The sequence below is a fragment of the Triticum aestivum genome, chromosome 1B, assembly GCF_018294505.1.
Source record: "Triticum aestivum cultivar Chinese Spring chromosome 1B, IWGSC CS RefSeq v2.1, whole genome shotgun sequence".
Taxonomy (NCBI): domain Eukaryota; kingdom Viridiplantae; phylum Streptophyta; class Magnoliopsida; order Poales; family Poaceae; genus Triticum; species Triticum aestivum.
The window spans coordinates 79,579,907-79,651,995 of record NC_057795.1 but is presented as its reverse complement, the minus strand read 5'-3'; positions in this window follow the sequence as shown (position 1 = coordinate 79,651,995).

Genomic DNA, 72,089 nt, shown 5'->3' with positions numbered 1-72,089 from the left:
CATAGACTGGGACCTGCACGAGCTGTACGCCATCTCGAAGAGGTCGGAGAGGCCAGCAGAGAAGGACTCGACGACGGTGGCGGCGCCAATCGGCATGGGGCCAATGTCGCCCGCGGTTGTCGGAGTAGATGAAGCGGTCGAGGTAGATGACGGCGATGCTAGTGACAGACTGGTGCTGGACGAAGACGAAGGAGGTGGACGGGCGGCTGCGGCGGCTACGATGGTAGAGGCGGCGGCGGCCAAAGAAGAGCGGCGACGGCGGCCTGACGGCGGAGGCAGCGGCTAGGTTAGGAGCGCGGCGGCGGTGCTCGAAGTAGGCGAAGGACCCAACAGCGTGACGAAGACCGGCGCAGACGGTGGCGTTCCTGCGCCAAGGGAGACGGTGCAGCGCATACCACTGGAGGTCGGCGCGCAGTGACGGCGGAGTGGACCGCAGGCCGCGACGCTACGGCCCGAAGGGGCGACGCAGCGGCGGCGGGCAGGTCGGGGCGACAACGGTAAGACCTCGGGGCGGCGGCGGAGACCGCGGGACGTGGCGCGACATCCCGAAGGGGCGGTGCGGCGGAGGAGTGCGGGTTGGTGCAACCGCGGGAACGGCCTCGGGACGGCTGCGTGGACCACGTGCCACGCTTGCTACGGCCCGATGGGGCGACGCAGCGACGGCGCGAGGGTCGATGCGGCCACGGGGACGACCAGGAGCGGACGGCCTCGGGGCGGCGGTGGACCGCGGGCCGCGGCACTACGGCCCGAAGGGGCGACGCAGCAGTGACGCGGGTCGGTGCATCCAGGAGAAGAACCACGGGGCGGCGGCGCTGCGGCCCGACGGGGCGATGCAGCGGCAACCCGTTGCTCGATCGGTGGAGGGACGCGCTGAACTCGGGGACGATCTTCACGAGACCTGCGGAGGCGCACGCAACCGACGGGCCAGGTCGGTCGCACGGGTACATGTGGCGGATCGCGGCGGCGGGTGGGTGATCAATCCGATCACGCGCGAGGTCGGGGACACCGCTCGGTGGAGACGGGGTGTCGGCGGTGTCCGAGATGAAGCCGGCGACGGCGGGCGGCAGGGCGGCTATGATTGGCCGCCGCATGGCGCGAGGCCGCCGGGTCGGGTGATGCAGGAGTCCCGGTCGGAGCAGGGGGTGACGGCCGGCGTAGATCGACGGGCGGGCCGACGCGCGAACGACGGCGGCGAAGGGCCGCCTCGGCTCGCGTGGCCGCCGGGTCGGAGGAGAGGCCGGCTGGTCACGCCGAGGTCGGAGTAGAGGCGCTCGGGGTCGACGGCGGCGGTGGGCGACGCAAACCGATCAAGAATAGATCAGAAAACCAAAAAGAAACCGTGCGATCAAGATGACCGGCAGGAGAGAGAAAACCTCGGAGCAAGCCTCGGGGAAAAGACTCTCTAGGGAAGCCGGTCAACACGACCGGCGGACGAACCCTAGGAACGGGTGGCGCGGCCCCCGGCGGCGGTCGTGGAGGCCGACCGCCTCGGGGGCGGCGTGCAGGTGCGGAAGGGCGGCGGCTAGGGTTTAGGATCGACTTGCGATAGATACCATGTTGGAAGGGTGAGAGGGATTGGTGGAATAGTTCGTTGTATTGCTTGAGCCTCGTGGGCATATATATAGGAGTACATGATCATCTTGGAGTACAAGACAAGGCAGGACAAATCCTAGTCTATCTTATGTTTCCTAAAGAATCAATATACTCAACAGCCGGATCTGGGGAGTGGGATGAGATCCACCACTCCCCCGATCCAACGCCTCCCCCGTACCCGGATCTGCTCATCCCCGAACCGCCTCGTCCCGTTGACTTTCGGAAGGCATTTTTCTTCCAAGTCCCCGAGATCCTAACATTAAATGTGCATCTTCATCGCATCATAGCTTCATGCATATAGCTCCGTCTTGAATGTATGATATATCAAAATGTTCATTGTGAGATGCTCCTCATTTTGTTCCATTGTGGGACGCTTGTTTGAGTCCATATTGATGCCCTAATCATCATGGCAAGAGTGCTATATGATGTTAACTGCTGTCTGTTAACAGAACTTGTTGATTTGTCTTTTTCATTGCTTTTTGTGTGTGCATCCTATGAGCTTGATGTCTACATGATATTTGAGCTACACCGTGCCATCTTTACGGTTGTGCAATCCACGTATTTTTGTGTGCCTTGTGGTGAGTGCATCAAGCTTGTGAAGTGGGCTACTTGCTGTTACTGTTTTACTAGGCTGAATCTGTTATATCATGATGCTATGTAAACCTGCTGCTACAAGTCATTCTATGCATAATCTGGAGATGTTCACTAAGGATGTTTTATTCTACATGTTATGTTGTATCAATCCATGTCCTTGTTTGCATTTATAGCCTGCTGTAGCTTGTCGTTATCATGCTCCATAGTTGCTAAATAATGTTGCTGTCAGCCTGTTAACATCAAGTTCAGTTTTGTCATGAGTTTTGCTAGTGATCCATGCACCCTATGACTATTCTATTGCCATGTTTAGCTTCATAAATGTGTCTTCTTACTGTTGGTCATCTTTTCATGCCATGTATTTCTCTGTGGTGAGTTGTACAAGCTCACCAACATGCCTACTTATCGTTGTTCCTGCCATGTACTATTATTCTGAATCTTTCATATCATTTTCCATGTTTGCATGGATGCTACCATCTTTTATTTTGATCTTTGGAATTAGTTCAGTAAGGGAGTTTTGTTATTTGTCTTTAGTATGAGCATGCCATGCTCTATTTTGCCATGATAGCTTGCTGTAACATGTTGTTTGATAGCTCTAAACATTGCAACCTGATGTTATTTCTGTCATGCTCAGTGATTTTCTACTAAGTCTGTGAACTGTTATTATTTGCAATCTTGCCATGTCCTTTTGAGCATGTTTTCTGGAGATAGCTCAGTGTTCATGTCTTGTTATGCTTCATATGTACATCATGTCCATGCCTTTTGTTTTCATGTTGATGTGTTGTAGCATATTGTTTTGATGCTTGCTAGATGCCTAGTTGCTGTTTTGGACAGTTTGTCCTTTAGACTTGTTTCATGTGTATGTGTTGAACCGTTGCTCCGTTTTGAGCATGCTCCATATAAAAATTGCTTAGTTTTGCATGTAGTTTCATGTTACCTTATTGCATCCATGATTTGAGTGTGTTTGCTTGATGCTTGTATGCATTTTGCATAAGTGCCATGTTTATCTTGTGTTGCTCATATCTTCTAGGCCGTAGCTCCGAACCTAATGAACTTTATATGTAACTTGACTAGAATTTCGTGTAGATCATCTTGGTGCATCTTAACTTGCTGTTTAACAACTTGAACATAAGGTTTATTCAGATCTGGACCAATTTTGAAATTTGCATATGAGGACTTACCGGATTTGTTATATGTTGTTTCCGGCCTCATTTAAACTTGCTTTAATGTGTTGCTCTTGTATGCATCCTCTCTTGCCATGAGTAGCTGCATGTAGCCTTGTCATGCATCATGCTTGGTTGTGCATCATGTCATGTTTATGTGTTGTGTGTTTACCTTGTTGTTTGCTTCTTTCCGGTTGTGCTCCTTCTCGTTAGTTCCTATTTCGTTGCGATCGTGAGGATTCGTTCGTCTACGCTTGGTTCGTCTTCGTGGCTTCGTCTTCTTCATGGACTCATTCTTCTTCCTAGTGGGATTTTAGGCAAGATGACCGTCACCTTGGATCTCACTACTATCATTGCTATGCTAGTTGCTTCGTTCTATTGCTATGCTGTGCTACCTATCACTTGTTCATCAAGCCTCCCAAATTGCCATGTCAGCCTCTAACCTTTTTACCCTTCCTAGCAAACCGTTGCTTGGTTATGTTACCGCTTTTGCTCAGCCCTTCTTATAGCATTGTTATTTGCAGGTGAAGTCGAAGATTTCTCCATGATGGACAAGATTATGTTGGGATATCAATATCTCTTATTTAATTAATGCACCTATATACTTGGTAAAGGGTGGAAGGCTCGGCCTTATGCCTGGTGTTTTGTTCCACTCTTGCCGCCCTAGTTTCCGTCATACCGGTGTTATGTTCCTTGATTTTGCGTTCCTTACGCGGTTGGGTGATTTATGGGACCCCCTTGACAGTTCGCTTTGAATAAAACTCGTCAAGCAAGGCCCAACCTTGGTTTTACCATTTGCCTACCTAAGCCTTTTTCCCTTGGGTTTCCGGAGCCCGAGGGTCATCTTTATTTAACCCCCCAGGGCCAGTGATCCTCTGAGTGTTGGTCTGAACTAGAGCCACTTGCAGCACCACCTCGGGGAAACTTGAGGGTTGGTTTTAGTTGTACGTAGTGTTCATCCGGTGTGCCCTAAGAACGAGATATGTGCATCTCCTATCGGGATTTGTCGGCACATCCGGGCGGTCTTGCTGGTCTTATTTTACCATTGTCAAAATGTCATGTAACCGGGATTCCGAGACTGATCGGGTCTTCCTGGGAGAAGGAATATCCTTCATTGACCATGAGAGCGTGTGATGGGCTAAGTTGGGACATCCCTGGAGGGTATAAACTTTCGAGAGCTGTGCTCGCGGTTATGTGGCAGATGGGAATTTGTTAATATCCGGTTGTAGAGAACTGGACACCAGATTCAAATTAGAACGCATCAACCACGTGTGTAGCCGTGATGGTCTCTTTTCGGCGGAGTCCGGGAAGTGAACACGTTTTTGGGTTATGTTTGAACGTAAGTAGTTTCAGGATCACTTCTTGATCATTGCTAGCTTCACGACCGTTCCGTTGCTTCTCTTCTCGCTCTCATTTGCGTATGTTGGCACCACATATGCTTAGACGCTGCTGCAACCTCACCACTTATCCATTCCTTTTTCCATTAAGCTTTGCTAGTCTTGATACCCATGGTAATGGGATTGCTGAGTCCTCATGGCTCACAGATTACTACAACAATAGTTGCAGGTACAGGTTTTGTGATGATCATGACGCGAGAGCGATGTTTACTTATTTTGGAGTTCTTCTTCTGCTTCTTCTTCGATCAGGGGATAGGTTCCAGGTCGGCAGCCTGGGCTAGCAGGGCGGATGTCGTTTGAGTTTCTGTTTGTGTTTCATCCGTATTCGGATGATGCTCTTATGTATGAAGTTGTATTCGTGTGGCATTGTATGCCTCTTGTATGTATCCCCAACTATTATGTAATGGTACGATGTAATGATATCCACCTTGCAAAAGCGTCTCCAATATGCGCTTCTATCCTTGGTGGGACCTTTGAGTTCCTTTAGGATAGGGTCGCATATTGGGCGTGACACCATGCCTAATCAAATGTGATTGCATGTGTCTAAACAACTGTGGATGACAAGTGTGAACAAAAAAATATGTGTGGCATGGTTGAACTACTACATGTGCCATGTTGTACAAACTACAGTTGCCATGCATTGACCAACTGCTAAATGATCACATGTTGTTATGGTGGAACCACACCGGAAAACATCTCATGGCAAGCTTCACAGTTGCAGGCCAACGCTATTGCAGATAGAGCACAACAATTTGGAATGATAACTAGATGCGGTTAGCACATGCGGCACAACAAGGTTAAAATATGTGAACTAGCAAAACAATAATGCATTTGCTTTTGTGGAAAAGCATGGGGGAAAGTGGATTTGATCACGGTGGTGGCTGAAAACAACAAAAATGCTACCAAGTGGACACGTGCAAAAAAGTCATCTATTGTCTTCAGGATTTGTCGATTACTGTCTGCGTGTGTACAACATTCGTGATTAACTCAATTTGCTTAGTGGGCTCATATCTAGAATGCATGTTTTGATGCTAAAGATGTTGGTTGCCATGTCTTGGCAACAATAGCAGCCATGGTTGTTGAACTGTAGCTGCCATGGCCGAAAAACTGCAGTTGCCATGCATGGCCAGGTGCAGATGTCATGGCTTGCTGTATGAATGACATCTTGCCAAATCAGATGCAGTTGCTATATTCCGTTACGATAATCCTGCCATTCAAGAAATGCTTACACACGTACCTTTTTTTCCAGGGCCTTCGACTACAATCAACATCGGTGCGAGGACATCTACTGCGGGAACCTCTAAGCACATGGAAGAAGTGTTCCACCAGCCAGTCAACAGTTCTGCCACAAACAATGCAGAATCAGTGTTGGAAATGCCAATCGTTCCAGCAATGCCAACAAGCACACCTTTGCACACCAGCACAAGCAACACTCAAGCAGATGAAATAGCCGTCGATACTGAAGTGAATGATGAAACTGATGACGAAGCACAAGGGGATGAAGAAGATGTGCAATCAGAAATCATGGTACCTAAGCCACCATATGTTGGGGAGAGATTTGATTCGTTTGAAGATGCCAAGGAATTCTACCAGAGATATGCAATGTTCCATGGGTTTGCGATGAACACCGAATACCATAGGAAAATTAAAAAAACTAACGAGTACTGTCAGGGATGTAGCTATTTGTGTAAGCCGCTCAGGAGGGGCCGGGTTACGCAAAGAAGACTCACCAGAAAGAAGCCCAAGGCCAAGCATGAAGATGACGGTTCAATAAAGGGCTTAAGGCCCACAGGCGACTTAAGGCCCGTTGTAGTAAACCTCCATAATGGCTTGACTTGTATCATAAGGTAGATTTAACTAGTCACCGAGCCGGACACTGTTTATAAGCCGGTCGGGACTCTGTAAGCCACAGGGCGTCAACCCGTGTATATAAGGGGACGGCCTGCTGGCGGTTTAGGGCAAGAAACAACAGATCGAGAGCCGGGCATAGCGTATCTCGCTCCCTGGTCATCGAAACATCAATACTAACCAAACTAGACGTAGGCCTTACCTTCACCGTAAGGGGCCGAACTAGTATAAACCTCTCATGCCCTTTGTCCCGATGAACCCCTTCAAGCTTCCTAGTTGCGATGGCTCCACAACTAAGTCCTTTCACGAGGACATCTGACGTGACAATTCCACGACAGTTGGCGCCCACCATGGAGCCAGCGCACGCTGGATTTCAGTTCTTGAAGGGCAACTTCGAAGGGCTCAAGGGATACGTAGTGGGCCGGATGACCAAGAGTCGTCGCGGCAAGATCTACATCGACGATGAAGGCTGGGGTCCTGACGCCGGCTCAATTGAGTACGGGTACCAGGTCCCCTTCAGCGGAATCCACGTCTTCATCGGCCGGATCGGTGAGCCGGGCCCTGAGCTGGACAACTGCACCGACCTCGTCGAGACGGCTCAGCATGCGAGTAAGACCTGAATTCAACCTGTTATGAAGCGTGCCTTCGTGGGCTGCGTCCACGGAGAGGAACTCTCTGAAGAATCGGGAGATGGTGGTGAGAAGGCCGTCCTCTCAGACCGTGATTCATCCGCCGGCTCAACAGATTCGTTGTACCAAGTGCAAGACGGCGTGCTCAGGGGCTGTTTCGATGGCACCAGTATTCTGGACCCCTGTGAGCCGCCAAGATGGGCAGGAGTCTTTATGGCTGGGACTCAGCCCGACTCAAAATCTACAGTTGTTGCAGCAGTAACGTCCGGGTTAGGAGTAGCCGCGGCAGGCGGCCCCGTGTGCCCGCCGGCTCAGGTGCTGATAGATCTCATGGACAAGCTGACGACCCTGTTAATCGCAATGGTTATTCCCACAGATAAAGATGAGCATGACGCGGAGGTGGCACGTGTGCGTGAGGAAATAGCTCAGGCCAAGGAGGCCTTGGCAGCTGAGGACACTGGATTAGCCACAGAGCGGGCGGCTCTAGATGCCCGGGCGCAGTGGCTACAGTCAGAAGCTTACCAGCTCACGATGAGCTTAAACACGTCCAATGAGGTGATGAGGAGGAGACATCAGAAAACCCAGTCCCGTTTACCTCCGAATTACGACCCTCGGGTTCTTTTTGCTACACCCGGAGCCGGCCCAAGTAACCCGCCAAAGGCCAATCAGCTTATGACAGCCGGAACAGGAGGGCCAGCTCAGCCTCGGGAGATGGCACCACCTCATGTGAGCATGGCACCGCAGCGTTATGTGCCGATACCGTCGGGTCACTTTTCCAACCTGATGGAGAATTTAATCGCGGCTTCAGCTCGTCTGGCGGCTCTTCCCATGGACGGTGATGACCCGACGGCAGTGGAGACCCAAAGGGTCAAAGAACTTCTCCAGACGGCATTAGCTCAGCAAGAGACCTATTCTTATAGCCGGGACGGGATTCATTCAACTCCTCCGCCTTGGTTAGCGCCGCCTCATCAGAACCGGAGCCCGAGTTACAGCAGGCACAGGGAGTCTGAAGCTTTGTCAAGCAACGCCCAGCGCCGTAACCAGCCGGGTGGCTGTAATCCGGTGCAAGACCGAATACGTCAGGAGAACGAGCAGGCGGCTCAGCTAGCGGCTCAGCTAGCGGCTCAACAGACGGCACATCAAGATTTCTGAGAGTATCCAACGACTTCTGTTGAGGCGGGAGTAGCCACTAGAACCGGCGGTGTTCCTTGTTTGGCACCAGCTCTGCGTAACGTGCGCCTGCCCAAGGACTTCAAGGGAGCTCGAAAAGTGTCGAATTACACGGTCGACCTGCAGCCCGGAGCTTGGATCGAAAGTTATGAGATGGCCATGGAGTTATTGGAAGTCAGCGATGCGGCAATGGCTAAATACTTCACCATGATGTTAGATGGAACAACCCGGTCCTGGTTGAAAGGTTTGCCACCCAATTCCATTGATTCATGGGCAGGACTGAAAGCCCGTTTCATCCAGAATTTCAAAGACACCTGTAAGCAGTCTATGTCAATTATGGACTTGACAAATTGTAAATAGGAGGAAGGTGAATCTACGACTCATTGGGTACGCCGGGTCAAGGAGATAATACATTCATCTGACAAGATGGATGCCGGCTCTGCAGTCCTCATGTTGGACAAGAATTGCCGTTTTGAGCCGCTGAGGCAGAAACTGGGGCGCCTTAAGCGTGATTGCAATGATATGGGTACGCTGATGGCGGCTTTAGTCAAATATGCCGATTCTGATAGTACCAAGGATACTGCGTCTGATGAGGAAAAGACCGGGAAAGGAAAGAAGAACGGCAATGGAAAGGGTCAGCAGCATAACCCGATGAATCAAGGAGGCAATAAGCGTAAGGCGGATGGTAACCCGGAGTTTGTGGCCAATGCCAATGCGCAGGGTAACAATCAGAGACGTAAGGGTAAGCCGCCTCGATCCGGTGGGTCAGGCCCATCTCTTGAGCAGCTACTCAATGAGCCCTGCCCGAGACACGGCACCAGGGAGTAGCCCGCCACACACCCATGGAAAGATTGCGCGATCATGAAAGCGTTTAAGAATTCCAACACCTTTGATGGCAATAATGGGTCTGGCGGCGGTTCAGGGGCTGGCGGTTTTCATGGCCCGGGTGGTGGTTCGGGTTCTTGCTTTCAGGGACGTCAAGGCGGCTATAATCAACATCAATCTGCTCAAGGAGAGCAGCAGCAGCAGCAGTCGAGTTATCAAAGCAATCCAAAGCAGTTGAATGGTGGGCAGTACCATATGTTTACCACTAGCTTATGCAAACGCGACCAGAAGGTTCATAAGAGGGCCGTAAATTCTGTTGAACCGGCAGTTCCTCGTTACTTGAGGTGGTCAGAAGAGCCCATTGTATGGAGCAGAGAAGATCACCCTCCACGGGTTGATAATTCGGGCCAGGTTGCCTTGGTGGTAGCACCTCAGGTTGGTGGATATAAATTCACTAAGGTACTCATGGACGGAGGTAGTAGCATCAATATCCTCTATTATGAGACCTTTCGAAGCATGGGGTTAACTGATAAGAATCTGAGGACATCCAACACTGTTTTCCATGGAGTGGTCCCTGGTAAGTCGGCTTACCCAGTTGGCAAGATTGAGCTGGAGGTGGCCTTCAAAGATGAATATGACTCCAGGGATGAGAAGTTGACGTTTGAGGTGGTCAAAATCAGGAGCCCATATCATGCTCTGTTTGGGCGACCGGCTTATGCTAAGTTCATGGCCCGGCCGTGTTATGTTTATTTGCAGCTCAAGATGCCGGGTCACAAGGGCACCATCACTATGCATGGAAGTCGGAAGGTGGCGTTGGAATGTGAAGAAGGCGACGCGGCTTATGCTGAGTCTGCCTGTGCGGCGGAAGAGCTCAAATTTTATCAAGATAATGTTGATCCAGCGGATATGACCTCCCTGAAGAAACCAACTACAGAGCACGACCCGACGTTGAAGTTTAAATCGGCCGCCGAGACGAAGCTTGTTGACTTTACCCTAGGTGACCCTTCTAAGCAGTTCAGCATCAACAGCAATTTGGATCCCAAATAGGAAAGCGCGCTCATCGAGTTCATCCGTGAGAACCGGGACATCTTTGCATGGAAACCTTCTGACATGTCAGGTGTACCGAGGGAACTCGCTGAGCACACTCTCAATATTGATCCGAAGTATAAGCCGGTCAGGCAGTTTCTTCGGCGTTTTAACGAAGAGAGACAGAAAGCTATTGGAGAGGAAGTCGCCCGGCTCTTAGTGGCCGGGTTTATTATTGAAGTTTTTCACCCGGAGTGGTTGGCTAACCCGGTGCTTGTCCTCAAGAAGAACGGCACCCGGCGGATGTGTGTGGACTACACGGATTTAAACAAGGCTTGTCCGGCTGATCCCTTTGCTCTCCCCATATTGATCAAATCATTGATGCTACGGCAGGTTGTGAATGCTTGAGATTTTTGTATGCTTACTCTGGTTATCATCAGATGAAAATGGGAGTTAAGGACCAGGAGAAGACGGCTTTCATCACTCCGTTTGGGGCCTTCTGTTATGTATCTATGCCGTTTGGACTCAAGAGTGCTTAGGAAACTTATCAGCGATGTGTGCAGAACTGTGTACACGATCAAATCGGGCGTAATGTTCATGCTTATGTAGGTGACATCGTGGTGAAGTCCAGAGAGAAGGAAACCTTAATATCTGACTTGAAAGAAACCTTTGATAATCTCCGGGTTTATAAAATGATGCTTAACCCGGCCAAGTGTGTATTCGGTGTACCTGCAGGCAAGCTTTTGGGTTTTCTGGTATCAAACAGAGGCATTAAAGCCAATCCAGAGAAGATTAAGGCAATTACCTCTCTGGCTAAACCGGCGTGCATCAATGATGTTCAGTGATTGGCAGGTTATGTTGCCGCTTTAAGCCGGTTCATAAGCCGGTTAGGTGAGAAGGCCCTACCACTGTATCAGATGATGAAGAAAACAGACACTTTTGTCTGGAGTGATGCTGCTGATGCTGCCTTTGAAGACTTGAAGAGACAGTTGTCTGAACCACCGGTTCTTGCAGCTCCCATTAATAAGGAGCCGTTGCTGTTATATGTGGCTGCCAATTCACGAGCCGTCAGTGTTGCCATCGTGGTGGAGCGTAAGGAAGCTGGCAAGGAGCATCCGGTTCAATGACCGGTTTACTACATTAGTGAGGTGCTCATCGAGTCTAAACAAAGGTATCCACATTGGCAGAAACTCGTTTACGGAGTGTTTATGGCCAACCGGAAGTTGAAGCAGTACTTTCAAAGTCATCCTATAACTGTGGTAAGTTCTGCCCCTTTGGGAGATATCATCCAGAATAGGGAAGCCACAGGACGAGTCGCCAAGTGGGCCATCGAGCTTGGGCCTCATGATTTGAAGTATATGCCACGTACTGCTATTAAGTCTCAGGCTTTGGAGGACTTTATCAATGATTGGACAGAGTTACAGGCCCCTGAGGAGAAGCCAGATAACACATATTGGACTATTCACTTTCACGGGTCCAGGCAGCTAGAAGGCTTGGGGGCTGGGGTTGTTTTAACTTCCCCTTGAGGTGAAAACTTTTGTTATGTACTCCAACTTATGTTTCCGTGTACTAACAATGCACCTGAGTACAAGGCCTTACTCCATGGTCTCCGGATGGCCAAGGAGATGAACTTAAGCCGGGTAAGGTGCTTGGGCGACTCAGATCTTGTAGCTCAACAGGTGTCAGGCAAGTGGGATTCCAAGGATCCCCTTATGGCGGCTTATCGTCGTGAAGTAGATGCTGTGGCTAGTCACTTCAAGGGTTATCAAGTGGAGCACATTGATCGAAGGAAGAATGAGGCGGCTGATGCTTTAAGTCGGTTGGGATCTCAGCGTAAGCCGGTGCCGCCTAACACCTTTCTCGATATTTTACATAACCCCTCTGTCAAGGTGCCTATCGAGGAAGAACTAGCGGTGCCAGAACCGGAGGCACAACTGGTGGCAGCTCTTCACGTTATCCTGGATTGGACAGTGCCATATTTGGCTTATATGACCCGGGGTGAGTTACCTGAGGATGAGACCTTGGCAAGACAAATCGTCAGGCACTCCAAATCTATGACGATTGTTAACGGCGAGTTACATCACCTAAGTGTCACTAGGGCATTTCAACGCTGTGTGTCACCTGCATGAGATCCATGAAGGGGATTGTGGCCATCATGCCGGGTCAAAATCTCTGGTAGCCAGAGCTTTCCGTCATGGTTTCTACTGGCTGACGGCTCATGCTGATGCGGAGGATCTGATCAGTAAATGTTATGGTTGTCAAAAGTTCTCACGACGAGCTCATGTGCCGGCTCAAGAGTTGTGGATGATCCCAATCACTTGGCCATTTGCAGTCTGGGGGCTTGACATGGTTGGGCCTTTCAAGAGGTCTAAGGATAAAAAGACACATCTCCCGGTGGCAGGGATAAGTTTACAAAGTGGGTTGAGGAAGAGCCAGTCAGTAAGTGTGATGCAGCCACGGCGGTTCAATTCATGAAAAAGGTGATCTTTCATTTTGGTTTCCCACACAACATTATAACTGATAATGGCACTAATCTCTCCAAGGGTGCCATGGAAGAGTTCTGTCAGCGAGAGCATATCCAGCTTGATTTTTCGGCTGTTGCTCATCCTCAATCCAATAGTGAAGCAGAAAGAGCTAATCAAGAGATCGTGAAGGGTATCAAACCCCGATTCTTTGTCCCCTTACAGTGGACTCCGGGTTGTTGGGTGGAGGAGTTACCTTTCTTTATGGTGTACGGTGCGAAGGCGGTCCTGCCAAGTGACATCCGGCACGATTCACCCCGCGTGGCGGCTGATGTTGAGGCTGACAACGAAAAAGCTCATCAGGATGCACTTGACTTATTGGATGAGGAGCAAGACTTGGCAATAGCTCGCTCAGCGATTTATCAGCAAGACCTGAGCCGCTATCACAGCCGCTGGGTTAGGAGCAGGACCTTTCAGGAAGGCGATTTGGTGCTCCGGCTCATCCAGGATCAGTCCGACATGCACAAGCTATCCCCACCTAGGGAAGGACCCTTTGTGGTCAGCAAGAATTTGCACAACGGATCATACTACCTCATTGATGTTCGAGAGCACAAAGACTCACGTAAATCGGAGGAGGAGACCCGCTGGCCGTGGAATATTGCTCATCTCCGACCTTACTACACTTAAGCCACCGGCTCTCATGATGTATATATTTTTTGACAATGTACATATTATATAAAGAAATAAAGTAGGACCTTTGTCATTTTTACCCTCGAAGGTTTATGTGTCTTCTTTATCAGGTGGTGGAAACAACCAACAGGGAGCGGATCACATTTGAATCCGGCTTTCCCTTTGGGCTGGCTTATGATCATGTCTGAATCTAGCCATGGTCACTTGGGGGCTTCCTGTTCAAACATAGGTCGTATTCGAACCAAAGAGAACATAGCTGTCGATACCCACTTGATCGGCATATTGCCAAAACTCACTTGGGGGCTTCTTGATCATATTTGAATCATAGCTTAACCCCTTTGGGTCTGACGTGGATCGTATTCGAATCAGCGTCATTAAACCACTCTTATGGTCACTTGGGGGCTTCCTGTTCAAACATATGTCGTATTCAAACCAAAGAGAACATAGCTGTCGATACCCACTTGATCGACATCGCCAAAGCCACTGGGGGCTATATGATCGTATCCGAACCTTAGCTTAACCCCTTTGGAACGGTTTCCTGATCGTATTCGAATCAGAAACCTGTAAATGTTGTTCACCATCCAACAAAAGGATAAATTATTTTGATTATATTGAGACCTTCTTGAAAACATTATAAGATGTTTTTTTTCTTCCGGTTTAATATTGATTGCCCCAGGTTCTTAAGTGCCAGATAAAGCATCAGATGAGCCGGGAAGATTATCAAAGGGATCGCATGTATGGTATTGTAATTATATTTAACAAATATAATCATGAACTGGCCTGTACAGGATATCTGTGGGTCGTGTCTCGGGTTATCAATACTCTATGTAAACCCCCGGCGCGATAAACCGGCAAGGAAGTTTTGCTTATTTTATGTGCAGGATAAGGCAAAGCAAGTTAAACATCAAGGAAATAAATGGCCAACATAAGCCAGAAAAATATACTAATGGCGGCTTACGAATGTATTAAGCACCAGGAACATGCGCGAAGGCATGACAAACATTGAGAAGTTTTTTACTACCCTATTACAAGACTTCTTGAGTCTGAATAAATGAAGCATTGTTTTTTGCAAAAGTTCTAAAATGCCTGGCGGTTCACTCCTTCGGCGGGCTCGAAGTCTCTGGGTTATCCTTCTCCGCCTCTTCGTCGGTTGCTTTGTCCTGGAAGGTTGACGAGGCCCAGTCAATGCCACTCAAGGCTTCAAACTCAGCCTCATCATCTATTAAACCGGCCGGGTCCACTTCAGGGGCAAAAGTATGCTTACGCGTTGGAGGGATCAGGCTGACTTGGTCATATGGAACATTTGGAATTCTCTGGTTCTCGCTATCATAGCCCAGCGAATACTTGGTAAGATAAGTATCATTCCCAATAATGGTAGCTAAGGGATGTACAACTTTGACATAGGCGGTGAATTCTTGATCATCAAATACAGTACCGAACTCCTTCAGGCTCGGATATCCAAGAGCGAGGTCAGCCAGGTCAAGCTCTGGCATCCATGCCTTTGCCCGGCTCAATGCGTCCACAGCCCCGGCTCTTGAAGATGCCCGCCTTAAATCCTGAATTCGCTGAGGTAGCACAACGAGATGCTTCAACACATCTTGCAGGTGGCGGGGAGTGGTATTTGATAAGGCTACAACAGCCAAGGCACGTTGTGACCCAGAGTACAGTTGTTCCACTAAAGTGTACACCGCCTTAAGTTTGATCAGCATGCTCTGCTTGAGGTTGGTACTCCTGGGGCCTGTGTGTTCATAAGTACAACAGTGAGCCGGAGGTAACTATTACAATAGTTATTGGAAGATTACAATGTTTGAGGTTTTGTACAGTAACTTACCGAAGATGGCTGAGACCATTTGGGATATCTGCCGTTTCAAGTCAGACAACTCAGTTGTTGCCTCTGCAAGAGCTGCTTCTGCCGTCTCGGCCCGAGTCACCAGTGAAGCCTTCTTATCAGCCCAGATTTTCTTCTCTGACTCAAAATTATACTTCAACTTCTCTTGTTCAGAGACACTGAATTCAAATTTGGAGTTAGCCTTTTGAGTTTCAAGCTCTTGAGCTTTCAGCCGGCTCTTCAGGTCAGCAAGCTCCGACTCAAATTGACTTATGGTGGCCTGCATTGGCACCAGGTTATGGTAAGGATCATGGTAAGGTAACATTAAAGTCCCAAATATTTTACACGTAAAGATACTTGGCACTTGGGGGCTAATGTATGCTTAAGAATTTCTAACCTACCCTGCCGGATCATGCATATTAAGTCTCAAGCACTTTACAAGTAAAGATACTTGACACTTGGGGGCTAATGTGTATCGCAAATTCAAAACTATCATGTTATAACCGGGTTAAGTATATTCTATTGAAACCCGAGAAACTAACAGTATAACAGATTTCTAAGTCTACAGCATATTCATTCATAAGCAATAGACTTGGGGGCTGATACAGTAAGTAAGATTCAGGAAAATAGCATAAGTTATACCTCAGATTTGTGCTGTATTTGTTTCACCATGTCAATTTCTAGGTCACGACTATTATGCACTTGGTTCAGATAGCCCGAGACTATATCACCAATGCTTAAGTGAGTATAGTCAGTGATGTCCTGCTTGGCCTTTCGGCGTTCGGCAAATTCTTCCTTGGCAGTACATTTGGCAAGGACAGTCGGCCGCCCCGGTTCAACATATTGGCTTTTTAGAAATTCAACTTCCGGGTCCGTCGTCTTGACTGGGCTAGGAGCTTCCGGGTTATCAGAGCTGTTGATAGCATCTTCGGTAGGCGGGTCAGAAGTTGGCACCGGAATGTTAGAAGCCGGTTCAGGCGGCGGCTGATGGGTGGAGCTGTCAGGAGCAGACATGTCAAGCGCCGGTTCAGTAACAACCGGGTCTTGGGACGGCTTATTCTTTCTTGCCCTCTTGCTGGGCTTCACTTGCATGCTGTCAATAAAGGTGAAAGGATGAATACTAAAGCATAAGTAAGGTAAAGCCTAAAATAAATAAGGTTATATTACCCGGGGGTAGTTTTGAAAGCCGGCATGTTTGATTGCATAGACTCGTCGGAGGAAGGAGAGGTATCCTGATAATTGGAGTCAGATGAATTGAGAGGTTGGCGAATCAAACCCGCCAAAGGTAAAACAGAACGTAAATCGGGGATAACCTCGGTCCGATGCTTCCTAGTTACATCGGGTAAGCCAAAGGAGAGTTCTGCGTCTTGATTGGCCCGAGTCTGCCTCTGGTTTTCAAGCTGTTGTTGCTTCAAAAGAAATTGAGGATCTTGATAAGCTAGAGGATGTGAAAATCTTACTTTCTGGGTCACCCTTCAGATTTTTTGCTTTGGCAAAGGCTCTGAGTCGGAGGAGATTATAGTTACCTCTTCGTCAATTGCTTGACTGTTCCCCGTATCCTCCTCAAAGGATAGAATGTCAGTAAAATAACAACGAAGGAGTTAAGGAAATTAAAAGGATTACCTCTTCATCATCCGAAGAAGTATCATCCAATTTGAATAAGTCGGAGGCGCTGGGTTTCTTCTTCTTTGAGGTTCTAGTCTTGGCGGCTTTCCTTTCAGTTTTCTTGGCTGTCCTGGCTTGTTTGGCAGCCTCATGGTCATACTTGACCTTCCAGAAATTGTCACTGGCCTGGGGAAAAAGATAAGGAATTATGAGTATAAATAAGGTATGACATGATAAAGAGTATTTGTTAAAGATTGCTAACTCACTACAGGAGCCGGGTTCTTCTTGCAAAAGGGAAGCAAGTCGAAGGCATTATTGGTTACAGTGCCTTCCTTCAGCAGTGACTGGGTTGTAGCATCTACCACATCATCTGGTAAGTTGTCAGGACTATGACGCAGTGGATCATCCTTCTCTCCTGTGTAAGTACACATTAAGCCGGAACGACGGCTTAATGGAAGCACTCGCCAAGTGACCCAGACTCGGACCAGATCGATGCCATTTAAACCATTTCCCAAAAGATCTTTGATCTTTTTGATGGTGGGATTGAGAGGCAGACGCTCGACATCAGTCAACTTATCTGCCAGCGGATGGTTGGACTCAAGGCGCAGGGCGCGGAAGCCGGGCAGAGGGCTCTCATCAGCCGGTGAAGTATCCTGACAATAGAACCACGTCTGATTCCAATCTTTTGGATGACTCGGCAGTTCAGCGTAAGGAAAAAGGCAGCCTCTCCACCGCTCAAGACTAGGCCCGTTGGCACGTTCATTCTGCCGGTTCAAGTAGAAAAGTTCTCTGAACAAAAGCAGACTTGGCTCCTCTCCCAGGTACATCTCGCAGAAGACTTGGAAGTTGCAAATATTTGACACGGAATTGGGTCCAATGTCTTGAGGTCTAAGATCAAAGAAGTTCAAAACCTCCCTGAAGAATTTTGTGCTGGGAGGGGCAAATCCCCGGTTCCTGTGATCTGTGAAAATTATTACCTCCCCTTCTTTGGGTTGAGGTCTCTCTTCAGACGGGTCAGTGGCACCATAAGACATAACCTCGTTTTTTGGCAGATGGCCAGACTTCACGAATTCAGACAGTTTACTCTTTGTAACTGTGGATGGGACCCAATTGCAGGTCACAGGGGACTTGGTTGCCTTGGGTTCCATGACAATGGTTGGCCTACGACAAAATAAGAGTTTCCGGTTCAATTTTAACCCGGGAGAAAATATCTTAATTATTCAAGGAGGCGGCTTAATAAGAGGCCTAATGATATAAGGATAACTATGCAACAGTATTTAAGCCACCACATGTATCAAAAGCAGTTCAAATTTCTTAAGTTCATGAGAAGCAAGCAAGGCTTACAGATCAGTGTCACTTATTTAAGCCGGTTACATGAACGGTTGTGCTTAAGGGTATTTGACAGAAATAGTCTTCCGGGTGATACAAACAGGTTTCATAATCTGCTACTGTTATTTGAGATCAAAAAGCTGTTCTGACAAGAAAATTTTCTAGACCTAAGACTGACGCAGATGAAGCTCAGGAACTCGAATGGGGCCTCTGTGTAACATAAGGGGATCTATCTACGTTCAAAGTAGGTGCGGAAGATCTACCGCATCGGTTTTTACCATCTCCAAGGTCAAGAAAGGTGGGGGTGATAGAATCTATGAAAGGGAACTACTAAATAGAGAAGAACGCGAAGAACTCGAAGGTCCTAATGTGGATCTAAGAAGCAGGAAAGAGGAGGCTTACGGATGCAGGGTTGCAATGGAGGGCTGTCGCGTTTCTCTGGTCGAACCAGGTTGATGCAGCGGCCAGAGTTGGTGAAGACGAGATCTACGACAGCGGCGGTGGCGGAGCTCGAGCGACAGAGAAGCAGCGAGAGGAAGAAGATAACTGGAAGAAGGAGAATGGAAAGACCTAGGTCACACTATTTATAGGGAGAGGATAGCTGAGACGGCGCGGGAAACGAGGAGATAAAAGTTATTATCCAGCGGCCCCGATGCCTCGGTTTTCGGAACAGTCAATAAAAGCAGAGATCCATTGGAGGATATGGTGGAATAAAAAAGAATTTAAGAAAGGATGATGTCACGGCGGGTTAACACGGATCCAAAAGGTGACGTCATGGCGGGTTAAAGAAAACCTTTTGCATAGTCAGAAGACTGAAGATTTATTTCTTAAGGTATTTTAAGATTGACATGAACAGGTTCAAATCAATCTGGGGCCTAATGTCGGGGATGTAGCTATTTGTGTAAGCCGCCCAGGAGGGGCCGGGTTACGCAAAGAAGACTCACCAGAAAGAAGCCCAAGGCCAAGCATGAAGATGACGGTTCAATAAAGGGCTTAAGGCCCACAGGCGACTTAAGGCCCGTTGTAGTAAACCACCATAATGGCTTGACTTGTATCATAAGGTAGACTTAACTAGTCACCGAGCCGGACATTGTTTATAAGCCGCCGGGACTCTGTAAGCCACAAGGCTTCAACCCGTGTATATAAGGGGACGACCTGCTGGCGGTTTAGGGCAAGAAACAACAGATCGAGAGCCGGGCATAGCGTATCTTGCTCGCTGGTCATCGAAACATCAATACCATCCCAACTAGACGTAGGCCTTACCTTCACCATAAGGGGCCGAACTAGTATAAACCTCTCGTGTACTTTGTCCCAATTAACCCCTTCAAGCTTCCTAGTTGCGATGGTCCACAACTAAGTCCTTTCACGAGGACATCTGACATGAAAATTCCACGACAAGTACAGCAGAGGTGAGATAAGGTGCTACAAGGCACAAAGGAATAAGAAAGGCGAAGTTGTTGCACCTGTCGTGCCAGAACAAAAGAGAGGTATTATTGTCAAGACAGAGTGCCCTGTCTGGTGTAAGCTAAACACAGATGCAGCATAGTGGGTGGTCACTGACTATATCGACAAACACAACCACAAACTCATAAAGAAGTTTGACCTGGTGAAATTTCTGAGCGCCCACAGAGGATTCAGCCCCCTCGAGAAGAAATTCGTAAAGTTTCTACATGACTGTAATGTCGGTCCGTTAAGAATGGTCCAAATACTGTCCCTGATCCACAACGGAGATGGTAGATGTTGGGGAATGTAGCAGAAATTCAAAATTTTCCTACGTGTCACCAAGATCTATCTATGGAGAAACCAGCAACGAGGGGAAGGAGAGTGCATCTACATACCCTTGTAGATTGCTAAGCGGAAGCGTTCAAGAGAACGGGGTTGAAGGAGTCGTACTCGTCGTGATCCAAATCACCGGAGATCCTAGTGCCGAACGGACGGGACCTCCGCGTTCAACACACGTACAGCCCGGTGACGTCTCCCATGCCTTGATCCAGCAAGGAGAGAGGGAGAGGTTGAGGAAGACTCCATCCAGCAGCAGCACAACGGCATGGTGGTGGTGGAGGAGCGTGGCAATCCTGCTGGGCTTCGCCAAGCACCTGCGGGAGAGGAGGAGGTGTCACGGGAGGGAGGGAGGCCCCAGGGCTTCAGGTGCTGCTGCCCTTCCCTCCCCTCCCTTTATATAGGGGCAAGGGAGAGGGGGGAGGCGCAGCCTTGCCCCTTCCTCCAAGGAAGGGGTGCTGCCAGGGGGGGGGAGGAGTCCATCCTCCCCAAGGCACCTCGGAGGTGCCTTCCCCTTTGAGGACTCTCCCCTTTTTCTTATATCTTGGCGCATGGGCTTCTTCGGGCTGGTGCCCTTGGCCCATATAGGCCAAGGCGCACCCCTACAGCCCATGTGCCCCCCCGGGGCAGGTGGACACCCCCGGTGGACCCCCGGACCCCTTTCGGCACTCTCGGTACAATATCGATAAAGCGCGAAACTTTTCCGGCGACCAAAATAAGACTTCCCATATATAAATCTTTACCTCCGGACCATTCCGGAACTCCTCGTGATGTCCGGGATCTCATCCGGGACTCCGAACAACATTCGGTACCACATACAAACTTCCTTTATAACCCTAGCGTCATCGAACCTTAAGTGTGTAGACCCTACGGGTTCGGGAACCATGCAGACATGACTGAGACAACTCTCCGGCCAATAACCAACAGCGGGATCTGGATACCCATGTTGGCTCCCACATGTTCCACGATGACTCATCGGATGAACCACGATGTCAAGGACTCAATCAATCCCGTATACAATTCCCTTTGTCTAACGGTATTGTACTTGCCCGAGATTCGATCGTCGGTATACTGATACCTTGTTCAATCTCGTTACTGGCAAGTCTCTTTACTCGTTCCGTAACACATCATCCCGTGATCAACCCCTTGGTCACATTGTGCACATTATGATGATGTCCTACCGAGTGGGCCCAGAGATACCTCTCCATTTACACGGAGTGACAAATCCCAGTCTCGATTCGTGCCAACCCAACAGACACTTTCGGAGATTCCTGTAGTGGACCTTTATAGCCACCTAGTTACGTTGTGACGTTTGGTACACCCAAAGCATTCTTACGGTATCCGGTAGTTGCACAATCTCATGGTTTAAGGAAATGATACTTGACATTAGAAAAGCTTTAGCATACGAACTACGATCTTTGTGCTAGGCTTAGGATTGGGTCTTGTCCATCACATCATTCTCCTAATGATGTGATCCCGTTATCAATGACATCCAATGTCCATGGTCAGGAAACCGTAACCATCTATTGATCAACGAGCTAGTCAACTAGAGGCTTACTAGGGACATGGTGTTGTCTATGTATCCACACATGTATCTGAGTTTCCTATCAATACAATTATAGCATGGATAATAAACGATTATCATGAACAAGGAAATATAATAATAACTAATTTATTATTGCCTCTAGGGCATATTTCCAACAGTCTCCCACTTGCACTAGAGTTAATAATCTAGTTCACATCGCCATGTGATTAACACTCACAGGTCACATCACCATGTGACCAGCATCCAAAGAGTTTACTAGTGTCACTAAACTAGTTCACATCATCATGTGATTAAGACTCAATGAGTTATGGGGTTTGATCAGGTTCTGCTTGTGAGAGAGGTTTTAGTCAACGGATTTGTAACATTCAGATCCATATGTACTTCGCAAATCTATAGGTCATATTGTAAATGCTGCTTCGACGCTCCACTTGGAGCTACTCCAAATGGTTGTTCCACTATACGTATCCGGTTTGCTACTCAGAGTCATTCAGATAGGTGTTAAAGCTTGCATCGACGTAACCCTTTACGCCGAACTCTCTATCACCTCCATAATCGAGAAACATGTCCTTCTTTACTCTAAGGACAATTTTGATCGCTGTCCAATGATCCATTCCTGGATCATTCTTGTACCCCTTGACTGACTCATGGCAAGGCACACTTACGGTGCGGTACACAGCATAGCATACTACAGAGCCTACGTCTAAAGCATAGGGGACGACCTTCATCCTTTCTCTCTTTTCTGTCATGGTCGAGCTTTAAGTCTTAACTTCATACCTTACAACTCAGGCAATAACTCCTTCTTTGACTGATTCATCTTGAACTCCTTCAAGATCACGTCAAGGTACGTGCTCATTTGAAAGTATCATTAAGCGTTTTTGAGCTATCCTCACAGATCTTGATGCTCAATGTTCAAGTAGCTTAATCTAGGTTTTCACTTGAAAAACACTTTTCAAATAACCCTATATGCATTCCAGAAATTCTACATCATTTTTGATCAACAATATGTCAACAACATATACTCATCAGAAATTCTATTGTGCTCCCACTCACTTCTTTGGAAATACAAGTTTCTCATAAACTTTGTATAAACCCAAAATCTTTGATCATCTCATCAAAGCGCACATTCCAACTCCGAGATGCTTACTCTAGTCCTTAGAAGGATCGCTGGAGCTAGCATACCTTTTGGCATCCTTAGGATCGACAAAACCTTTCTGATTGTATCGCATACAACCTTTCCTTACGAAGACTGGTAACGAAACTCGTTTTGACATCCATCTGCCAGATTTCATAAATGCAGCTAATGCTAACATGATTCCGATGGACCTAAGCATCGCTACGGATGAGAAAATCTCATCGTAGTCAACTCCTTGAACTTGTGAAAAACTCTTCGCCACAAGTCGAGCTTCATAGACGGTGACATTACCATCCACGTCCGTCTTCTTCTTAAAGATCTATTTATCTCAATGGCTTGCCGATCATCGGGCAAGTCCACCAAAGTCCATGCTTTTGTTCTGATACATGGATCCTATCTCGGATTTCATGGCTTCTAACCATTTGTCAGAATTTGGGCCCACCATCACTTCTCCATAGCTCGTAGGTTCATTGTTGTCTAGCAACATGACCTTCAAGACAGGGTCACCGTACCACTCCGAAGCAGTACGCGTCCTTGTCGTCCTACGAGGTATGGTAGTGACTTGATCCGAAACTTCATGATCACTATCATAAGCTTCCACTTCAATTGGTGTAGGTGCCACAGGAACAACTTCCTGTGCCCTAATACACACTGGTTGAAGTGATGGTTCAATAACCTCATCAAGTCTCCACCATCCTCCCACTCAGCTTTTCAAGACGAACTTTTCCTCGAGAAAGGACCCGATTCAAGAAACAATCCCTATTGCTTTTGGATCTGAATTAGGAGGTATACCCAACTGTTTTTGGGTGTCCTATGAAGATGCATTTTATCCGCTTTGGGTTCGAGCTTATCAACCTGAAACTCTTTCACATAAGTGTCGCAGCCCCAAACCTTTAAGAAACGACAACTTAGGTTTCTCCAAACGGTGTCGTCTCAACGGAATTATGTGGTACCCTATTAAAATGAGTGCGATTGTCTCTAATGCCTAACCCATGAACAATAGTGGTAATTCGATAAGAGACATCATGGTACGCACCACATCCAATAGGATGCAACTATGATGTTCGGACACACCATCACACTATGGTGTTCCAGGCGGTATTAATTGTGAAACAATTTCCACAATGTCTTTGTTGCGTGCCAAAGCTCGTAACTCAGATACTCATCTTTACGATCATATCATAGACATTTTATCCTCTTGTCATGATGATCTTCAACTTCACTCTGAAATTACTTGAACCATTCAATAATTCAGACTTGTGTTTCAAAGTAAATATACTCAACATCTACTCAAATCATCTGTGAAGTAAGAACATAATGATATTCACTGCATGCCTCAGCACTCATTGGACTGCACACATCAAGTTGCTATCTTGTTCCATCTTACTGAAAAAGAGGCTTTTCAGTCATCTTGCCCATGTGGTATCATTTCCATATCTCAAGTGATTCAAAATCAAGTGAGTCCAAACTATCCATCTGCATGGAGTTTCTTCATGCGTATACACCAATAGACGTGGTTCGCATGTCTCAAACTTTTCAGAAACGAGTGAGTCCAAAGATCCATCAACATGGAGCTTCTTCATGCGTTTTATACCAATATGACTTACATGGCAGTGCCACAAGTAATTGTACTATCATTACTATCTTATATCTTTTGGCATGAAAATGCGTATCACTACGATCAAGATTCAATAAACCATTCCTTTAGGTGCAAGACCATTGAAGGTATTATTCAAATAAATAGAGTAACCATTATTCTCCTTAAATGAATAACCGTATTGCGATAGACATAATCCAATCATGTCTATGCTCAACGCAAACACCAAATAACAATTATTTAGGTTTAACACCAATCTCGATGGTAGAGGGAGCGTGCGATGCTTGATCACATCAACCTTGGAAACACTTCCAACACGTATCGTCAGCTCACCTTTTAGCTAGTCTCCGTTTATTATGTAGCTTTTATTTCGAGTTACTAACACTTAGCAACCGAACCGGTATCTAATACCCTGGTGCTACTAGGAGTACTAGTAAAGTACACATTAACATAATGTATATCCAATATACTTCTATCGACCTTGCCTGCCTTCTTATCTACCAAGTATCTAGGGTAATTCTGATCCAGTGGTTGTTCCCCTTATTACATAAGCACTTAGTCTCGGGTTTGGGTTCAACCTTGGGTTTCTTCACTGGAGCAGCAACTGATTTGCCGTTTCATGAAGTGTCCCTTCTAGCCCTTGCCCTTCTTGAAACTAGTGGTTTCACCAACCATCAACAATTGATGCTCCTTCTTGATTTCTACTTTCGCGGTGTCAAACATCGTGAATACCTCAAGGATCATCTATCCCTGATTTGTTATAGTTCATCACGAAGCTCTAGCAGCTTGGTGGCAATGACTTTGGAGAAACATCACTATCTCATCTGGAAGATCAACTCCCACTCGATTCAAGTGATTGTTGCACTCAGACAATATGAGCACAAGCTCAACGATTGAGCTTTTCTCCGTTAGTTTGCAGGCAAATAAAATTGTCGGAGGTCTTATACCTCTTGACGTGGGCACGAGCCTGAAATCCCAATTTCAGCCCTTGGAACATCTCATATGTTCCGCGATGTTTCGAAAACGTCTTTGGTGCCTCAACTATAAACCGTTTAACTGAACTATCACGTAGTTATCAAAACATGTATGTCCGATGTTTGCAACATCCACAAACGACGTTTGGGGTTCAGCACACTGAGCGGTGCATTAAGGACATAAGCTTTCTACTGTCCGCATAATCGCTACTTTCAACTTTCAACTATATTTTCTCTAGGAACATATCTAAACAGTGGAACTAAAGCGTGAGCTTACGACATGATTTGCAAAGATCTTTTGACTATGTTCAGGATAATTAAGTTCATCTTATGATCTCCCACTCGGATAGACATCCCTCTAGTCATCTAAGTGATTGCATGATCCGAGTCAACTAGGCCGTGTCCGATCATCACGTGAGACGGACTAGTCATCAACGGTGAACATCTTCATGTTGATCGTATCTACTATACGACTCATGCTCGACCTTTCGGTCTCTGTGTTCCGAGGCCATGTCTGTACATGCTAGGCTCGTCAAGTTAACCCTAAGCGTTTCGCGTGTGTAAATCTGTCTTACACCCGTTGTATGTGAACGTAAGAATCCATCACACCCGATCATCACGTGGTGCTTAGAAGCGACGAACTTTAGCAACGGTGCACAGTTAGGGGAGAACACTTCTTGAAATTGTTGTAAGGGATCATCTTATTTACTACCGTCGTTCTAAGTAAACAAGATGCATAAACATAGTAAACATCACATGCAATTATATAGTAGTGACATGATATGGCCAATATCATATAGCTCCATTGATTTCCATCTTCGGGGCTCCATGATCATCATAGTCACCGGCATGACACCATGATCTCCATCATCATGATCTCCATCATCGTGTCTTCATGAAGTTGTCTCGCCAACTATTACTTCTACTACTATGGCTACTGGTTAGCAATAAAGTAAAGTAATTACATGGCGTTGTTTAATGACATGCAGGTCATACAATAAATAAAGACAACTCCTATGGCTCCTGCCGGTTGTCATACTCATCGACATGCAAGTCGTGATTCCTATTACAAGAACATGATCAATCTCATACATCACATATCATTCATCACATTCTTCTTGGCCATATCACATCACATAGCATACCCTGCAAAAACAAGTTAGATGTCCTCTAATTGTTGTTTGCATGTTTTACGTGGCTGCTATGGGTTTCTAGCAAAAACGTTTCTTACCTACGCAAAACCACAACGTGATATGCCAATTGCTATTTACCCTTCATAAGGACCCTTTTCATCGAATCCGTTCCGACTAAAGTGGGAGAGACTGGCACCTGCTAGCCACCTTATGCACAAAGTGCATGTCAGTCGGTGGAACCTGTCTCACGTAAGTGTACGTGTAAGGTCGGTCCGGGCCGCTTCATCCCACAATACCGTCGAAACAAGATTGGACTAGTAACGGTAAGCATATTGAACAAGATCAACGCCCACAACTACTTTGTGTTCTACTCGTGCAAAGAATCTACTCAATAGACCTAGCTCATGATGCCACTGTTGGGGAACGTAGCAGAAATTCAAAATTTTCCTACGTGTCACCAAGATCTATCTATGGAGAAACCAGCAATGAGGGGAAGGAGAGTGCATCTACATACCCTTGTAGATCGCTAAGCGGAAGCGTTCAAGAGAACGGGGTTGAAGGAGTCGTACTCGTCGTGATCCAAATCACCGGAGATCCTAGTGCCGAACGGACGGCACCTCCGCGTTCAAGACACGTACAGCCCGGTGATGTCTCCCATGCCTTGATCCTGCAAGGAGAGAGGGAGAGGTTGAGGAAGACTCCATCCAGTAGCAGCACAACGGCGTGGTGGTGGTGGAGGAGCGTGGCAATCCTGCAGGGCTTCGCCAAGCACCTGCGGGAGAGGAGGAGGTGTCACGGGAGGGAGGGAGGCGCCAGGGCTTCAAGTGCTGCTGCCCTTCCCTCCCCTCCCTTTATATAGGGGCAAGGGAGAGGGGGGAGGCGCAGCCTTGCCCCTTCCTCCAAGGAAGGGGTGCGGCCAAGGGGGGGAGGAGTCCATCCTCCCCAAGGCACCTCGGAGGTGCCTTCCCCTTTGAGGACTCTCCCCTTTTTCTTATATCTTGGCGCATGGGCTTCTTGGGGCTGGTGCCCTTGGCCCATATAGGCCAAGGCGCACCCCCTACAGCCCACGTGCCCCCCCCCCCGGGGCAGGTGGACCCCCGGACCCCTTTCGGCACTCCCGATACAATACCGATAAAGTGCGAAACTTTTCCGGCGACCAAAATAAGACTTCCCATATATAAATCTTTACCTCCGGACCATTCCGGAACTCATCGTGACGTACGGGATCTCATCCGGGACTCCAAACAACATTCGGTAACCACATACAAACTTCCTTTATAACCCTAGCGTCATCGAACCTTAAGTGTGTAGACCCTACGGGTTCGGGAACCATGCAGACATGACCGAGACAACTCTCCGGCCAATAACCAACAGCGGGATCTGGATACCCATGTTGGCTCCCACATGTTCCACGATGATCTCATCGGATGAACCACGATGTCAAGGACTCAATCAATCCCGTATACAATTCCCTTTGTCTAACAGTATTGTACTTGCCCGAGATTCGATCATCGGTATACCGATACCTTGTTCAACCTCGTTACCGGCACGTCTCTTTACTCGTTCCGTAACACATCATCCCGTGATCAACCCCCTGGTCACATTGTGCACATTATGATGATGTCCTACCGAGTGGGCCCAGAGATACCTCTCCGTTTACACGGAGTGACAAATCCCAGTCTCGATTCGTGCCAACCCAACAGACACTTTCGGAGATACCTGTAGTGCACCTTTATAGCCACCTAGTTACGTTGTGACGTTTGGTACACCCAAAGCATTCCTACGGTATCCGGGAGTTGCACAATCTCATGGTCTAAGGAAATGATACTTGACATTAGAAAAGCTTTAGCATACGAACTACGATCTTTGTGCTAGGCTTAGGATTGGGTCTTGTCCATCACATCATTCTCCTAATGATGTGATCCCGTTATCAATGACATCCAATGTCCATGGTCAGGAAACCGTAACCATCTATTGATCAACGAGCTAGTCAACTAGAGGCTTACTAGGGACATGGTGTTGTCTATGTATCCACACATGTATCTGAGTTTCCTATCAATACAATTATAGCATGGATAATAAACGATTATCATGAACAAGGAAATATAATAATAACTAATTTATTATTGCCTCTAGGGCATATTTCCAATAGTAGACTGAGTAGCATGCCCTACATACCAGCAGACGTCACAAACCTAAAGGCAAAGTACCATAGAGAGAGCAGGTTGGCTGACTGTAACGCCCCGGTTTTGATGCGCCAGGTGTCTTCCAGCTATTCGTCGTTGTTGCCATGTCATTTGCTTGCGTGTTGCATTTTGGCATGTCATCATCTGCATTTCATCTGCATGTTTTTCAAAACTTGCATCCATTCGGGTTCCCCAGTTCTCTCCATTGTCCGTTCTGAGTCCAACCACACTCGCCCGCGCCCGCGGCACCTCCGAAATATTATTTTATAAGTGGCATAAAAATGTTCTCGGAATGGGTTGAAACTTGGCGTGCTCTTATTATAGTGTAGACAGAGCGCCTGTCAAGTTTCATCACATTCGGAGCTCGTTTGATAGACCAACCCTTAAATATATAGCGGCACCGTTGCCGGTATTTTTGCCGGACGTTTTGGTCTCCGGAACAGTCGCCGGGACTCACTTCTCTTCTCTCCTACCAGTCCGAGGCCTCTCTCCACAGCCCACCTAGTACCCCTCTGTCTGGAGCCACACGATCGCGATCGTATGGCTCGAAAACCTCCCAAAACCCCTAACCCTAGCCCCTTCCTTATATATACACCCCTTGCAAAAAATGGGCTAACCTAGCTCTTCCCCTACCCCTAGACCCCTGCCTCGGATCCAGCGCCACCCCTTCTCCTCGGATCCGCCGCCGACCACCTCCTCCCCACCACTTGGCGCCGTCCCACTGGCCAGCGCCGCCGTTGCAGCCTCTCTCACCCCACTCCCCGCTTGCCAGCTGTCCCTCTGCATCCCCCTCAGCCGCAGGGCCCCCTGGCCCGAATCCAGCCCACCGAGCCCATCTGGGGCCCGGTCGGACCCGTGCGCGCCGCCGCCCCTCTGTGGTGCCCGCTCCTGCAGGAACCCGCCGTGCCAGCGTCCGCCGTCGTCGCCGCCGGAGGCCGCCGTCCTTGCCGAACCGCCCCGCCAGGTCGCCGCCATCGCCTCCCTCTCTCTTCATTCTCTCCTTATCCTCCCTCTAATCCTTCTCTCCCGCAGGGTTCACCGCTGCCATGGATGGCCGTCGTCGGCCTCGCCCCTGCCAGATCCAGCCGCGCCGGAGCTCCGTGCTCACCGTCCCGGCCCGGATCCACCCCGCGCCCGCGCCCCCACGGCGCCCCTCCACCTACTCAGGCCGGATCCAGGCATCTCCTCGCCAGATCCGCCCTCCCGGACCCTCTTCGGCACGCTCCCAGCCGCCACTGTCCGCCTCCCTGCCCGCGCGTGGGCCCGACCTCACCGAGGCCCATAGTAGAAACCCGCGCCCGGGCCTCGCATAGGCCCAGTCGGCCCAGATCCCCGCCGGCCCAATCTACCACCGTCTTGGGCCAAACCCATGGTGTGCCCCGTGATGACCCACAAGTATAGGGGATCTATCGTAGTCCTTTCGATAAGTAAGAGTGTCGAACCCAATGAGGAGCAGAAGGAAATGATAAGCGTTTTTCAGGAAGGTATTCTCTGCAAGTACTGAAATAAGTGGTAACAGATAGTTTTGTGATAGGATAAATTGTAACGAGCAACAAGTAACAAAAGTAAATAAAGTGCAGCAAGGTGGCCCAATCCTTTTTGTAGCAAAGGACAAGCCTGGAAAAACTCTTATGATAGGAAAAGCGCTCCCGAGGACACATGGGAATATCGTTACGCTAGTTTTCATCACGCTCATATGATTCACGTTCGCTACTTTGATAATTTGATATGTGGGTGGACCGGTGCTTGGGTGCTATTCTTACTTGAACAAGGATCCCACTTATGATTAACATCTATTGCAAGCATCCGCAACTACAACAAAAGTATTAAGGTAAACCTAACCATAGCATGAAACATATGGATCCAAATGAGCCCCTTACGAAGCAACGCAAAAACTAGGGTTTAAGCTTCTGTCACTCTAGCAACCCATCATCTACTTACTACTTCCCAATGCCTTCCTCTAGGCCCAAATAATGGTGAAGTGTTATGTAGTCGACGTTCACATAACACCACTAGAGGTTAGACAACATACATCTTATCAAAATATCAAACAAATACCAAATTCACATGACTACTAATAGCAAGACTTCTCCCTTCTCGTCAGGAACAAACGTAATTACTCACAAAGCATATTCATGTTCATAATCAGAGGGGTAATAATGTGCATAAAGGATCTGAACATATGATCTTCCACCAAATTAACCAACTAGCATCAACTACAAGGAGTAATCAACACTACTAGCAACCAACTAGCACCAATCCCGGACTTGGAGACAAGAATTGGATACAAGAGATGAACTAGGGTTTGGATATGAGATGGTGCTGGTGAAGATGTTGATGGAGATTGCCCTCTCCCGATGAGAGGAGCATTGGTGATGACGATGGTGATGATTTCCCCCTCCCGGAGGGAAGTGTCCGTGGCAGAACAGCTCTGCCGGAGCCCTAGATTGGTTCCGCCAAGGCTCCGCCTCGTGGCAGCGGAGTCTCATCCGGAAAGGTTGCCTTCTATTTTTTTCTCATCGAAAGACTTCATATAGGATAAGATGGGCGTCGGAGAGCCATCAGGGGGCCCACAAGGTAGGGGGGCGCGCCCAGGGGTGGGGGGGGGCACCCCCACCCTCGTGAGCAGGGTGTGGGCCCCCTGGCCTTCATCTTTGGCGACGATTTTTATTTATTTATTTTAAGGTATTCCGTGGAGTTTCAGGACTTTTGGAGTTGCGCAGAATAGGCCTCCAATATTTGCTCCTTTTCCAGCCCAGAATTCCAGCTGCCGGCATTCTCCCTCTTCATGTAAACCTTGTAAAATAAGAGAGAATAGCCATAAGTATTGTGACATAACGTGAAATAACAGCCCATAATGCAATAAATATTGATATAAAAGCATGATGCAAAATGGATGTATCAACTCCCCCAAGCTTAGACCTCGATTGTCCTTAAGCGAAAAGCCGGTAACAATAAATATGTCCTCATGTTTAGAGGTAGAGGCGTAGATAAAAATAAAATACGGACATGAAGGCATCATGATTATTACTAAAACAACAACATAAATAGATTTTGTCATATGATTACTCATGTTCAAGTGATGATCTTTTCACAAAACCAAAGTATGAATCAGAAACCTTATTGAGCACCAACAAATTATACCCTTAGTCATTGAAGCAATTGCAATTTATCATAACATCCGAAAGAGTCTATGTCAGATCTTAAAAGCAAGTCCACATACTCAACTATCACTTAGTCCTTCATAATTGCTAACACTCACGCAATACTTGTGGTTACGGAGTTTTAATCGGACACAAAGAAAGATAGGGGCTTATAGTTTTGCCCCACAACCTTTTACCTCAAGGGTAACGTCAACAATAATAATTCATGCTCCCCTACATCCAATTAGATATATATATATCATGTTCTTTCCAACATGCTGAGCTTGCCAAAGGATAAAATGAAAAAGGAAAGGTGAAGATCACCGTGACTCTTGCATAAGGTAGAGGATAATAATAAAAGATAGGCCCTTCGCAGAGGGAAGCAGAGGTTGTCATGCGCGTTTAGGGTTGATGCACAAAATATTAATGTAAAAGAACATCACTTTATATTGCCCCTTGTATGTGAACCTTTATTATGCAGTCCGTCGCTTTTATTGCATCCACAACAAGTTCGTACAAAGATTATTTCTCTGCACTAATAAGTCATGCATATTTAGAGAGCAATTTTTATTGCTTGCACCGATGACAACTTACTTGAAGGATCTTACTCAATCCATAGGTAGGTATGGTGGACTCTCATGGCAAAACTGGTTTAAGGGTATTTGGAAGCACAACTAGTATTTCTACTTGATGCTGAGAATTTGGCTAGCATGAGGGGGAAAGGCAAACTCAACGCAGTAGAGGATCCATGACAACATACTTTATCTTAGATGTAAGAAAACATAACTCATTATGTTGTCTTCCTTGTCCAACCTCAACTCTTTAGCATGTCATATTTTAACGAGTGCTCCCAATCATAAAAGATGTCAATGATAATATATCTATATGTGAAACCTCTCTTTCCTTATTACTTCCTATTAATTGCAACGATGACCAAAGCTATATTTGCCAATTCCCAACAACTTTTAATCATCATACTCTTTCTATGTGGAGTCATTACTTTCACTAAGATCAATATGAACTCTTCGATTCTTTTTATTATTTTTCTTCTAATCACCCGAGATCATGGCAAAATAATCAAGCCCTTGACTCAAAACTAATCTTTATTATATAGCTCACGGACTCGATTACAAAGAGGGATCATAAAGAAAAACTCAAAACTAGATCATGCCATGACTTTATTCTACTAAATCAAGATACTACTAAAAGGATCGAACTAAGAAAAACGGTAAAGATAGGAGTTGTGATGGTGATACAATACCAGGGCACCTCCCCCATGCTTGGGAGTTGCCAAGGGGAGTGCCCATACCCATGTGATTATGTCTCCTTCTTTGTTGTTGGCGCAATATTCTTGGCGATGATTCCCCTCAGAATACGGTTCTCCTCCTCAAGATTATTGACTTGCTGCTTGAGGTCCATTATTTCCTTGCGAAGCTTTCCTGTAACGGCTAAAGCTCCTTGCACCGAAGGGTGTTGCATAGCTGCGGGAGAACAAGAGACACTCCTCCTCATATTTTCATAGGAAAGAAATTTAACATTGGAAGGGATAACCGAGTTTGGAATAGCTGAGCTCTGCAATTCCCCCATTGTAAACCCAGCTCGGAGGCGAGAGGTGACTTCTTGATCTTCCATGGCATCTACTCTCATCGGGTCAGCCTCCATCTCTTCCTCCGTTGTCGGCCCAAAGTGGCCAGCGTCGCTGTTTTCCCTTGGTTCCGGTGTCGGGTTAGATACCCGGCTCTCCCCGACTGACTCTTGAGAAGACATCTTGCTCCAATCTGCAGCAGCAACAGCTCGAAACAAAAACATAGGATATTTGCGTGATACACGAGTCAAAACCTTCGGAAGTATATATAATGAATTTTTACCGACCAAAATACGTATCGTGCAAGGAAACGGAGTCCGGAGGGCACACGAGGTGCTCACAAGGTAAGGGGGCGCGCCCAGGGGGGTAGGGCGCGCCCTCCACCCTCGTGGAGGCCTCGTGTCCTCTCCGGACTGCTACTTATTTTTCTATTTTTCTAAATATTCCAAAACGGAGAAATATTGCCTTAAAAAATGTTTTGGAGTCAGTTTACTTACCGTACCACATACCTATTCCTTTTCGGAGTCTGGAACGTTCTGGAAAGTGTCCTTTATGTATTCCTCCGGGTTTACGGTTTCAATAATGTTAGTTTCAACATTTATAGGATTACCTGAGATATAGTGTTTGATCCTTTGACCGTTTACCACCTTCGGATTTGTGCCCGCGAAGTTGTTGATTTTTATGGCACCAGAATGATAGACCTCCTCGATAACGTAGGGACCTTCCCATTTGGAGAGAAGTTTTCCTGCAAAAAATCTTAACGAGAGTTGTATAGCAATACATAATCACCTACATTAAACTCACGCTTTTTTATCCTTTTGTCATGCCATCTTTTAACCTTTTCTTTAAACAACTTGGCATTTTAATAAGCTTAGGTTATCCATTTATCAAGTGAGATAATATTAAATAACCTCTTCTCACCGGCAAGTTTGAAATCATAGTTGAGCTCTTTAATAGCCCACTATGCCTTATGTTCTAGTTCGATAGGTAAGTGACAAGCTTTTCCATAAACCATTTTATACGGAGACATACCCATAGGATTTTTGTATGCAGTTCTATAGGCCCACAACGCATAATTTAGTTTCTTGGACCAATTCTTTCTAGACCTATTGACAGTCTTTTGCAAGATTAATTTGAGCTCTCTATTGCTCAATTCTACCTGACCACTAGACTGCGGGTGATATGGAGATGCAATTCTATGATTAACGTTGTATTTAGCAAGCATCTTACGGAAAGCACCATGAATAAAGTTTGAACCACCATCAGTCATTAAGTATCTAGGGACTCCAAACCTCGGAAAAATAACTTCCTTAAGCATTTTAATAGAAGTGTTATGATCAGCACTACTAGTTGGAATAGCTTCTACCCACTTAGTAATGTAATCAACAACAACTAAAATATGTGTGTATCCATTAGAGGAAGGAAAAGGCCCCATATAATCAAAGCCCCAAACATCGAATGGTTCAATAACAAGTGAATAATTCATAGGAATTTCTTGACGTCTACTAATATTACCAATTCTTTGACATTCATCGCAAGATAACACAAACTTACGGGCATCCTTGAAGAGCGTAGGCCAATAAAAACCGGATTGCAATACCTTATGTGCAGTTCTATCTCCAGCGTGGTGTCCTCCATAAGCTTCAGAGTGACACTTGCGTAGGATCTGTTCCTGTTCATGCTCAGGTACACAACGTCTAATAACACCATCTACTCCTTCTTTATAAAGATGTGGGTCGTCCCAAAAGTAATGTCACAAGTCATAGAAAAACTTTTTCTTTTGTTGGTATGTGAAGCTAGGTTGTATAAATTTAGCAACAATATAATTAGCATAATCAACATACCATGGAGTGCTACGAGAAGTGCTTATGACATTTAATTGTTCATCAGGAAAGCTATCATCAATCGGTAGTGGGTCATCAAGGACATTCTCTAACCTAGATAAGTTGTCTGCAACGGGGTTCTCAGCTCCTTTTCTATCAACAATATGCAAATCAAATTCTTGAAGCAAGAGAACCCATCTAATAAGCCTAGGTTTTGCATCTTTCTTTTCCATAAGATATTTAATAGTAGCATGATCTGTGTGAATAGTTACTTTAGAATCAACAATATAGGGTCTGAATTTATCACAAGCAAATACAACTGCTAAAAGTTCCTTTTCGGCAGTAGCATAATTTCTTTGAGCATTGTCTAGAGTCTTACTAGCATAATGGATAACGTTTAATTTCTTATCAACTCTTTGCCCGAGAACATCACCTATAGAATAATCACTAGCATCACACATAATTTCAATGGGTAAATTCCAATCAGCTGGCTAGACAACAGGTGCAGAGACTAATGCTTTCTTAAGTATTTGAAATGCTTCTACACAATCATCATCAAAGACAAATGGTACATCTTTTTGTAATAAATTAGTCAGAGGGCGAGAGATTTTTGATAAGTCCTTAATGAACCTCCTATAAAACCGGCATGACCAAGGAAGCTTCTTATACCTTTGATGTCCTTGGTACATGGCATCTTTTCAATAGCATCAACCTTGGCTTTATCAACTTCAATACCTCTTTCAGAAACTTTGTGCCCAAAGACAATACCTTCATTAACCATAAAGCGACACTTTTCCCAATTCAAGACAAGATTAGTTTCTTCACATCTCTGCAAAACTCGAGCAAGATTGCTCAAGCAATCATCAAAAGAGGAAACATAGACGGAAAAGTCGTCCATGAAAACCTCACAAATTTTCTCGCAAAAGTCAGAGAATATAGCCATCATGCATCTTTGAAAGGTAGCAGGTGCAATACATAAACCAAAAGACATACGTCTATAAGCAAAAGTACCAAAAAGGCATGTAAAAGTAGTCTTTGATTGATCTTTAGACGACACAGGTATTTGAGAAAAACCAGAATAACCATCTAGAAAGCAATAATGTGTATGTTTGCATAATCTTTCTAGCATTCGATCAATAAAAGGTAAGGGGTAATGATCTTTCTTAGTAGCCTTATTTAATTCGCGGAAATCAATTACCATCCTATAACCTGTGATAATTCTTTGCGGAATCAATTCATCTTTATCATTAGGGACAACAGTAATACCTCCCTTCTTAGGGACACAATGGACATGACTTACCCACTGACTATCAGCAACGGGATAAATTATACCTGCCTCCAGAAGCTTGAGTATTTCCTTTCTTACCACTTCTTTCATTTTAGGATTCAAACGTTGTTGAGGATCACAAACTGGTTTAGCATCCTCTTCCAAATTTATTTTATGTTGACATAGAGTGGGACTGATGCCCTTAAGATCATCCAGAGTATATCCAATAGCGGCACGGTGCTTTTTTCAGAGTTTTCAATAATCTTTCTTCCTCATGCTCTGAAAGGTTAGCACTAATAATGACAGGATATATTTTCTTTTCATCAAGATAAGCATATTTAAGATTATGAGGCAACGGTTTAAGCTCAAACACGGGATCACCCTTGGGTGGAGGAGGATCCCCTAGGATTTCAACAGGCAAATTGTGTTGCAGAATAGGTTCCTATTTAAAGAATACTTCATCTATTTCCCTTCTTTCATTCATGAACATATCATTTTCATGGTCTAGCAAATAATGTTCTAAAGGATCACTAGGAGGTACGACAATAGAAGGAAGACCAATAATTTCATCCTTACTAGTAAATTCTTCCTCACGATGTTGTTTACTAAATTTAGAGAAATTAAACTCATGAACCATATCATCCAAGCCAATAGTAACAACATTCTTTTTGCAGTCTATCTTAGCATTAACAATATTCAAGAAGGGTCTACCAAATATAATGGGACAAAAGATATCTTGTGGAGAACCAAGAACCAGAAAATCAGTAGGATATTTGGTTTTTCCACACAAGACTTCAACATCTCTAACAATTCCTATTGCAGATATAGTATCTCTATTGGCAAGTTTAATTGTAACACCAATATCTTCTAACTCAGCAGGTGCAATTTCATGCATAATTTCTTTGTATAAGTCAATGGGCACAACACTAGCACTAGCACCCATACCACATAAGCCATGATAACAATGATCTCCTATTTTAACAGAAATAACAGGCACGCCTACCACAGGTCTATGTTTATCTCTGTCACAGGGTTTAGCAATTCTAGCAGTTTCACCATAGAATTGAATAACATGCCCATCAATATTATCAGACAAGAGATCTTTAACAATAGCAATATTAGGTTCTACTTTGACTTGCTCAGGAGGTGTATAAGTTCTAGTATTGCTTTTACGAACAATAGTTGAAGCTTTAGCATGATCCTTCATTCTAACAGGGAAAGGTGGTTTCTCAACATAAGAAGTGGGAACAATAGGATCATTATAAGTGACAGTCTTTTCTTCAACTTTAATAGGTGCAGCAACTTTTACTTCTATGGGAGGATGGTATTTAAACCACTTCTCCTTGGGGAGATCAACATAAGTAGCAAAAGATTCACAGAAAGAAGCTACTATCTCGGAGTCATAAAAGATTTAACACAATCAAACTTGGGTGTCATACCTGACTCCTTACCTTCATCGAGGTCCCAATCTTCAGAGTTGCGTTTAATTCTATCCAATAAATAATTCAATAGGATTCATCATAAAAGAGCCAACACAAGAAGTATCGAGCATGGTGCGATTGTTATCAGAAAGCCGAGCATAAAAAGTTTGCATAATTACTTCTCTTGCGAGCTCATGATTGGGGCATGAATATAACATTGATTTAAGCCCCCCAAGCTTGAGCAATGCTTTCTCCTTCGCGAGCCCAAAAATTATATATATAATTGCGATCACGATGAACAAGATGCATAGGGTAATACTTTTGATGAAATTCCAATTTCAATCTTTTATAGTTCCATGATCTCATATCATCACATAGCCTGTAACATGTCAATGCGTCTCCCTTCAAAGATAAAAGGAAGGCCTTCTTCTTAACAACATCATCGGGTATACCTGCAAGCTTAAATAGTCCACAAACATCATCCACATAGCGTAGATGTTCATCAGGATGCTTTGTTCCATCTCCTGTAAAAGTGTTAGCTAGCAGTTTTTCCATCAAACCCGAAGGAATTTCAAAAGGAGTTTCATTTTCAATAGGTTCAGTAGGTTGAGCAGGTTGAGGAGCAACTCCTTGCTCAACTGGACGGGGTGAAGATATCCCGAACAAGCCCCTCAGACAATTACTTTCCATAGTAACAAGTGACAGAAAATTTCAGCACACTAAATAATTTTTTCCTTACCAAATTCCACCTACCACAGGCGCTTCACTCCCCGAGAACGGTGCCAGAAAAGAGTCTTGATGACCCACAAGTATAGGGGATCTATCGTAGTCCTTTCAATAAGTAAGAGTGTCGAACCCAACGAGGAGCAGAAGGAAATGATAAGCGGTTTTCAGGAAGGTATTCTCTGAAGTACTGAAATAAGTGGTAACAGATAGTTTTGTGATAGGATAAATTGTAACGAGCAACAAGTAACAAAAGTAAATAAAGTGCAGCAAGGTGGCCCAATCCTTTTTGTAGCAAAGGACAAGCCTGGACAAACTCTTATGATAGGAAAAGCGCTCCCGAGGACACATGGGAATAACGTCAAGCTAGTTTTCATCACGCTCATATGATTCGCGTTCGGTACTTTGATAATTTGATATGTGGGTGGACCGGTGCTTGGGTGCTATTCTTACTTGAACAAGCATCCCACTTATGATTAACCTCTATTGAAAGCATCCGCAACTACAACAAAAGTATTAAGGTAAACCTAACCATAGCATGAAACATATGGATCCAAATCAGCCCCTTACGAAGCAATGCATAAACTAGGGTTTGAGCTTCTGTCACTCTAGCAACCAATCATCTACTTACTACTTCCCAATGCCTTCCTCTAGGCCCAAATAATGGTGAAGTGTTATGTAGTCGACGTTCACATAACACCACTAGAGGTTAGACAACATACATCTTATCAAAATATCGAACGAATACTAAATTCACATGACTACTAATAGCAAGACTTCTCCCTTGTCCTCAGGAACAAACGTAATTACTCACAAAGCATATTCATGTTCATAATCAGAGGGGTAATAATGTGCATAAAGGATCTGAACATATGATCTTCCACCAAATAAACCAACTAGCATCAACTACAAGGAGTAATCAACACTACTAGCAACCTACTAGCACCAGTCCCGGACTTGGAGACAAGAATCGGATACAAGAGATGAACTAGGGTTTGGAGATGAGATGGTGCTGGTGAAGATGTTGATGGAAATTTCCCTCTCCCGATGAGAGGAGCGTTGGTGATGACGATGGTGATGATTTAAGTGTCCCCGGCAGAACAGCTCTGCCGGAGCCCTAGATTGGTTCCGCCAAGGTTCCACCTTGTGGCGGCGAAGTCTCGTCCCGAAAGGTTGCCTTCTATTTTTTTTCTCATTGAAAGACTTCATATAGGAGAAGATGGGCGTCGGAGAGCCATCAGGGGGCCCATGACGTAGGGGGGCGCGCCCAGGGGGGCCCACCCTCGTGAGCAGGGTGTGGGCCCCCTGGCCTTCATCTTTGGCGACGATTTTTCTTTATTTATTTTGAGGTATTTCGTGGAGTTTCAGGACTTTTGGAGTTGCGTAGAATAGGCCTCCAATATTTGCTCCTTTTCCAGCCCAGAATTCCAGCTGCCGTCATTCTCCCTCTTCATGTAAACCTTGTAAAATAAGAGAGAATAGCCATAACTATTGTGACATAACGTGAAATAACAGCCCATAATGCAATAAATATTGATATAAAAGCATGATGCAAAATGGACGTATCACACCGCTGTTTTGTCTTTTTCATTGCATTTTGTCTGTGCATCCTATGAGCTTGATGTCTACATGTGTTTTGAACTAAATCATGCCATCTTTACTGTGGTGCAATCCATGTATTTTTGTGAGTCTTGTAGTGAGTGCATAAAGCTTGTTAAGTAGGGTACTTGTTCTTGCTGTTTTGCTAGACTGATTCTGCTATATCATGATGCTACATTAACCTGCTGCTACAAGTCATTCTATGCAAAATCTGGAGATGTTCACTAAGGATGTTTTGTTATACATGTCATGCTCTATCCAGAAGTGGCCTTGTTTGCATTTATAGCCTGTCGTAGCTTGTTGTTATCTTTCTCTCAAATTGCTAGATAATGTTGCTGTCAGCCTGTTAACATAAAGTTCAGTTTTTCCATGAGCTTTGCTAGTGATCCGTGCACCCAATGAACTTGATCTTGCCATGCTTAGCTTCATAAACATGTCTTATTACTGTTGGTTACCTTGTCATGCCATGTATTGCTCTGTGGTGAGTGGTACAAGCTCACCAACATGCCTACTTATTGTTGTTCCTGCCATGTATGAATCTGTCATATCATTTGCCATGTTTGCATGGATGATACCATCTTTTCTGTTGATCTTTAGAATTAGTTCTGTAAGGGAGTTTTGTTCTATGTCTTTAGTACTAGCATGTCGTGCCTTTGTTTGACATGATAAGTTCTTGTAACATGCTGTTTGATAGCTCTAAACATTGCAACCTGATGTTATTTCTGCCAAGTCTACAAACTGTTATTATTTGCAATATTGCCATGTACTTTTGAGTATGTTTGAGTGATTTCTGGAGATAGCTCAGTGTTCATGTTTTGTCATGCTTTACCTGTAATTCATGCCCATGCCTTTTGTTTTCACGTTGAGATGCTGTAGCATACTATTTTGATGCTTGCTAGATGCCTAGTTGCTGTTTTGGACAACTTGTCCTTTTAAACTTGTTTCATGTGTATGTGTTGAACCGTTGCTCCGTTTTGAGTGTGCTCTATATGGAACTTCCTTGATTTTGCATGAAGTTTCATATTATCATGTTGCATCCATGTTTTGAGAGTCTTTGCTTGATGTTTGTATGCATTTTGCATCTATGCCATGTTTAACTTGTTTTGCCCATATCTTCTAGGCCGTAGCTCCGAATTAAATGAACTTTATATGTAACTTGACTGGAATCTCGTGTAGATCATCTTGGTGCATCTTAACTTGTTGTTTAACAACTTGAACATAAGGTTTATTCAGATCAGGACCAATTTCTAAACTTGCATATGAGGACCTACCGGAATTGTTATATGTTGTTTCCCGCCTCATTTAACTTTGCTTTGATGTGTTGTTCTTGTATGCATCATCTCTTCCCATGAGTAGCTTCATGTGGTCTTGTCTTGCATCATACTTGGTTGAGCATCATTCCTTGTTCATGTGTGGTGTGTTTACCATGTTGTGTGCTTCTTCTCGATAGTTCCCGTTTCGTTGCGATCATGAGGATTCGTTCGTCTACGCTTGGTTCGTCTTCGTGGCTTCATCTTCTTCATGGACTCGTTCTTATTCCTAGCGGGATTTCAGGCAAGATGACCGCTACCCTGGATCTCACTACTATCATTGCTATGCTAGTTGCTCCGTTCTATCGCTTTGCTGCGCTACCTATCACTTGCTCGTCGAGCCTCCCCAAATTGCCATGTCAGCCTCTAACCTTTTCACCCTTCCTAGCAAACCGTTGATTGGCTATGTTACCGCTTTGCTCAGCCCCTGTTATAGTGTTGTTAGTTGCAGGTGAAGTTGAAGATTGCTCTATGGTGGACAGGATTATGGTTGGGATATCACAATATCTCTTATATTATTAATGCATCTATATACTTGGTAAAGGGTGGAAGGCTCGGCCTTATGCATGGTGTTTTGTTCCACTCTTGCCGCCCTAGTTTTCGTCATATCGGTATTATGTTCCCGGATTTTGCGTCCATAACGCGGTTGGGTGATTTATGGGACCCCCTTGACAGCTCGCCTTGAATAAAACTCCTCCAGCAAGGCCCAACATTGGTTTTACCATTTTCCTACCACCTATACTTTTCCCTTGGGAGTAATTAACCCAAGGGTCATCTTATTTTAGCCCCCCCGGGCCAATGCTTGTCTAAGTGTTGGTCCAAACTAGAGCACCGTGCGGGACCATCCCTTGGCAACTTGGGTTACGTTGGTACCTGTACGCTTTGCTTATCCGGTGTGTCCTGAGAATGAGATACGTGCGACTCCTATCGGGATTGTCGACACATTGGGCGGTCTTGCTGGTCTTGTTTTACCATTGTCAAAATGTCTTGTAACCGGGATTCCGAGACTGATCGGGTCTTCCTGGGAGAAGTAATATCCTTCGTTGATCGCGAGAGCTTATCATGGGCTAAGTTGGGACACCCCTGCAGGGTATAAACTTTCGGGAGCCGTGCCCGCGGTTATGTGGCAGATGGGAATTTGTTAATGTCCGGTTGTAGATAACTTGACACCAGATCCGAATTAAAACGCATCAACCGCGTGTGTAGCCATGATGGTCTCTTCTCGACGGAATCCAGGAAGTGAACATGGTCTTTGGGTTATGTTTGGCGTAAGTAGGAGTTCAGGATCACCTCTTGATCATTACTAGCTTCACGATCGTTCCGTTTGTTCTCTTCTCGCTCTTATTTGCGTATGTTAGCCACCATATCATGCTTAGTCGCTGCTGCAACCTCACCACTTATCCTTTCCTTACCCATTAAGCTTTGCTAGTCTGGATACCCATGGTAATGGGATTGCCGAGTCCTCGTGGCTCATAGATTACTACAACAATAGTTGCAGGTACAAGTTTTGCGATGATCATGACGCGAGAGCGATGTTTCCTTGTTTTGGAGTTCTTCTTCTGCTTCTTCTTCGATCTGGGGATAGGTTCCAGGTCGGCAGCCTGGGCTAGCAGGGTGGATGTCGTTTGAGTTTCTGTTTGTGTTTTCATTCGTAGTCGGATGGTGCTGTTATGTAAGATGATGATGTATTCGTGTGGCATTGTATGCCTTTTATATGTATCCCCATCTATTATGTAATGTCGATGTAATGATATCCACCTTGCAAAAGCGTCTCCAATATGCGCTTCTATCTTTGGTGGGATCTTCGAGTTCCTTTAGGATAGGGTCGCGTATTGGGCATGACACTGACATAGAAGCCAGGATAGCCTACTTTGTAGAGAAAGCAAAAGCAGATGCTGATTTCTTCTACAGGATAAGATTGGACGATGAGGACCGTGTCAGAAACATGTATTCGGTGGATGGTGCTGCAAGAAGGGCCTACAAACATTTCCGTGATTGCATATCATTCGACACGACATATCTCACTAATTTGTACAAGATGCCCTGCGCTCCATTCGTAGGAATAAATAACCACAATCAGTCATTGCAGTTTGGTTGCGGACTCGTTCGGAACAAAGATACGGATGGTTACACTTGGCTGTTCAAAACCTTCTTGGAGTGCATGGATGGACTTGCTCCGATGAACATAATAATATACCAGGATTTTAGCATGCGTGCAGGCATAGGGGAGGTCTTTTCGTTGGCAGTGCACAGGCACTGCAGGTGGCATATTAATAAAAAGGCTGAGGAGACGCTAGGACCATTTTTTGCTGACCGTCCAGAGCTGCACAAGGCATTCGAGTTGTGCATGGACCACAACCTGACGGTGGAGGAGTTTGAACGGAGTTGGACGACTATGATTGAAACATACCAAGTCCAAGACAACGAGACACTTACTGGCCTGTGGGAGAAGCGAATGTCTTGGGTGCCGGTCTACTTCATGCAGTGCTTCTTCCCATTTCTGCAGACTACGCAACACAGCAAGGTGTTCAATGCTGTTTTGAAGCGGTACGTGAGCCCTAGCAAATCATTCCTGCAGTTTGCCAAGCAATACACAACTTTGCAACAGAAAATACTGGGATCTGAGCTACGACAAGAAGCGAACACCGCACTCAAGCAGCCTAAATTTCTAACATATTTGCCAATGGAGAGGCAGATGAGCAAGATATATACCAACAAGATTTTTAACAAGTAAGTCGATTATGTTATCGTCTTATTTGCACAAGCATGAAGATAGTGGGTGTCGTGTAGAATGCAATGCAGTTGCCAGTTTTTTCGACTTGCTGATCTATTGAAAATAGCCATTGAGTACAATGTAAGCATGGACTGTAGTTGCCATGTGTAATGAACTATAGTTGCCATGTGTAATGAACTGTAGTTGCCATGTGAAAATGATATGTAGTTGACATGTGGCCCAAAACTGCGTTTGCCATGTTTTATAAACTGCATTTGCCAATTCAAAATGTTATGCATTTGCCATGTGAAAAAAATTGTCCAGTTGCCATGTGTAAACAAAAAACACAAGAACATATGTAGGAAAAAAAAACAGGATTTCCATGCTATCATTGATTTTAGATACGTTTTGCTATGTTACGGCCTACATAAACGTAAGGTGCTACAAACATCATATAAGAGTTTAACAAAAGCACAAAAACATGCAGATTCCAGGAAGAAATAAAGCGTGCCAGCATGTACATGGCTTACCAGGTGGACGAACATGCGTTCAAGGTGTGTTCACTATTGGGCATGTCAGATTCAGAACCTGAAGACCTGGACAAGGGAAGGAACTACTATGTGAAGGCCACAATAAACAAAGACGGATACTAGTGCCAATGCTGTAAATTTGAACGGGATGGGATTGTGTGCTATCACATACTAAAAGTAATGGACATGCAAGCGGTCACGCGATTGCCCCGCCATTTCATAAGGCGGCGATGGACTTGGGACGCTGACGATGCACTGGGGCCACAAACATCAAATGTAGTTTTCGCTGTGCATGATGAGAGACCGGAGGCAACCATGGAAGCCGTGAGGCACGTTGTGTTGACCAAGAACTATGTTGAACTAATAGATGAAGCATGCAAGAGTGATGAGACAGCGAGGGTGGTAGAAAAACACAGGAAAGCCCTGAAAAGAGAGCTTGATGAGATCAAAAAGAGGAAGGCTGAAGAAGCCTTGAACAGGTTCCCCGCACCTCAAGTGTGCCTTCATCCATGGGTCTGTCATCTGAAAACTCGGAGGTAGGGTCTGGTAGAGCAAGCATGCAAAGCCAGGTCAGGAACCCGCCATGTTCCATCACAAATGGGCGTCCAAAAGAGATAAGATACAAATAGGGGTTGTAAATTCAAGCAAAACACAAGAAAACAAAGAAAGGGGCAGACAATCCATAAAAGCAACTGTGGAGTATTGTGCTGGTGACTTTTTTTGTAAGGTATATGGTCAGGATTTTAAAAATTCGAGAATGATTGTTGGTGGACAGCAGAATTTGAAAGAAATGGCATGTATGCCACGTATGTGCTGCTAAATCTGCCATGCAGCTTCCATCGAATCCGCCATGTGATTTCTACTAATCTGCCATCATGCAGATTTTCCGTTTTCGGACCATGCATTTTGATTCTGTTTTTTGACATGCTGATCTATTGAAAAATGGCAACTGGGTACATTATAAGTATGAAATCATAGTTGCCATGTGAAATCACCTATAGTTTGCCATGTGTAATGAAAATGCAGTTGCCATGTGAAATGATATCTAGTTGCCATGTGAGACAAAACTGCAGTTGCCATGTTTTATGAACTGCATTTGCCATGTTATATGTTATGCAGTTGCCATGTCAAATATCGTGCAGTTGCCATGTCAAATATCATGCAGTTGCCCCAAAAAACAAAAAAAACAGAACAATTACTTTCACTAACTGTGTCTGTTCAACTATATTTGCCATGTTTTCAGGCATCATAGACGCATTCAAACACCCAACTGGTACTACCAACCACAAACACATAAATAGTACTGAACATAAACGTATCTGCTGTCAAACCTTAGTAGGTTCACATCCACACATATATTACAGAATATTCAATGCCACTCACACGCCACCACTATATACTACACTACGGGAGGGTTGCAGTCATAACATAGTACACACACATAGTTTTAAAAGAACAACTTGGAACCTTACATTCATCAGCCACAAGATGTAAAGTAGTTGTGCGGTATGGAGCACCACGTGATCGCTTGTACTTCTTGTTGGCTTTTTTGACAGCTTTCTCTATGAACTCTCATGCATTGGCCCGCGTGTTGAAATCTTCATTCATCAACCAGTTCCATGTGTATATTTTGTGAAGCTCAACGACCATTGCAGCTGTGACGATAGGGACCCGTCGGCCTTCCCACTTGGCAAGGTATTCCAATGTGAGAAACCCGCAGTCATGCCTATAAAAGAAAAGGAATCATGTCAACTCAATAGAATAGAAAAAATCATAACCTTTGATGCACAGGTGACAAAAAGGTTTAGGATTGGTGTGGAGGACACATGAAAAAAAGATAGTAATTACTGGTTTCCTTGCTTCATAGTTGCGACATACTCGATTGGAAAATGACTGATTTGGACCCTTGAGTTTTCATAGTGACGGGTCCATGCCTCTTTGAGGTTGTTGATGAAGAATTCAGCATGTGTAGTAAGGTCTGCATCAGCTTCTGAACGCATTGAATCAAGCACCTCAAATTGTTGGTTCTTCAGGTCAAGGCAAAATGCGTAGTGGTGACCACACTTGTCATGTGGGTCATGTAGTGCAAGCTCCTAGAACATGGGAAACAGTACCTGCAAGTAAAATAAAGAAAAAGAAAAAGCAGATTTCACATAAAAAACAAAATGATGTAGTTCAAAAAATGATATGTAAAGATATTGACAGATGCAGTAAGTGGTACATGAATGACAAAGGAGCAAGTGACAAAAAATACGCCCACAGAGAATATTTATTTGCCATGTATAATTAAAAGAAGTTGACATCCATGTATGAACAAAGTTGCCCAGTATTTTAATTGAAGTTGCCACATAAGTTGCATTAAAAACAGTCAAAGTTATTTTACATGGCAGTTGTTGCCACATGAAACATCTGTCGCAAAATAGTATGTAGCCCACGTGTGAAGCATAACTACTAACAAAACATAGCATGTGAAAAAGATGTGCAAACAAGAAGGAACACTCACACATTTCTTCAGTGTGAGCTTGAAATCACCATGCGTGGCAAAATTCTTCCTCAGGATTTTATGGTTGAAGTCACCATCCCATATTTTGCAGGTCACATTGTACTGCATGATCATTTTGTCGGGACAAATATCCATATGCCTGTTGATGAAGTCAATCCCGCACACAACTACACTCTTCAACATTTTACCAAGTGGCCTCACAGACTCGGAAAGATCACCCAGGTCAATGTACATCACATCACATGTATGACTTTGGTTCTTTCCAAACATGAGCTGTATGAAAATGATATAACATGAAAGAATCATGTCTACTAATTAAAATAAAAAATAAAACGTAAAAAACATGGCTGGAATAGCAAAAGGAAAAAAATAAGAGAAAAGCAAGTGAGGGATTGTGTGGTGTGGACGTTACGCTTTCAGCTCCTTCATATGCTTGCTGTTGGACCTTGCGTTTCCAAAACGCTTGACAATATCATATAGATGGTTCTGCTCCTTTGTGCCCTTGACTTCGGGCTCATAGTCATCCGTGGGGGGTGCGTGAACTACCCTATGCTGCCTCACAGATCCAGGGGTGGCACTTCTAATGGTATCCTCAGATACCGACTCAGCAGGCACGTAGAACTTGATTGCCCCTGACCCCGTGAGGACCCCCTCTTCAATGCTTCCTCCTCAATCCTGCGGTAAGCGTCATCAAGTGACGCCGAAATCTCCTCAGGGGTTCCTACAAGGATCGAAACAGTGAGTTAGGATACTTGGAAACAAACAAGTTATTGTGAAAAAAGGATGCATAATATGAAATGTAGGTGCAAAAATAGTCAGTTGCCATGTGGAGACAACTCCAATTGCCTTGTGTAGTGCGCTGTAGTTTCCATGTGGCAACAACTGCAGTTGCCAAGTACATTGAACCGTAGTTGCCATGTTGCAACAACTCCAGTTGCCATGTGCTTGGCGAATGGAATTGCAACATGACAACAAACTGTAGGTGCCATGTTGCAGCAACTCCAGTTGCCATGTGCATCAGATCAGATTTGCCATCACCAGTGACAAAAAAAAGCTTGTGACAAACATCAGACTAAAAAAATGTAGAAAACAAAAATGATAAACACACAAAAAATGTACCTTGCACTATCGGCTCTGCAAACTTCACAGCCTTCCTGCCATCAGTAATTGGCTGCTCCATCATTGGGGCAATGCCTGCCGGGAAAGCAAAGGCAACTTGCAGAGGATCTTGAGCCACTGGTTCATCTTGCCGTGATTGATGCCAAGGCTACAACTCGGTGGGGTGAAGGCCATTGGGTGCCTCTCCTCCCTACCAGTCGGATCATGAACGAGTTGTCTGGAAGAATCCAGGGGTAACAGATCAACAAACATTTCTGCCTCATATACTGCAGTATCATCAGGTTTATTAGTAGGGAGGGGCGTGTTGCCAGCAGTATCATTCACAACTTTCTTGCCAATCTTCTTGTTTGGGCTGCACGAGACACCAATGTTGACTGGGAGCTTAGAAGTGCACAGATTTAAGCTGGGGTTCTCCATGATGGTAAAAGAGGCAGTCTGCTCCGTTCACCTCCGTCAGTCATGCCCGGCTTGCTGCGTGCGTCAGTTGTACTCTGGACTTCCGTTTTCTCCATAACATTGCTTTTGGCAGGTGGTGGGAACAGTGTGGAAGCAGGCACATAACCAGAGTCATCTCTACTGCTCCTAGCTACATTTGGTGCATTGGGTATGTCTTCAGGTTGCTTGCGGGGGCTACGACGCCTAGGTGGAAGACCAGCTCGCGCAACGGTCGCCGTAGTAACCTCTGGGCCACCTGAAGCTAAAGCTGTTGGGCCATGAGTCTCACCTGTGGATGGCATCTCATTCTGAATTGTCGTTACAACCCCTTCTTTTGTGGACGCATAAGTATCAGCAGCCACGCGCTTGGAATCCGTATCAGATGAGTGGGAAACTTCCTTGCCTAGGTTGATCTCGGGAGCATCCACTTCAACACTTGCTGATCGGGTGGCATGGGTCACAACAGCATCCCTCATTGCCAGCAGAGTGGGCAATATCTTAGCAGTCCTGGCAGATACTGACTCATCACTCCCAGATGTATGGATGCCTGTTGTTGTAGCCTGCACATCTGCAACCGGCGGAGATGGTCAGCCGCTTGCATCAGAGCTAGTGGGAACCGTGAACGGTGCAACAACAGTTTTCTCGACTGGCGCCTCATGAACATCTTAACCCTGCAGGAAAGCACATGAAGAGTATCAAAATTTGAACAAAATAGTTGCCATGGTAGTCATCTTAAAAAATGAAAAAATGTGTGATATTCTAGAGTTGCTGTCGGTGTCAAAACCGGCGGATCTCAGGTAGGGGGTCCCGAACTGTGCGTCTAGGCGGATGGTAACAGGAGACAAGGGACACGATGTTTTTACCTAGGTTTGGGCCCTCTTGATGGAGGTAAAACCCTACTCCTACTTGATTGATATTGATGATATGGGTAGTACAAGAGTGGATCTACCACGAGATCAAGGAGGCTATACCCTAGAAGCTAGCCTATGGTATGATTGTTGTTATTGTTATGTCCTACAGACTAAAACCCTCTGGTTTATATAGACACTAGAGAGGGCTAGGGTTACACAGAGTCGGTTACATTGGTAGGAGATCTACATATCCGTATCGCCAAGCTTGCCTTCCACGCCAAGGAAAGTCCCATCCGAACACGGGATGAAGTCTTCAATCTTGTATCTTCATAGTCTTGGAGTCCGGCCGATCATGATAGTTCGGCTATCTGGAGACCTCCTAGTCCAGGACTCCCTCAGTAGCCCCTGAACCAGGCTTCAATGACGACGATTCCGATGCGCATATTGTCTTCGGCATTGCAAGGCGGGTTCCTCCTCTGAATAATTTATAGAAGATTGTGAACACCAGGATAGTGTCTGGCTCTGCAAAATAAATTCCACATACCACCGTAGAGAGAATAATATTTACACAAGTTCAATCTGCTGACGTATTCTGTGGCGTGACGTCACACCACAACCAAGCTTTTACTCGAATTGTTTTTATTATACCACCTCAGCGCGTTTAGCGAAGCGGTTTCATTGGCACGTCGTGTCGAAGCAGAGATCGTGTTCCCCTTATTCCGGGATTCCCATCAATACGGACGTGGGTAACCCAACCGCGCCCATTGCCACGCCCCCTCCATCGAAGGCGAGTTCCAAACGGTCACGGGGACGACTCTTGGTATTCTCCCTCTTTATAATGAGACCAAGGCTCGTTCCTTTTCTTCAATCCTTAATCGAATCCGCCCCTCGCAATGAGTTCCAGCACCCAGGGCTCCAGATTCGGGCACTTCGAACCTTCGACAATGTCCGGCTCCGACCTACAGGACCGGTGGATGCCCTCCTCCGTCACGGAAGGGGACGTGCTAAAGCTGAGGGAAGCCAGGTACTTAACCTACGAGATTTCGCATAGGTTGCCTGCCCAAGGGCAAGCCATTCCTACTCCCGAGCCCGGCGAGAGTGTCGTGTTCGTGTCTCACCTCCATTGGGGTTTAGGCTTCCCGATGCATCCCTTCGTGAGGGGGCTTATGTTTTACTATGGGCTGGAATTCCACGACTTGGCTCCGGAGTCCATCCTCCACATCTCATCATTTATTATCGTCTGCGAAGCCTTCCTCCGCACTACCCCTCACTTCGGTTTGTGTCTCAAAACCTTCAACGTGGAGCCGAAGATGATTGAGGGGCGTCAGGAAGAGTGCGGCGGGCCGGTTATAAGCAAGAGGGCCGACGCTCCTTGGCCCGAGGGCTCTTTTCAGGAGGAGCTCGGCTTGTGGCAGCAAGAGTGGTTCTACATCACCGCTCCCAGGGGCAGCAGGCAGAGGCCGCCGCCCGCCTTTCACTCGGGCCCTCCACAACGGCTGACGTCATGGGTCAACAAAGGGCTTGACTGGGGGCCGTCCAAGGACGTACCCCTATTGCAGGGCCAGATTTGAGACCTCCAAGAGAGGGAGATCAACCTGGTCGTAGTGACGCAGGTTATGCTGATTCGGCGTCTTCTGCCCTGCAAACGTCGCCCCCTCCACCTGTGGGAATTCAATCCGGAGGGACCTCGAGCTCTCCAACACTTCATGGGCACGACACCCGTGGAGATGTACAAACTGTTCTTCGGATCACAAGAGATGTGTCCGGAATTGACCGAGGACGCTGGCCTAAGCTGCAATCGCCCGGATACTCAAGTAAGTAGCCCTGTGTCCGGACATATCGTCCATTTAATTATCATGGATTTGCCTCTTAACCAGCTATCCCTTGGACAGGAGTGGATAGCGCAAGCAAAACTGATACGGTGTCCGGCCCCCCTCCCTGAGACCACGCCGGATCCTGTGTTAGTCAAGATGTTGGAGGTTGCGCCTTAGGAAGAGGGCGAAGGGGAGAACAGGAAAAGTACCGCCTCCGCTAAGGAGGCTCTCAAGAAGGGAGGGATCGAGAATCCCTCCTTCCAGGGGGATAAGAGGACCGCTTCCGAGGACCCGGAGGCTAAGGCCTTAAAGCGGGGGAAGAGATCCGCACCGGAAGGTCCTGTGCTGGGAGAAGCCCCGACCGCACTGTCTCCCCAAGGGAATCAGCCCTCCAGCGAGCCGTAAGTAGAAAGAGGGGAGTTTTGTAATAAGGGACATAACTGTTTTTTATTTCTGAGGATAACCGAAGTTTTTACTTTGCAGTTCGGATCTCAGCCCTTCTCAGCAGAGCTCATCTTCGGGGGATCTTCGTCCGGAGATGATGGAGAGCGAGACACCTCCATCTGCCATGCCGTCAGGCGGGGCGGGCGACCCTGAGGTGTCGTCACGGAGGGTCTCCCCGAGTCCGGCGGGGCCGGAGAGTTCGGCACCGACTGGTGTACGGCCGGAGGAGCTGAAGAATCTGCTCGAGAGGGCGTCTATCTCAGAAGATCACCGTACATTAATGAGTATGGTGACTGAAAGGATTTCATCTGCTGAGAGCGGGTTGGATGAGGCCGTCAGAAGTTTACTGACGGGGTTCGAGGTACGTAAAAATGACATACCTTTTGACAGTTTTGCACATAGAGTGCGCCCTGTATAGATAGTAGCCCTTGAGACTCGGTGCGTTGTCAGAAGTGACGGCGTGCCGAGGATCATAATCTCAGTGTTAAGATGTCGCCGTTCCTATTCAGGGGGCGGAGCGTTCGGTGGCTAGCCGGACTGCTAGAGTTGCCGAACTGAAGCGACAACTGGACGTTGCGGATGAGGACATCGCACTGGTCAATAAGCGACTTGATGAGTCACAAGGTGGGTGGTTTCTCCGCGGTCACCTGGTAAGGGAGCTCATGCCCACGCCTTACAACATGTATGTTTGGTGCAGATGGCGCCGCTGCTATGGAGTGCCTTCGGGCAGAGCTTGCTCGAGCCAAGGAGCAAGCCAGAAGGAGTGATGCGGCTGCCTTGAAGGCAGCCGAAGAGCTAAAAGCCGAAAAGGCTGCTTACTGCCGAAGCAGGGAGGAGATGGCCGGAATGGCCGTGAAGCTAAAAGATGCTACCGACCGCTATGAGGTTCTTGAAAGAGAACGCCAGGCGGAGCAAGAGGACCTGAAGAAGGCCACCGCCGAAGCCAAGGATGCCCGTTCTGCAATGCGGGCTATAAAGGAGGAAATGCGTCAGGCCGGAGACATTACGGCTGGAAATCCCTTCCTGCTGCGTAGGAAGTTCACGGATCAGAAGTATGCTCAGTTAGGCCAGTTGTGGGGTGCGGAGGATCCTTATTTGAATTTGGCGGCGAGTGCGGCGGATGCAGTCGTGCACTTCCAGAGCCAAAAGGATCACGAAATGGAAGAGCTTTTTTGGTCTCAATTCCATAGTCCGGGGCGTCCACTTCCGTTAACCGATCGGTTGGCTGAGTGGGCTGAGCTGAATAGGTTGTCCCGACTTGCCATGAAGGATGTCGTGGCTCATCTATGGCCGGAAAGGCCCAAGCCGAAGAGTTATTTTGGCTTAGTGCAGCAATTCCTTGATGCGGTGCCGCATATTAAGGCGATAAAGCGGTCGGCATGCATAGAGGGTGCACGGATGGCTCTCGCCCGTGTCAAAACATGCTGGGCAGAGATGGACGCCATCGATGTTGCATCCCGGGATTCGGACAGAAGCCGATTACCCGCCAAGCACTATTTTGTGGAAGTTCTGCAGGGCGCTCGTCTAATAGAGTCGCACTGCTCGAAAAACGTTATGTTCAAATGACATGTATGATTTGTAAAACCATATTTATAATGTAAGGGCTTTTTATACTTGTGCGTTCAAGTATTGAAATATCTCCTGTGCGGCCGTTAATGTATCCGTGTATATAACCTGAAAGATGGCAGTCTTCGGCTTCAGCCCCCACGCACATGGTGCGGGGGTGTTTGCAAAGAAGCGCATTTTCACACTTAATCCAACGTCTTGGTCCTGTGAAGGAGGTGGTAGCATAGCAAACTAGGCAACCGGACTATAATGCTTTATCACTTTCACTTAGCCATAGGAGTTCGAAGAAGGGGCTACGATATAGCCCCTAGGGGCACCGCACTCTCCGAATTCGAGGCGCGGGTGTGCCTGACCGGGAAGCGGTCCTTCGTCAAAGCGGAGGAATTCTAAACATTCCAGAAGTTGATCGAGTGGTTGACCAGTCTCTCGCTATATCATGATAGTCAGTTTTCGGTTTTCTCTACTGAGGTGCTCGCCCGGCCGAACCGGGGCACAATCGCAGTAGTTCTCCTGGTGCCGCGTTAGCCGATGATACGGAACATAAGGCAGCAAAACATAGGAGCCAGGCAAACCCAACATTTGACCAAAGACATGATTCGGAGCTGATGCATATAAGGCCTAACTCGAGACGCCGAACACTCCATGAGGTATTCGGTCTTTATGATAACGGGCAGAACAATGCCCTAAGCCCCTAGTGTCCAGGTACGGGCGAGAACTTCTGACGCGGCCGATGCCAAAACGCCAGCCTCCTCTTCGGTTGTAGTAGGAAACCGGGGGATGTGTGTCAACAAGAGATAGTAAGAAAGGTTTACGCATGGTCTTAATCTGAAAAGAATCCTTGCAACAGGTCCCTGCTGCACGTCTGCGCCTGTGTCTCCGTTGTGCTGTATCCTAGACGGGTGTAGCACGTGGTTCATCTGTAAAAGAGACGAGCTTAGTTTGGAAAAAATATCGTGCAAAAAATGTATTTAAAACAGAGTATGATTTGGAAGATGAATAAAGTTGAGCTTTATTGGCTCTCGTTGATCATGCGTGCAGCCACTTGTAAAGAGGTATGCGGCTAGGGAGCCCCTTGTTTATTTATACCGGACTCGCCTAACCGTGTCCGAGTTCTAAATGACCTATTTTTAGGGGCTTTGATCAGCAAGGCCGGATTAGTGTGTGGCTGTCGAAGCAGTCTCACGTTTTCCGTTGGTCGAGGAACACTCGAAGTTACCCTTTAATGAGATTATGTCGCGTGGACCGGGCATTTTAAGTGTAAGAGACGCATAATGCGGTATTGCGTTAAAGCGGGCGAAAGCTTCGGGTCCCAGTAGTGCTTGATGGCTACTTTTAAATGGGGCGATATGGAAGGTTAGCTTTTCGCGACGGGAGTTGTCGGATGAACCGAACACAACCTCTAGTAGTACAGAGCCTGTACAATTGGCATAAAGGCCTGGCGTCACTCCTTTGGAGGAAGTGCTGCTATGGAGAATTTTGGTAGGGTCTATCCCCATTCTGCGGATGGTGTCCTGGTATAGCAGGTTTATATCAAATACTTCTGGAGTAATCCTGATGGTCGAAAGTAATTGGTTTTGACATCCAATTTCGGGACTCTGCTGGGGTGGACCGTGCGGCGTGTGCTTTAGTGGGTACCGCACTATTTTTCCTTGTTATCACATGAAGTGAGTTTACTGTTTTGACTTCTAGTGGGAAAGTCTTCTGTTTTCCGGCGCGCTGCTTGTGGGGTTCGTCATCGTCTTCGCTTGGTGTGTCAAGCCCCTTGTGTTCGGCGTTAAGTCGGCCGGACTGCTTGAAGACCCAACAATCTCTGTGGGTATGGTTTGCAGGCTTCCCGGGGGTACTGTGGATTTGACATATCCTATCCAAGATTTTGTTTAGATTGGATAGCTCGTCACTGTTGTCCTTAAGGGGCAGTGTTTAGTTATTCGGCCGAGAGCTTTTGAACCCGGCGTTGACCGTCGTGCTATTTGGGCCATTTTCCTTATTCCGGCGCTGATCTTTTCTGTGTCATGCTTTCCCATTTCCATCCCTGACCTCGGACGTACTGGGGTCGCTGGTGCCGCATCTTGCCAGCCAGCTATCTTCCCCCGCGCAAAAGCAGGTCATGAGGCTTGTTAGCGCGGCCATTGTTCTTGGTTTTTCCTGGACGAGGTGTCTGGCGAGCCATTCGTCTCAGACGTTATGTTTAAAGGCTGCTAAGGCTTCAGCGTCCGGACAGTCGACTATTTGGTTCTTTTTGGTGAGGAACCTGTTCCAGAATTTGCATGCTGACTCTCCGGGCAGTTGAGTTATGTGACTTAAATCGTCTGCATCTGGAGGGCGGACATAAGTCCCCTAAAAATTTGCTCGAAACGCATCCTCGAGCTCTTCCCAGCTTCCAATGGTATTTTCTGGGAGGCTTTTGAGCCAATGTCGAGCTGGCCCTTTGAGATTGAGGGGTAGGTATTTTATGGCATGGAGATCATCTCCTCTAGCCATATGTATGTACAGGATGTAATCCTCAATCCAGACTCCGGGTTCTGTTGTTCCGTCGTATGCCTCTATGTTTACGGGCTTGAATCCCGCTGGAAATTCATGATCCAGTACCTCATCGGTGAAACATAGTGGGTGTGCGACGCCCCTTTATTTAGGTGTGCCGTTATCTTCGAACACTCGACGTGTTGTATTGCTTCCTGGAGCCTTCTTTTTTGGCCCATAGATGGACCTGACCGGGTCATCCTTTTTGTGAGGATCCTTACGTGGATCGTGTGCCGGCTTGTGTGCGGCGCCGCTTGCCGCTCTTAGCCTGTCATCTGGTCGTCTATCCGGCCAGGCGGCCTCTTTTTTTTTTGACTGTGGGGGATCTACGGCCACCTCGTCAAATTCAGGCAATAGCTTGCGCTTCGGGTAGCTCTTTGCCTGGTGACTATCGCTATGTTTATCTGCGGTCTTGAGTACTTTGCTCCATCTCATTCTGAGTACGCCTTCCCGCTGTTTTGAGCTTCCGCTTCTGCTTCTTCAAACTTCTTGCAGTGGCGACGAGCCTTTTGTGAAGGTTCTTATGCTCCGGTGATGTGTCCGGCGTGAGATCGTCTGGACTGTTGTTTTCGCTGGGGATGGGTTGCTCGTCCAATTCATCCTGTTCGGATGGTTGCTTGGTGGCGTGTTCGTCGTCCGCTGGTTCACCCTGCTCTACGGCTGGGTCAGTATGGGTGCTATTGTTATCGAGGCGGGACTTCGGGCGGCGCTTGCATCGCCGTTTTGGTTGTTTTTGGGGGAATTATCCTTCGACGCGTCCCGTTGTTCCTCGTTATCGCTTCCTTTTGGTGTATCCACCATGTATATGTCGTATGATGAGGTGGCTTTCCAGTTCTCAGTGGGCACTGGTTCTTGGTCGTCTCCGACATCGTCGTCCATACCGTCGATGTCTTCGGAGTCGAAGTCTAGCATGTCGGTTAGATCGTCGACAGTGGCTACAAAGTGGGTGGTGGGTGGGCTTTGAATTGCTTCGTCGTCCGCATCCCAACCGTCCTGACCTTAGTCCGGCCAGGGCTCTCCTGGTAACGAGAGATATTTTAGCGAATTCTGGATGTCGCCGAAAGGTGAGTGTTGAAAGATGTCCGCAGCGGTGAACTCCATGATCAGCGCCAAATCAGATTCGATTGGAAGGGGCGCGGGAGGTTCGGAGTCCGGCGAGGAGTCCGGCACCTCAGAGTCACGAGCTTCACAAGGGACAAGGTCAGTATTCGGCTCCATCGCATTAGAGGTTGCAGCCACCGAGGTGGTGTCTAGCCACCCATTCCTGATTGGCACAGTCGGCTCCGGGTTAAGGGTCGGAGCGGACTCGTGTGCGGCCTCCAGGGCACTGTCCGGCAGCAGAGCTAAATCATGCCCATCGCGATAGTGCGGCGCGCTCGGCTGTGGCTCGGATCCATCGAAGATCAAGTCTCCGCGGATGTCAGCTGTAAAGTTCAGACTTCCAAATATGACCTGACGGCCAGGGCGTAGCTTTCGATCTGCTCTAGATGGCCAAGCGAGTTGGCCCGCAGTGCAAAGCCGCCGAATACGAAGATCTGTCCGGGGAGAAAAGTATCACCCTGGACCGCGTCGTTGTTGTTGATGATCGAAGGAGCCATCGAGCCCATTGGTGACGACACAGAGGAACTCTCAATGAAAGCACCAATGTCGGTGTTAAAACCGGCGGATCTCGGGTAGGGGGTCCCGAACTGTGCGTCTAGGCGGATGGTAACAGGAGACAAGGGACACGATGTTTTTACCCAGATTCGGGCCCTCTCGATGGAGGTAAAACCCTACTCCTGCTTGATTGATATTGATGATATGGGTAGTACAAGAGTGGATCTACCACGAGATCAAGGAGGCTATACCCTAGAAGCTAGCCTATGGTTTGATTGTTGTTATTGTTATGTCCTACGGACTAAAACCCTCCGGTTTATATAGACACCGGAGAGGGCTAGGGTTACACAGAGTCGGTTACAATGGTAGGAGATCTACATATCCGTATGGCCAAGCTTGCCTTCCACGCCAAGAAAGTCCCATCCGGACACGGGACGAAGTCTTCAATCTTATATCTTCATAGTCTTGGAGTCCGGCCGATGATGATAGTTCGGCTATCCGGACACCCCCTAGTCCAGGACTCCCTCAGCTGCCATTTGAGAACAAGGTATGGATGAGCACACAAGACAAATTTAGGGGGTGGAAGCCAGTGGAGAGTTGCTAGTTGCCATATGAGTGGAATAAGAATTGCCATGTGGCCTAGTTAGCAATTTCCATGGAGAACAAATAGGAGTTGCAATGCAGCAAAAAAATAAATCATGAGGAAAAAAGTAGTTGCCATGTGGGACTGATGGCAGTAGCCCATATGGCAAGCTGAACAACTGCATTGAAAAGAAGATGGATAGTTGCCGCATAAATGTATCAACTGAAAAAGTTGTGTATGATCTAGAGTGCATCAAACAAAAGAATAAAACTATGACAATGAAAAAAACAAGGAGAACCTACTTCTTGCTTGTCTTCCTCAAGTCTTCCAACACGATAGGATCCTCGGTGTTGGACGTCGACGTACGAGGAGATGACCTAGTGGAAGTGGTGTCCCCAACAGTGGGAGCACCCTTGTTCAATCGAGTAGAAACACGGGTTGGCGTTGGTGCTTGTTTCTTCATAACTGCTCATCCACCAGCTGTCGCCTCACTGCACATAGAAAAATTGGCAAAAAAGGGAACCAAGTGTGAGACACAAAAATCATGCCGCGCTTAGCAAACAATGAAAAGAGGGTCGGTCTGTTAAAAAAGGAGAGACAAACAAAACACTAAATAGATGTCGAACCTCCTCCTAGCAGCTACATGATCGGTCCTAGACCTCTTGCCAACAGAGCCCTGCCCAACATCCTCTGGAGCTCTGCCCCTGTTTGATGGCGACACCCCCGTGTCTCCTGCAACTGTTTGTTCAACTGCTTCCTCCGGTGGAGGGACATCTGGTGCACCCTTATCCTTCTTACCGCCTACACGAACTTCAACATGCTCATCGTCGTCAGTTGCATGTTGCACATTCTCCATGTCATCGTCATCGTCGTTGTCGAGACCAGCATCTCCATCTAGATCATCTTGCGTGTCAGGGAGCTCCTGTGAGTTGTTGTAGTCATACCGGCCACGACAACCAGTTGGTCGATGTGTCCGTTCTCCAATGAATGATGTGAACTGCACTCGCCACTGCGTCGCTGCCAGAGCCAATAAGTGTCGTCCAACCCTCAGCCAACTTCCAGAGCAAGCTGGTCATGCCGGAGGCAAACACCCAACTAGATGCTCAACAGGTGCCCTCGCCTGAGCACAAAAACAAAAAAGTAGCAAAAACTAAAGATATTAGAGTCACGTGCGTAAGAACAAAAAAAACCAAAACAACCATAAGATACATTTCAGAAATGCAAAGAGAAAACAACTTCAAAAAACAAAATAAACATCCTTGATTACCTCAGTAGGACGAGATGGAGCTGAATGCACATCCATCCACTTGCCAAAGTTTTGTGGCCCACCAAACACACCGTAGTCTATAGCATGCTTGGCCATCAACTGGAAAATAGAAAAGAAACAACTAAGATGTGAGAGAGAAATAAGGTGCAGTGACTAACAATTCATGTATTGCAAAAAGAGAGGAAATAAAAAAGGTGTTTCGACACGTATGGCGGAGTTGCCATATGGGGTCAGACATGGTTGCCATGTGCAGACAGCCATGGCTGCCAAGGTATTTATCTCTTGTTAGCCATAAATGATTGCCGTACGGGGATTTTTTCACATGTTATGCAACATCGTAATTGAAGAATGCCATGCAAGAAAGAAGGCAGAACTAACCTGCAGTTTCCCATATTTTGTATCGGTTATCCTGTCTGCGGCAAGCACAGCCTTGACAGCAGCGTCCGTCCATGCGTAGACAACAAACTTATGTACAGGAGGCGGGCTTCCTATCCCAGTAAAGTCAACGGTGGACATATCAAGAGCATCGACGTACATGAGCTGGTATACACAATAAAAAAGGAAGCTATGTCAGTTTCAATCATGCTATGGTGAAAAAAGAAGCTTATGTAGTTTCCTTGAGTCATCAAGTTGAAGAGAATGAAGAAAAAGGTTTTGCCATCTATCTATTTTAGTTGCCATCATGTTGTGTTGGCAGTTGCCATTTTGTTATGATGGTAGCTGCCACCAGCTCAGCATCATAGCTGCCATGCAGATTGTATAAGAGAGAATGAATGTATAATATGAACACTTTTTTGTGTTGTTGAAAAATGTTGGTATACACAATAAAAAAGGAAGCTATGTCAGTTGCAATCATGCTATGGTGAAAAAGAAGCTTATGTAGTTTCCTTGAGTCATCAAGTTGAAGAGAATGAACAAAAAGATTTGCCATCTATCTATGTTAGTTGCCATCATGCTTTGTTGACAGTTGCCATCTTGTTATGCTGGTAGCTGCCACCAGCTCAGCATCATGGTTGCCATGCAAGTTGTATAAAAAAGATTGAATGTATGAAATGAACACTTTTTTTGTGCTGTTGAAAAATGCTATTGCCTTGTAGGCAGCAACTACAGTTGTCATGGATTAATCAAAAGTCACTTTCACATGTAAAAGGATTCACATAAAAAATGAAACAAAGGGTTGCCATGCACGATCTTGTATGGTTGCCATGCACGATCTTGTACGGTTCACACTTATCAACAACTGTGATGTTGATTTAGGAAAATCATTGAACCGTGATAAGAGTATTTGCAAAAAAGTAGGGAAAAATACCATTAAGTGCAAGCGACAACCCTTCTGGTACATCTTGGACGAGAATGCATCATGCAGGAAGTCCACAATGAATTTACACCAATTCATGTTCTTAACATCTTTCAGCTTCGCCCGCACAAATACAATTTCAGGACAAAAAAGTCATCCCGCGTTAGCATTCAAATAAAAACATCAAAAAACTAGCAGTGACTAGCTTCCAGATAACATCAAAATTAAAAAAAATTGAAGGGAAAAAAGAAGTAGAGAGAGAGCATTCACCAGGATGGGGAAGCACTTGTTGCTTGGGTGAAGAGATGTGGTAGGCGCAAAGACAGCTGAGATCAAGTACATGAGCAGCTTCATCTTAAATACCTCGCCATGGGTTTTCATGCCCTCCAGCGAAGTTGCCAGCACAGTCGTATTCGGCACGGATGACACCCCAGGAAACAAACGGGGGAACAAGGCTTCCTCAATCTTATTATCCACCTCATACGGGACTTTGATTTCTCCACGGGGCACACCCAAAGTGCAGAACACAGATTCCTCATCCAATGGCAGTCTTCCCCACCCTTAATCGCGAATTCTCTGGAGGTAGGATCATAAATCTCATCGAGCCAGTCGCATACAGGGTTCACTATGTTCTTGCAGTGAACATCTCCATCAGAGCCTGCATCCCCATCTCGCCAGCAGCTCCCTTCTGCTCATCAGTAAATCTATCGTTCAAAATGGTCAGGCACTCTTGCGAAGCCCTATTGCAATGACGTTTCTTCTTTTGCATAACAGAAAAAAGGATCATTTGTTGCCATGTTCAATGTCATGAAAATTTAGGTCTAACGGAAGATTGAAAACTCAATGTGACATTAAAAATATATGGGGGTGGAAAGTGACCTCATCGCCATCTTTTGCCCGACCAGTCGCGCGATTCTGTTGCGGTGCATCCATGAAGTCATCATCATCATCTTGATGGTCGCCGCGAGCCATTGTGCTATGATAAGAACAAAACACACGTTAGGGTGAAATGGAAACACAACCGACGGATACGGAAAGAAATGCATAAAGTAACTTCAGACGATATCTTCGATGAACAAAAAAATGAAAACTCAAATGGTTGGCCCAAGGTTTAAGCATTTTGAAGACGGCAGTAATTGCCATGTGATGAACATGCACAAAAAGGCAGAAAAATAATCAAAATGGAAAAGCAATTGCAAAAACATGGCAACTGGACGTGTATGTGCTTCTGAAGGAAGCAGTTGGCAGCTAGCAGAATGTTCTTGCCATATTGGCTCATTTGAAAGTGGCAAATGAGGCAGATCATAGGAACACCCACCCCCTAGGACTGTCCAACATGAAATGTGGAAACTAAACACATTGGCTTCATAAAAAATGTGCAGATCGTAAGGCACTTTAAAAATGTTCAAGTTGCCATGTTAAACACAAGGCACTCCAAAAAAGGGCGGACAACCTCCACTGCACAACATGTAATAAGGCAACTCACACCGTGGCATCACATAAAAATGAGTTGCCATGTATTCACAAGCAGCAAATGTACTAGGTTCAAAGTTGCCGTGTCAAACACAAGGCACTTGAAAAAAAAGGCAAACAACTTCCACTACCCAACATGTAATGTGGCAACTCACACCCTGGCCTCACATAAAAATGAGTTGCCATGTAATGCAGTCAAAAAATGTTCATGTATCACAAGCCAGCATGGCAAACGCAGACTGAGTCTATTAAATAGTGAATGTGCCATTGTCATGGATATGGCATGGCAACAACCATAGTGTGTTCACAAAATTAGTTGCCACATGGAAAGCATATTTGTGGCAAAACTGACACGATTGATCAGGAAATTAGTCACCATCAGTGATGATAGTGGCATGGCAACAGCCATAGTGTGTTCACAAAATTAGTTGCCACATGGAAAGCATATTCGTGGCAATTGACATGGATGATCAGGAAATTGAAGGAAATATGCCCTAGAGGCAATAATAAAGTTATTATTTATTTCCTTATTTCATGATAAATGTTTATTATTCATGCTAGAATTGTATTAACCGGAAACATGATACATGTGTGAATACATAGACAAACATATAGTCACTAGTATGCCTCTACTTGACTAGCTCATTAATCAAAGATGGTTATGTTTCCTAACCATAGACATGTGTTGTCATTTGATTAATGGGATCACATCATTAGGATAATGATGTGATTGACATGACCCATTCCGTTAGCCTAGCACTTGATTGTTTAGTATATTGCTATTGCTTTCTTCATGACTTATACAAAGTTCCTGCAACTATGAGATTGTGCAACTCCCATTTACCGGAAGAACACTTTGTGTGCTACCAAACGTCACAACGTAACTGGGTGATTATAAAGGTGCTCTACAGGTGTTTCCGAAGGTACATGTTGGGTTGGTATAATTCGAGATTAGGTTTTGTCACTCCGATTGTCGGAGAGGTATCTCTGGGCCCTCTCGGTAATACTCATCACCTAAGCCTTGCAAGCATTGTAACTAATGAGTTAGTTATAAGATGATGTATTACAGAACGAGTAAAGAGACTTGCCGGTAACGAGATTGAACTAGGTATTGGATACCGACGATCAAATCTCGGGCAAGTAACATACCGATGACAAAGGGAACAACGTATGTTGTTATGCGGTTTAACGATAAAGATCTTCGTAGAATATGTAGGAACCAATATGGGCATCCAGGTTCCGCTATTGTTTATTGACCGAGAATAGTTCTAGGTCATGTCTACATAGTTCTCAAACCCGTAGGGTCCGCACGATTAACGTTACGATGACAGTTATATTATGAGTTTATGAGTTTTGATGTACCGAAGGAGTTCGGAGTCCCGGATGAGATCAGGGACATGACGAGGAGTCTCGAAATGGTCGAGACGTAAAGATCAATATATTGGACGACTATATTCGGAGTTCGGAAAGGTTCCGAGTGATTTGGGTATTTTTCGGAGTACCGGAGAGTTACGGGAATTCGCCGGGGAGTATATGGGCCTTATTGGGCTATACGGGAATAGAGGAGAGAGCCCAAAAGGAAAGAGGCCTGCGCCCCCCCTCTGGTCCGAATTGGACAAGGGGGGCAGCCCCCTTTTCCTTTTCCCTCTCCCCCTCTTTCCACTTCTCAAACTCCAACAAGGAAGGAGGGAGTCCTACTCCCGGTGGGAGTAGGACTCCCCTTGGCGTGCCCCCTCCTAGGCCGGCCGCACCTCCCCCCTCCGTCCTTTATATACGGGGGCAGGGGGGCACCCCATGACACACAAGTTGATCTACGGATCGTTCCTTAGCCGTGTGCGGTGCCTCCCTCCACCATATTCCACCTCGGTCATATCATCACGGAGTTTAGGCGAAGCCCTGCGCCGGTAGAACATCATCATCGTCACCATGTCGTCGTGCTGACGGAACTCATCCCCGACACCCTGCTGGATTGGAGTCCGGGGATCGTCATCGAGCTGAAGGTGTGCTGAACTCGGAGGTGCCGTACGTTCGGTGCTTGGATCGGTCGGATCGTGAGGACGTATGACTACATCAACCGCGTTGTCATAACGCTTCCGCTTAAGGTCTACGAGGGTACGTGGACAACACTCTCCCCTCTCGTTGCTATGTCATCACCAAGATCTTGCGTGTGCGTAGGAATTTTTTTTGAAATTACTACGTTCCCCAACAGTGGCATCCGAGCCTAGGTTTTATGCGTTGATGTTATATGCATGAGTAGAACACAAGTGAGTTGTGGGCGATACAAGTCATACTGCTTACCAGCATGTCATACTTTGGTTCGGCGGTATTGTGAGATGAAGCGGCCCGGACCGACATTACGCGTACGCTTACGCGAGATTGGTTTCACCGTTACGAGCACTTGTGCTTAAAGGTGGCTGGCGGGTGTCTGTCTCTCTCACTTTAGCTGAATCGAGTGTGGCTATGCCCGGTCCTTGCGAAGGTTAAAACAACACTAACTTGACGAACTATCGTTGTGGTTTTGATGCGTAGGTAAGAACGGTTCTTGCTAAGCCCGTAGCAGCCATGTAAAACTTGCAACAACAAAGTAGAGTACGTCTAACTTGTTTTTGCAGGGCATGTTGTGATGTGATATGGTCAAGACGTGATGCTATAAGTTGTTGTATGAGATGATCATGTTTTGTTGAAGTTATCGGCAACTGGCAGGAGCCCTATGGATGTCTCTTTGTTGCATAAGATGCAAGTGCCAAATAATTGCTTTACTTTATCTCTATACGATAGCAATAGTTGCAAAAGCAATAGTTGGTGAGACAACCATGTGATGACACATTGATATAGATCAAGATGATAAAGATCATGGTGTCGTGCCGGTGACGATAGAGATCATGACAGTACTTTGGAGATGGAGATCAAAGGCGCAAGATGATCATGGCCATATCATGTCACATATTTTGATTGCATATGATGTTTATCTATTATACATCTTATTCTATTTTGTTTGACGGTAGCATTATAAGATGATCTCTCACTAATTATCAAGAAGTGTTCTCCCTGAGTATGCACCGTTGCCAAAGTTCGTCGTGCCCAGACACCACGTGATGATCGGGTGTGATAAGCTCTACGTCCATCTACAACGGGTGCAAGACAGTTTTGCACACGCGGAATACTCAGGTTAAACTTGACGAGCCTAGCATATGCAGATATGGCCTCGGAACACGGAGACCGAAAGGTCGAGCATGAATCATATAGTAGATATGATCAACATAGTGATGTTCACCATTGAAAACTACTCCATCTCACGTGATGATCGGTTATGGTTTAGTTGATTTGGATCACGTGATCACTTAGATGACTAGAGAGATGTCTGTCTAAGTGGGAGTTCTTAAGTAATATGATTAATTGAACTTAAATTTATCATGAACTTAGTCCTGGTAGTATTTTGCAAATTATGTTGTAGATCAATAGCTTACGTTGTTGCTTTCATATGTTTATTTTGATATGTTCCTAGAGAAAATTGTGTTGAAAGATGTTAGGAAAAATGATGCGGATTAGATCCGTGATCTGAGGTTTATCCTCATTGCTGCACAGAAGAATTATGTCCTTAATGCACCGCTAGGTGACAGACCTATTGCAGGAGCAGACGCAGACGTTATGAACGTTTGGCTAGCTCAATATGATGACTACTTGATAGTTTTGTGCACCATGCTTTATGGCTTAGAATCGGGACTTCAAAGATGTTTTGAACATCATGGACCATATGAGATGTTCCAGGAATTGAAGCTAATATTTCAAGCAAATACCCAAGTTGAGAGATATGAAGTCTCCAACAAGTTCTATAGCTAAAAGATGGAGGAGAATCGCTCAACTAGTGAGCATGTGCTCAGATTGTCTGGATACTTCAATCGCTTGAATCAAGTGGGAGTTAATCTTCCAGATAAGATAGTGATTGATAGAATTCTCTAGTCACCATCACTAAGTTATTAGAACTTCGTGATGAACTATAAAGGGATGATGAAAACGATTCCCGAGCTCTTCGTGATGCTGAAATCGACGAAGGTAGAAATCAAGAAAGAGCATCAAGTGTTGATGATTGACAAGACCACTAGTTTCAAGAAAAGGGCAAAGGGAAAGAAAGGGAACTTCAAGCAGAATGGCAAGCAAGTTGTCACTCCCGCGAAGAAGCCCAAAGCTGGACCGAATCCTGAAACTGAGTGATTATACTGCAAAGGAAATGGTCACTAGAAGCGGAAATGCCTTGAATATTTGGTGGATAAGAAGGATGGCAAAGTGAACAAGGGTATATTTGATATACATGTTATTGATGTGTACCTTACTAGTGTTTATAGTAACCCCTGAGTATTTGATACTTGTTCGGTTGCTAAGATTAGTAACTCGAAACAGGAGTTACAGAATAAACAGAAACTAGTTGAGGGTAAAGTGACGATGTGTGTTGGAAGTGGTTCCAAGATTGATATGATCATCATCGCACACTCCCTATACTTTCGGGATTAGTGTTAAACCTAAATAAATGTTATTTGGCGTTTGCGTTGAGCATGAATATGATTTGATCATGTTCATTGCAATACAGTTATTCATTTAAAATCGGAGAATAATTGTTGTTCTGTTTACATGAATAAAACCTTCAAATGGTCATACACCCAATGAAAATAGTTTGTTGGATCTCGATCGTAGTGATACACATATTCATAATATTGATGCCAAAAGATGCAAAGTTAATAATGATAGTGCAACTTATTTGTGGCACTGCCGTTTGGATCATATCGGTGTAAAGCGCATGAAGAAACTCCATAAAGATGGATTTTCGGAATCACATGGTTATGAATCATTTGATACTTGCGAACCGTGCCTTTTGGGCAAGATGACTAAAACTCCGTTCTTCGGAACAATGGAACGAGCTACTGACTTGTTGGAAATAATACATACTGATGTATGTGATCCAATGGGTGTTGATGCTCGTGACAAGTATCATTATTTTCTGACCTTCACAAGATGATTTGAGCAGATATGAGTATATCTACTTAATGAAGCACAAGTCTGAAACATTTGAAAAGTTCAAAGAATTTCAGAGTGAAGTGGAGAATCATCGTAACAAGAAAATAAAGTTTCTACGATCTGATCGTGGAGGAGAATATTTGAGTTACGAGTTTGGCCTTCATATAAAACAATGTGGAATAGTTTCACAGCTCACGCCACATGGAACACCATAACGTAATGGTGTGTCTGAACGTCATAACCGCACTTTATTTGATATGGTGCGATCAATGATGTCTCTTACCGATTTACCAATATCGTTTTGGGGTTATGCATTAGAGACAGCTGCATTCACGTTAAATAGGGCACCATTAAATCCGTTGAGACGTCACCGTATGAACTATGGTTTAGCAGTAAACCTGAGCCGTCGTTTCTTAAAGTTTGGAGTTGCGATGCTTATGTGAAAAAGGTTTTCAACCTGATAAGCTCGAACCCAAATCGGAAAAGTGCGTCTTCATAGAATACCCAAAGGAAACTGTTGGGTACTCCTTCTATCACAGATCCAAAGGCAAAACATTCGTTGCTAAGAATGGATCCTTTCTAGAGAAGGAGTTTCTCTCGAAAGAAGTGAGTGGGAGGAAAGTAGAACTTGATAAGGTAATTGTACCTTCTCCCTTACTGGAAAGTAGTTCATCACAGAAATCTGTTCCTGTGACTACTACACCAATTAGTGAGGAAGCTAATGATGATGATCATGTAACTTCAGATCAAGTTACTACTGAACCTCGTAGGTCAACCAGAGTGAGATTCGCACCAGAGTGGTAAGGTAATCCCATTCTGGAGGTCATGTTACTTGACCATGACGAACCTACGAACTATGAGGAAGCGATGATGAGCCCAGATTCCGCAAAATGGTTTGAGGCCATGAAATCTGAGATATGATCCATGTATGAGAACAAAGTATGGACTTTGATGGATTTGCCCGATGATCGGCAAACCATAGAAAATAAATGGATCTTCAAGAGGAAGACGGACGTTGATAGTAGTGTTACTATCTACAAAGCTAGACTTGTCGAAAAAGGTTTTTGACAAAGTTCAAGATGTTGAATACAATGCAATTTTCTCACTCGTATCGATGCTTAAAAGTCTGTCCGAATCATGTTAGCAATTGCCACATTTTATGAAATCTGGCAAATGGATGTCAAAACTGCATTCCTTAATGGTTTACTTAAAGAAGAGTTGTATATGATGCAACCAGAAGGTTTTGTCAATCCTAAAGGTGCTAACAAATTGTGCAAGCTCCAGCGATCCATCTATGGACTGGTGCAAGCATCTCGGAGTTGGAATATATGCTTTGATGAGTTGATCAAAGCATATGGTTTTATACAGACTTTTGAAGAAGCCTGTATTTACAAGAAAGCGAGTGGAGCTCTGTAGCATTTCTAATATTATATGTGGATGACATATTGTTAATTGGAAATGATATGGAAATTCTGGATAGCATGAAAGGATACTTAAATAAGAGTTTTTCAAAGCAAGACCTCGATGAAGCTGCTTACACATTGAGCATCAAGATCTATATAGATAGATCAAGACGCTTGATAAGATTTTTCAATGAGTACATACCTTGATAAATTTTTGAAATAGTTCAAAATGGAACAGTCAAAGAAGGAGTTCTTGCCTGTGTTACAAGTTGTGAAGTTGAGTAAGATTCAAGACCCGACCATTGCAGAAAATAGAAAGAGAATGAAAAATCATTCCCTATGCCTCAGTCATTGGTTCTATAAAGTATGCTATGCTGTGAACCAGACCTATTGTATACCTTGCTCTGTGTTTGGCAAAGGAATACAATTTTGATCTAATAAGTAGATCTCTGGACATGGGTCAAGAATATCCTTAGTGAGGACTAAGGAGATGTTTCTCGATTATGGAGGTGATAAAAGAGCCCGTCGTTAAAGTTACAACGATGCAAGCTTTTACACCAATCCAGATGACTCTAAGTCTCAATCTGGATACATATTGAAAGTGGGAGCAATTAGCTAGAGTAGCTTCGTGCAGAGCATTGTAGACATAGAATATTTGCAAAATACATATGGCTCTGAATATGACAGACCAGTTGACTAAGCTTCTCTCACGAGCAAAACATGATCATACCTTAGTACTCTTTGGGTGTTAATCACATAGCGATGTGAACTAGATTATTGACTCTAGTAAACCCTTTGGGTGTTGATCACATGATGATGTGAACTATGGGTATTAATCACATGCAGATGTGAATATTGGTGTTAAATCACATGGCGATGTGAACTAGATTATTGACTCTAGTGCAAGTGGGAGACTGAAGGAAATATGCCCTAGAGGCAATAATAAAGTTATTATTTATTTCCTTATTTCATGATAAATGATTATTATTCATGCTAGAATTGTATTAACCGGAAACATGATACACGTGTGAATACATAGACAAACATATAGTCACTAGTATGCCTCTACTTGACTAGCTCATTAATCAAAGATGGTTATGTTTCCTAACCATAGACATGTGTTGTCATTTGATTAATGGGATCACATCATTAGGATAATGATGTGATTGACATGACCCATTCCATTAGCCTAGCACTTGATCGTTTAGTATATTGCTATTGCTTTCTTCATGACTTATACAAAGTTCCTGCAACTATGAGATTGTGCAACTCCCATTTACCGGAAGAACACTTTGTGTGCTACCAAACGTCACAACGTAACTGGGTGATTATAAAGGTGCTCTACAGGTGTTTCCGAAGGTACATGTTGGGTTGGTATAATTCGAGATTAGGTTTTGTCACTCCGATTGTCGGAGAGGTATCTCTGGGCCCTCTCGGTAATACTCATCACCTAAGCCTTGCAAGCATTGTAACTAATGAGTTAGTTATAAGATGATATATTACAGAACGAGTAAAGAGACTTGCCGGTAACGAGATTGAACTAGGTATTGGATACCGACGATCAAATCTCGGGCAAGTAACATACCGATGACAAAGGGAACAACGTATGTTGTTATGCGGAGTCCCGGATGAGATCAGGGACATGACGAGGAGTCTCGAAATGGTCGAGACGTAAAGATCAATATATTGGACGACTATATTCGGAGTTCGGAAAGGTTCCGAGTGATTCGGGTATTTTTCGGAGTACCGGAGAGTTACGGGAATTCGCCGGGGAGTATATGGGCCTTATTGGGCTATACGGGAATAGAGGAGAGAGGCCAAAAGGAAAGAGGCCTGCGCCCCCCCTCTGGTCTGAATTGGAAAGGGGGGCAGCCCTCTTTTCCTTTTCCCTCTCCCCCTCTTTCCACTTCTCCTACTCCAACAAGGAAGGAGGGAGTCCTACTCCCGGTGGGAGTAGGACTCCCCTTGGCGCGCCCCCTCCTAGGCAGGCCGCACCTCCCCCTCCCTCCTTTATATACGGGGGCAGGGGGGCACCCCATGACACACAAGTTGATCTACGGATCGTTCCTTAGGCGTGTGCGGTGCCCCCCTCCACCATATTCCACCTCGGTCATATCGTCGCGGAGTTTAGGTGAAGCCCTGCGCCGGTAGAACATCATCATCGTCACCATGCCGTCGTGCTGACGGAACTCATCCCCGACACCCTGCTGGATCGGAGTCCGGGGATCGTCATCGATCTGAACTAGTGCTGAACTCAGAGGTGCCGTACGTTCGGTACTTGGATCGGTCGGATCGTGAAGACGTACAACTACATCAACCGCGTTGTCATAATGCTTCCGCTTACGGTCTACGAGGGTACGTGGACAACACTCTCCCCTCTCGTTGCTATGTCATCACCATGATCTTGCGTGTGCGTAGGATTTTTTTTAATTACTACGTTCCCCAACAGAAATTAGTTGCCGTCAGTGATGACAGTGGCATGGCAACAACATAGTGCATTCATAAAATTAGTTGCCACATGGAAAGCATATTCGTGGCAATTGACACGGTTGATCAGGAAATTAGTTTCCATCACTAATCATAGTTGTTGAAACTGCCATGGCTGCCATTATCCTACACTTTGAAATGCACCTACCTAGATCTAGGGTTCATTCGCAACTATCATACCTATGAAAAAAACTCCCTACACTGATGGCCATAGAATTTCGAGGCAAATCATAACTAACATCTAGAAAAATCACCTGCTTAATCGCAAGGCAAAAATCAGATTTGGCTGCGGACGGGGATGGGGACGGATTTGGCCCACACCGGCATGACTGCCACCGCGGCGGCGACGAAACTGCGCAATGCCACCCTAAATGGCAAGCATGCGACTCCACCGCCAACGGGGATGCCAGAGCACCACAAATCGGCCAGAATCTTGAGGAAACTCGAGTGGAAATCCACCATAAAGGGAGGGGGCACAAAATCGCATGCAGGAAATGTGAGCACGTGAGGGAGCCTTATCTTCAATCTGCGGCTCTCCGGCGACGATGCTCCGGTCCGGCGAGCCCCACCAATGGCCGCGAATGCGGTCGACTCTTCCGCCGCCGCCGTCGCTGTCAGTGTCAAAACCGGCGGATCTCGGGTAGGGGGTCCCGATCTATGCGTCTAAGGCTAATGGTAACAAGAGGCAAGGGACACGATGTTTTACCCAAGTTCGGGCCCTCTTGATGGAGGTAAAACCCTACTTCCTGCTTGATTGATATTGATGATATGAGTATTACAAGAGTTGATCTACCACGAGATCATAGAGGCTAAACCCTAGAAGCTAGCCTATGATGATTATGATTTTTCCTCTAAGGACTAATCCCTCCAGTTTATATAGACATCGGAGAGGGCTAGGGTTTACACAGAGTCTGTTACAAAGAAGGAAATCTATTACCCGGATCGCCAAGCTTGTCTTCCACGCAAAGGAGAGTCCCATCCGGACACGGGACGAAGTCTTGAGTCTTGTATCTTCACGGTCCATCAGTCCGGCTAAAGTATATAGTCCGGCTGTCCGGATACCCCCTAATCCAGGACTCCCTTAGTAGCCCCTGAACTAGGCTT